The 72,089-nt window shown below is 33.9% G+C and overlaps 4 protein-coding genes across 5 annotated transcripts in view; 1 reads left to right on the top strand and 3 right to left on the bottom strand.

Moving 5' to 3' along the window:
* The window catches only part of LOC143042242 (dynein axonemal assembly factor 6-like), a 17,578-nt gene extending 1,326 nt beyond the window's left edge, over nt 1-16,252 (bottom strand). Inside the window, exons 1-6 of one of the 2 annotated variants that reach the window (XM_076214504.1) lie at nt 16,065-16,252; nt 6,988-7,128; nt 6,564-6,639; nt 3,841-3,940; nt 2,910-3,006; nt 1,765-1,850 (exon numbers count right to left, since the gene is read on the bottom strand). In XM_076214504.1, the coding sequence (XP_076070619.1) occupies nt 1,765-1,850; nt 2,910-3,006; nt 3,841-3,940; nt 6,564-6,639; nt 6,988-7,086 (458 nt within the window). In that variant the 5' untranslated portion in view covers nt 7,087-7,128; nt 16,065-16,252. The remainder of the gene's footprint in view (nt 1-1,764; nt 1,851-2,909; nt 3,007-3,840; nt 3,941-6,563; nt 6,640-6,987; nt 7,129-16,064) is intronic. The other variant, XM_076214503.1, reaches the window with a different exon arrangement.
* Nucleotides 16,253-20,223: 3,971 nt separating this feature from the next.
* Nucleotides 20,224-22,611, bottom strand: LOC143042239 (heat shock protein 70 A1-like). Its single transcript, XM_076214500.1, has one exon. The coding sequence runs from the start codon at nt 22,317-22,319 to the stop codon at nt 20,418-20,420; it is 1,902 nt and encodes a 633-aa protein (XP_076070615.1). The 5' UTR covers nt 22,320-22,611; the 3' UTR covers nt 20,224-20,417.
* A 5,801-nt stretch (nt 22,612-28,412) lies between these two features.
* LOC143042241 (uncharacterized) lies at nt 28,413-49,520 on the top strand. The gene is made up of 11 exons (XM_076214502.1): nt 28,413-28,584; nt 29,242-29,349; nt 31,456-31,546; nt 31,801-31,850; nt 34,158-34,239; nt 37,135-37,220; nt 37,851-38,045; nt 38,858-38,953; nt 44,108-44,377; nt 46,768-46,853; nt 49,299-49,520. Exons 1-11 carry the CDS (start codon nt 28,543-28,545, stop codon nt 49,513-49,515), a joined length of 1,323 nt encoding a protein of 440 aa, XP_076070617.1. The 5' UTR covers nt 28,413-28,542; the 3' UTR covers nt 49,516-49,520.
* Nucleotides 49,521-51,621: 2,101 nt separating this feature from the next.
* On the bottom strand, nt 51,622-61,827 carry LOC143042238 (uncharacterized). Its single transcript, XM_076214498.1, has 3 exons — nt 61,247-61,827; nt 54,458-54,679; nt 51,622-53,458 (listed from the first exon to the last, which is right to left on the bottom strand). Exons 1-3 carry the CDS (start codon nt 61,644-61,646, stop codon nt 52,845-52,847), a joined length of 1,236 nt encoding a protein of 411 aa, XP_076070613.1. The 5' UTR covers nt 61,647-61,827; the 3' UTR covers nt 51,622-52,844.
* Between the last annotated feature and the right edge of the window lie 10,262 nt (nt 61,828-72,089).

Here is a 72,089-nt window from a genome sequence, read left to right as displayed (position 1 = left end):
TTTGCTCTAAATGCTTTAGTTTCAGAGATATATGCCAAAAACTGCATTTTACCCCTATTTTCTATTTTTAGTAATATCGGCCATCTTGGTTAGCAGACAGGGTCATTGGACACATTTTTAAACAAGATACCCTAGTATTGATTGTGGCCAAGTTTGGTTAAATTTGGTCCAGTAGTTTCAGAGAAGAAGATTTTTGTACAAAATTACAAAAAATGATGAAAAGTTGTTAAATATTGACTATAAAAGGCAATAACTTCTTAAGGGAGTTGGCTTCTCAGTTTCAAAGTAATTAACTTTTCAAAACACTAGTTTATTTAGATAGGGGATTAATAAAGGAATCCAAAGAGCAAAAAAAATATACAGGTCGCCGTGCTTGTTTTCAAGATATTAGTCATCGAAATTTTGGTGGGAAAATATTCTCTCTTGACTTTTCATAGCTTCATCATTGACAGGTTGAAGTTCTCAAAAACTGTTAAAAAGTAATTAAAATTTTATAAGACTTATACAGATGGCTTATCGTTATACATGCAAAAGATTAACAAAAAGAAAAATGGGGGTCACCGGGCAAATTTTTTCAAGGCATTCAAATGGATAAAACCAGAGGATTCCGAAAATCGGACAAATAATCCAAAACATGACAAGCCAGCTTCCTTAAGGGGTCAACTGAAAATTTTGGTCATTTGACTTATTTGTAGATCTTACTTTGCTGAACATTATTGCTGTTTACAGTTTATCTCTATTTATAATAGTATTTAAGATAATAACCAAAAACTGCCAAATTTACTTAAAATTAACAATTTTAGGGCAGCAACCCAACAACGGGTTGTTGGATTTGTCTGAAAATTTGTGATCGTATTGATCTTAATCTGATGAACATTTGTAAAGATTTGCCATAAATGCCTTAGTTTCAAAGACATAAGCCAAAAGATACCCCAATTGTTATTGTGGTCAAGTTTGGTTAAATTTGGCCAAGTAGTTTCAGAGAAGATGATTTTTGTACAAGATTATAAAAAATGAAGAAAAGTTGTTAAAAATTGACTATAAAGAGCAATAACTCCTTAATTTTGGTCATGTTGTTTTATTTATAGATCTTACTTTGCTGAACATTATTGCTGTTTTTAGTTTATCTGTATCTATAAAAGTATTCAAGGTAATAACCAAAAACTCCAAAATTTCCTTAAAAATACCAATTATGGGGCAGCAACCCAACAACAGGTTGTTTGAATCCTCTGAAAATTTCAGGGCAGATAGATCTTGACGTGATCAACAAATTAAATTAAACTTGCTCTAAATGCTTTAGTTTCAAAGATATAAGCCAAAATATACATGTTATCCCTATGTTCTATTTTTATCCATGGCGGCCATCTTGGTTGGTAGGCAGGGTCATCAGACACATTTTTTTAAACTAGGTACACCACTGATGATTGTGGCCAAGTTTGGTTTAATTTGGCCCAGTAGATTCAGAGGAGAAGATTTTTGTAAAAGTTATCAAATGCCAGACGCCGACAGACGCCAAATGATGAGAAAAGCTCACTTGACCTGAAAGGTCAAGTGAGCTAAACATGAATCCATAGTAGCCAAACATTTGATTTTGACTATTTAAAAATTTCCACAGTTTAGTGTAGTGACACTGTCAAGATTTTGGTTTAATTCTCAATTTAATACTAGATTGCTGTTTGCTTAAAATCTCATGCTTTTTACTTGATATTGAATCTTTCAAAACAAATTAGGCCCAACAGTGTAAAATAAAATTACAAACTTTACCTTCTGGGTGTTCTACAATCTAAAAATTTAGATTTGACGTCTAATTCTATATCAGAACCTTTGGTGCCTGGTAGTTCTATTTTCACCTGAAAGTAGAAAGGTTTTATTATAACAAGTCATTAAGAACGCTTTTGATTAGAACAATTAACATGATAAAAGTAGACATTAATAGTTATAAATTTTAAAAAGTGACAAGGAAAAAAAGAAGATTTTCTTAGTCTATGGGAGATAACTCAAATACTTTATCTGTGAAGGAATTAATGTATTTTGCTCATTCCTTCCAAACCATCATCTTCAAGCGGCTAATCAAATATGAAGGTATTCTGTTGAGTAGTTTTAGAGAAAAGAGTGATTAAAAATGTATGATCCATTCAACATATTGAAAATTGAAGTTATTATATTGAGATGTTTTAGAGAAAAGTTTGATGAAAAATATATGCTCCATTCAACAATGAAAAATTCAAAGTACCTTCCAACAGAGACTAGATGTCCCACAGATGCAAAACATAATAACTGACCAAGGTTTAGCTGATGAACAAATATGAATATTTTAAGTTTAGTATATACCACAAGAATGTGTGACAAAAAACCTCAAGATCGATCAATCAATTTTTATAGATTATCATTGATCTTCTTAACAAGATTGATTTTCTTGCTTGAGCCGGTACTGCAAAAGTGAGAGAAGGGATCGAGTTGAGATGACCAATGATAATATGTTTAACACTACATTACCTATGACATCAATTTCATGTCAATTTCATAAGCAACGCCACATGCTCCCTTAGTTTTAAGCGATAAATTTTTCATATCACTCGGCTCCACTGAGAAATGAAATTATCAGTCAACAAGACCAAAGGAAAACTTTGTAAATAGCGATTAACTAAAATATTCAAAGAATAAGCAAACAGGAAGAAGATGTCTGACATGTCATACAATAAAACAAAACAATATTTTATTTAATTCTGCCAATTCAGATGGTAGTTTGAGAAAAGTGTCAAGAAATGGTTTGTTTGACAATGGCTGGACAAACTCATAGGTGATTGCAACTTAGCTCTCATTTCTGGAATGTAGGTTAAAGACATGTTTTTTTTTAAATTTATTTCATGAAAATATAAATGTTTTAAGCATTTCTTTTTTACACTTACAACCATATCTTCACAGCTAGCAGTGGCATTGTTTTTATTTCCCATCTGTAGAAACATGTCTTCTGAGGTTATTGCTTGTTTGTAAATAATATCATAACTGTAAAAAAACAAAATTTGATAATGAATTATCTCCCTAGATAAAATTACTTATATTAACAATAATTATCTCCCTTCGTTAAATTACTAATAATAACAATAATTATCTCCCTTGGTTAAATTTCTAATATTTACGAAAAATTTTCTCCCTTGGCTGAATTACTACCATTTACAATAATTATCTCCCTTGGTAAAATTACTTAATATTCACAATAGTTATCTCCCCTTGTTAAATTATTATATTCACAATAATTATCTCCCTGGGTTCAATTACTGATTTTCACAATAGTTATCTCCCTTTGTTAAATTACTTATATAAGTCACACAGTGTGCAATTGTCCTAATATGAGAATTAATATGGTCAATAAAATTCATATTGGGTGAGGTGATTTATTATTGCAATATTGGAACAATAAGTGATTGTTTAGGTTATTCAAATTTCATTTTATTTATCATGTTTATTGTAAAAGTGAAAGTCTCAGCAAATGTTTTAACAGTTAGCTTTCTTATATTTGACTCAAATGTATTGTAGGATTCCAAAAGTTGGTTAAAAGTTACATTAAATAATAACATGATGATGAGATCTATATACTGTGGATTCATTATTATTCCTTGGATACCAATTTTTGTGGGTTTCGTGGGTACAGTTTAACCATGAATTCAAATATTCAACAATGTACAAATTTTCTACATCGAGACAAAACAACGAAATCAAATATCCACGAAACTACAAGTTTTCTTCAAATCGAGAAAATTGATACCCACGAAAATAAATGAATCCACAGTAATGTGTTTTGTGCAAGTTATCTCCAATTGTATATTTCTCATTCCTTACTCTGGTTGAGGTCGTGGGTCATATATTGTGTCATATTCTGATCCCTCCACCACTTCATCATCATCCCAAATATCTTTTGTTTTCTTCTTCTGGGTCTTCTCTGGAATAGAAAATTTACAACAATATAACATCAGCAGTAAACGCCATCTTATTTATTTTGGTTTCAAAAGTAGTTATGTGAAGACAGACTATGAAAGAACAAACTGACTTGAAAATCTTAACTATATATATATATATAAACAATGATAAATGCATGCTACCAATCATAGTTAACTATTCCTAATTATGCTTATCATAATTTTTTAAGACTTATACTCAGTGTTCTCCCCAGGATTTTTGGATAGCGCTGTGGTAAGCGCGTGATTTTCGACAATTCTCAGTAACTTTGTCGCGGCGCGCGGTTGGTTTGTAATTGATTTGTTATGCGTTTTTCTTATATAATGCTATTGATGTTTTCTCTTGTAATGATGTCCTCATCATGCTCATGGAAGTTACCCCTTTGTTTGCTAATGTTATTGTCTGGATATAGACATGATAGAAGAAAAGTCTTTTTGTCTCCATTGTAAATACATATAATCCTCATATCATCTGTCTATAAAACCCAAGGAGAAGTCTTTTCTATGGTGGGTCTATACCAGACTGCCTAGATGTGAAGATTTCTTATAACTAACAGGTGATGTTGCAGAACATGTAGGACCAACAATAAAGTCATTGTCAGCTTCTGTGAGAAAGTTTTCAATGACAAGATTGGTATTTTTTACATTTACTTTTATTAACATTTCTAGCAAAGTACAACTTTTCAATAAAAATGAGTATAGTATTTCAAAGGAAGAAATGAAATTGCCCTTTTAATAATATTTAAATCTTATCAAAGACTTGCTTAAAAAAAAAGGCTAAAATATTCCAATTATGAATATGAAAGAAATCCTTTAAAAATATTTTAAAGAGATTTTTTTATTTCAAAAGTGAATTACCAATCAAATACATAATGTATGCCAATTGAAACAACTACCACCTTTAAAGGTTTTGTTTGATAATTTTATAAACATTTGAATACTTGCCACCAGATAAGTTTGTCTAGATTTGACAATACTTCTTTTAGGTCTTTCCCTCCCAAATTATCTCCCTTACTGGCTGACATAACTTCCTGTTTACACCTGTGTCTTTTTTAGCATTAAATACTATTCCTAATCCAAGCCATCCTCTGTTTACATTAAATTTAAAGCAATATTTAATTAAGATATATTGATGATTGGTTGACAAATATCGATATTTTATATATATTTACACAAAATTTTCGTTTTGTTTTATTCCCTTATCCATTTGAAAAAGAGCCATGTATGGTCAAGTAATCGTAAAATACGGGCTTATAATGAATCCCTTGATAACAGGGATGCTTCTTTCAAGCAATACAGGTTCGACAGTTCGGTTGTAAACGCAAAAAAGGTAATGATATAATCGTAGATGGTTCAAAAAATGGTCGAGACAACGTTGTCAGAGAAGGGGGTAAAACGTCCCTTATATAATTTAGAAATGAACTTTTCAGCACCCGAGACATGTATTATATGTCTCTGTTAGCACTGTCCATTCCTTTCATACGTTTCGGCATCTTTATAAAGCGAAAAAATGTAGCAGTGTTCTGTTAACCTTACGACGTTTACTTGGCTTCACCCAAGCTAGACATCGAGAAAGTGAATTTCTCAAGTCTAGTATCAGCTTGGGGTTTGTTTTTCTAATCATATCCTCTTAATTGTTTTCAAAGGGTAAAATTCATTACTGTAGAATTGCTGATTAAACAGGTATTAGTTCGATTGGGTGATAATTAATACTTCAAAGACTAGCTGAGCTCATTGAAGCCAATTTGATCGTTGTTAAAATCAGTGTTTGTTCAAAGTTCGTTAAACAAGTTTGTGAATGTCGTTGGAAATGCGGTCAATTTATTTCTTCTTATTTCATTCATATATGCCTCTATATATTCATTAAATAGATGTCAATGTTGAAATCTTTGTTTATTTTGATCTCTCAACGACGCCATTTTGTAAAATTTATTAGACTGGTCCCGCGGAGTTACTTTAATACAACAGAAATAATTCTTTCAAAAATCGTTAACCAGTCAATCACGTGATCCGAAAAAAAAAATAAGCGGGAAATTTTAAAAAATACGAAAAAAAATATAGCGACGCGGTTGAACGGGATAGCGACGAGGTCAGTGCAATAGGACAGCGGGAAATTGAAAGAGCGCTGAAAATCGCGGCGCTAAAACGGCCTGGGGAGAACACTGCTTATACTACATGTTATAATTACTATGATGTAGTTTAGTGAAAAGAATTATTATCAATATCTTGTGCTATTTTTTTTAATTTCATATAACCCCTAATTAAATGATAAACCAGCTGCTATTTAAAATTCAAGCTTTTATTTTTTAGGAAGATGCATTGCTTTGTGTCAAACAAACATACTGACCTACATAAAACAAATAATTTAAAGGTGTTGTTTTAAATGCAGTTGTCCATGAGTGAGAAATAATGGGACAAACGGAGAATGAGAGAGAGCAACCCAATGACAAAGTAATAAACCAAATCATATAGAATTAAAATATAGGCAGGGATCCCTACACAATATGCAAAGCTTTAAAATTGCTCTAATTCTTTATAACATTATGAAGAGATCATCATAAGTCTAAATTCAACTTAAAATTAACATTTTTAGTTAATGACTTGTACCTATTCCTTTTGGAGCTGCCTCTTCCTTCTGTGGGCCAAGGTCTCCTGGGCCTAACTTGTTCACTCCACCTATTGGCTTAAAAAAAAGAAATGAAATGTATAATAGGCATTCACTTGGTGATATTGGAAAAAAATTGGTTGAAATTCACTAGAAATTAACATTTAAGTGAGCTAACTCCATATTTAGCAATCGTTCTAACCAAAAGTTATCTACCGTAAAGATTTCTCGAATGACCAGACACCTAGAAACTAAAGACCTGCCACTCATTTAAAACTTAGGATAAAGGTAAATTCAAAATAGAATGGTTAGGTTACAGTGTTTTTTTTATGATTTCAAATTCTTTAAATTGCCATTTTATTACAAAAACTGCCTACTGGCACTTAACCTAGTAAATGTAATTTCAATTTTATTTTCCATTCTTACTGAATCATCAATGTCACTGTCAGAATCATCTCCTTGGTCCGGTGGCACGAACATATCCCGAAGCTGGAACAGAGAATCTCTCGGCATAATACCATCCATTCTGCTGTGTGCTTTATAACTTCAAGTAAAACAGTTATGGTTCTGAAAATAAAAAAAAATGTTTCTGTTTATAGTTATATATTTCAAACAATTTTTTACCATGAATTTACCCTATAAATTCTAATATATATACATCATGTACATTGTAATTCATACAAAAAAACTTTTTTCTCTAAAAAACAGTAATTTTGAAATTGTTTAAAACTTTATACTTCAAGTCTGATTTAAATAAAATGTTTTTTTTAAATGTAAGCATAAATGTTTACGGTTTTTAAACCTAAGGAGGCGGGAATATTTTTATCAATTTTCCTTTTAATATTGAGAAATAACTTTCATTACAAAAGTTAAAAGCAGCATCCTTAAATGGCCTAAATCTTAACTTCATGTTTGACAAATGTATGATGTAGGGATGAAACAAGAATAAATTCTCATCAGGGCAATCAACTCCTTTTTAGCATTTTAGACATTAAATATCTCTTGACATTTAGAAAACAATGCCATCAACATCATGGAATTCGATAATCCTCAACTACATTCAATTATTTCATTAGAATTAATCCTGAACTTCATCATTAAGCTCTAAGGAATTCTTGTTAACCTTGGAATTAATGTTTGTCATTCTATAAATAATGAAATCAATAAATTCCCCAAAAATCTGTTCTAAGTCATCAAAAAATTAAAAACATTTTATAGCAAGATATTTTGTAGAAATGGTAGATAACTTTTGTCAAATCAATAGGAAGTAACATCAAATTTTGGGTAAGTTAACAATGGTTAAATTAATATTTTTTTAGTTCAAAATCCTCATTAAAATTATTTTTTTTGAAATCACTTTTAACATGTACTGAACATGCTGAATCTAATTTAACAAATTAGAGATTTCTACCTTCCGTCAGAGGTAATCATGGTAATACACATAAAATATATAAAAATCAATTGTATTTTCTTTTAAAAGTATTGTACTTACTTTTGTATTGTTAATTTGTAAGATTTTTATTTAATTTTCTACCGTGGTATATATTATAATAATCTCCCCTTAATCTTATTAATCACATATATTTGTTTTTTCTAAAACCCCTTAAATTTCATGGTTTTGGGAGATAAAAACTGGTTGTATTAAATTTTTTTGTGACAGCATGGACTGTGAAAAGAAAAAGGCCAACATGTACATTGTGTACACTGATTTTCAGAAGTTCAGAAGCACAAAATAGGCACTAATGATTTTAGAAACAGAACAAATATACATTTATTATTTATAAACCAGTTGTTGGCATGACACGGGTTATGTTTACTCATATATATATGTTATGATGGTATGATACTAAACCCCTCACGGGGAGGATTGTGCCTGATATTCATATGATGAAGACATAATTTTTCAATCAGTTTAATTGAAGTCCGGAGCTGGCATGTCAGTTAACTGCTAGTAGTCTGATGTTATTTATGTATTATTGTCATTTTGTTTATTTTCTTTGGTTACATCTTCTGACATCAGACTTGGACTACTCTTGAACTGAATTTTAATGTGCGTATTGTTATGCGTTTACTTTTCTGCATTGGCTAGAGGTATAGGGGGAGGGTTGAGATCTCACAAACATGTTTAACCCCACCGCATTTTTGTGCCTGTCCCAAGTCAGGAGCCTCTGGCCTTTGTTAGTCTTGTATTATTTTAACTTTTAGTTTCTTGTGTACAATTTGGAGTTTAGTATGGTGTTCATTTTCACTGAACTAGTATATATTTGTTTAGGGGCCAGCTGAAGGACACCTCCGGGTGCAAGAATTTCTCGTTGCATTGAAGACCTGTTGGTGACCTTCTGCTGTTGTCTGCTCTATGGTCGGGCTGTTGTCTCTTTGGCACATTCCCCATTTCCATTCTCAATTTCATCTTATTCATTATCTTTAAAATTATGATTTTCTATCATGTCTATTTCAATTTCATGAATACAGTTTTTTTTTTATTTTTAATAATGAAACATTATCAAGGATTCAATATTGCACATATTATATGTAAGCTTCAAATTACATTTTGAAAAATACACATTATATGCATATTCATGCTGTAATCTATTAATTTTGTTTCAAATAAAATATGGACTACTTTCTTAATATCTTCTTCTGTCCTGGGCCCTTTTGAGTGTTTATACCTTTAACAATATCATATATAGAGAATAATACATGGCAAAATCCGTATCATATGTCGTATCATCCCGAGACATCAATATCAGCCCAAGGGCCTTTAGGCCCGAGGGATGATATTGGTCGAGGGTGATACGGCATGTGATACGGATTTTGCCATGTATTATACGCTTTATCATATATTTCAACAGAAGAGTATTATATTATATGAACTGTTTTCTGATCCCGATAGATTAGCACTGGGTTACCTTCAGTTCTGCTTTTGTCTTGGTTCAAAGCCTTAAAATAACTGCTTATACAAAGCACCTGGGTTACCTTACCATTTGCCTGCTGCTGTTTTAAAAATATTTTGTTTATTATTGTATTTATTTGAGTGTTTTGTATTTTTTATAGTTGCATTTAGTGTGCCAAAAAATATGCAAACTTGATGTTCGTGACGTCACATACAATATGAAAACTTGACGTTCGTGACGTTACATACCAAACAATGACGTCATTAAAAAAAATGACCTATTTTGAGGAAATTTTTTCTTAAGCAAAAAAAAAAACAAAAAACTTTATGTAAAAAAAAAAAAAAAAAAAAAAAAAAGGTATGCGATACGGGTTTTACCATGCGATACGGGGTATGCGATACGGGTTTAGCTATGCGATACGGGGTATGCGATACAGGGTATGTGATACAGACTGGAAAAACAACCTTTATTAAATATACAAAATAGCTGTATTTTGTACTAAATATATGATAAACATGTATATATCATGTATTCAAAAATGTAAAGATGATCACATTTCATCATTTAAACCTTTTAGTGTTGGTATAGTCCATATTTGATGTTTGTTTATTGCTTTTTATCATATATTTAGTACAAAATACAGCTATTTTGTATATTTAATAAAGGTTGTTTTTCCAGTCTGTATCACATACCCTGTATCGCATACCCCGTATCGCATAGCTAAACCCGTATCGCATACCCCGTATCGCATGGTAAAACCCGTATCGCATACCTTTTTTTTTTTTTTTTTTTTTTTTTTACATAAAGTTTTTTGTTTTTTTTTTTGCTTAAGAAAAAATTTCCTCAAAATAGGTCATTTTTTTTAATGACGTCATTGTTTGGTATGTAACGTCACGAACGTCAAGTTTTCATATTGTATGTGACGTCACGAACATCAAGTTTGCATATTTTTTGGCACACTAAATGCAACTATAAAAAATACAAAACACTCAAATAAATACAATAATAAACAAAATATTTTTAAAACAGCAGCAGGCAAATGGTAAGGTAACCCAGGTGCTTTGTATAAGCAGTTATTTTAAGGCTTTGAACCAAGACAAAAGCAGAACTGAAGGTAACCCAGTGCTAATCTATCGGGATCAGAAAACAGTTCATATAATATAATACTCTTCTGTTGAAATATATGATAAAGCGTATAATACATGGCAAAATCCGTATCACATGCCGTATCACCCTCGACCAATATCATCCCTCGGGCCTAAAGGCCCTTGGGCTGATATTGATGTCTCGGGATGATACGACATATGATACGGATTTTGCCATGTATTATTCTCTATGTATCTATATCACATTAAACTTAAGGGGGTAGACCTTGGTTCAGGGAGATAACTCTTTAAATCAGTTAAGCGTTCGTAAAAGTCAAGTTCATCAATGTATTTTAAGCATTTACCTGAAACAGATTGAAAATAATCTATGTAACCTCATGAACCTAGAAGCTTAGAATATATTTTTGAAAATGGTTGATACAAATGTACTGATGATTTTAAGAGTTATTTCCCTTAACCTAGGTCTACCTCCTTAAGCATTGTTTTACATTGGTCGTACTCATGTTAATAGGTTATGCAGAGTAACAACAGTAAGACAAATTGAAAGGGTCAAACTGTAACCTTAAGTTACGTACATTATCAATGACAATAGGTCTTGGATAGAGAGTTGTATTATAACACATTTACTACACATCTGTCCATTTGGTCATGTTGGTTGCTGTCTAGTTGAAGTATATTTAAGGAATGACTGTAATATTTTTTCTGTCTATGAAGAAATAACATAAAAAAATTTAAAACTGAATAACGTGCGTAGCAGGTTATTTTTAACAGTGTGCACCACATTTATTAAGTTATTTCGAATAGACAGAAAAAATATTACAGTCATTTCTTATAATTTAATTCTAAATTTAATTTTTAACCGTAGAAAACCATGAAAAAACGTTGATGACGTCACGGTCACATGACTAAATTATGTCTATGGGCTGATAACAAAATAACGTCAGCCAATCAGAGGATGTGTTACATCCAAAATTAAATTATTCATTATTCAACAGAAATAACAAACCATGTTGTATTTTTTTCTATAATTATTTAATAATAAGAAAGTAAAAAAGAAGACTTTTTTTGGAGCCCTTGCTGTTTTGTACTAATTAAATTTACAATTTTGTAAATTAAGGAAACCTTCATTGTAGCATGTTCTTGATGATAGTAGACTTTATTATTTACAGAATTTTACTGATAAAATTTCAGCTTCCTGAAATTATTTTTGTTTATCAGTTTGTTATTTATATGATTTTTTTCTTTCGTTAAAATCCTATTATTGGGATTTTAAACTTTATTAGCACCATGTATGGTTATTTGGTCTAAAACAGATCATATCATTACCCAACAACATACAAGTGAACAAAAGCTGATTAGACTGTAATACAGGAACCCTGATTCTGAAAAAGAATGCCTATCTAAATTGAATACCATTTCAGGGGTGGATCCAGCCATTTTAAAAAGAGGGGTTCCCAACCCAGGACAAAAGGGGGGGGGAGTTCCAACTATATGTCCCCATTCAAATGCATTGATCGTCCAAAAAAAAGGGGGGTTCCAACTCCTGGAACACTCCCCCTGGATCCTCCACTGCGTTTGAAATTAACGTTTTCACTATTTGGAAATATGTCCTGCTTGAACTATTAATGTCATATGATCTGGGAGCAGTATACATTATATCTAACAGAAACAGTATATACATGTATCTAACAGGAAATGAATCTGATAGCTGGTTTTTCAGTGCAACATGTGCAAGATTGATAAAATCTCGGACTCCCCGAGACTTTGCAAGATTTATGGATTTTGGTAGTGACTTTGACTGAAACAATCAGAACTGCTCAATAAAATAACCACATCAACTTTAATCATAAATAAATTCAAGTTTTATCATACAGTAGATACATTTTGTCATATAAAATGACCAAAATAAGGTTGATTTATTTGATGTGAAGTGTTATATAGTGGGTCTCATTGGGGTCTAAGTGTGACGCGGGTTTGCCGATTTTTTGTAAGCGTGATACACGAAAGTCAAATTATTGTGTCGTGAAAACGGGAAATGAGGTGTAGCGGGACCTGGAAAAGACGAAACAAATTAAAATTGCTTACGTACATTGTGTAGGCGGGATACGGGAATCTGACAAAACAGTAAGCGGGATCTGGGATTGGAACCCCGCAATGAGACCCCCTATATAATGGGAATCATTGTGGCAATCTCCCCCATTTTTATGCAGTTAAGCTGCATTATGCGAGCACCCTAGATTTGTGTTCTATCCAATAAATGCTGAAATACTTGCCATTGTTATTATCTAGCTCGCTACTATGTTATATGTAACTAATTGAACACTTTTTTAATACTTTTTATTCTGGATTACAAAAAATATGACCAGAAAAACCTTAAATGATCGTCGATTTATCCAAAAGTTTTGAAGTTACACATAGGAAGTAGTGCTTATTAAGAATCCTTGTGTAGTTCATTATGACTTGTGCTTTTAGCTAAGATGTCAATGAACAATTGTATGAAATATTTAATCGCCGAAAATCTCTTAAGACAAGTAGTTTAGATTTCCCAAATGGCAAAAGTCGTAGGGATATTGTTTGTCATCAATACGTAGTACAACTACGTCAGTAGTCTATTATATAATAAGTTCAACTCTTCATGATGTTGGCGGCAATTTCAAATTAGAAAAAGAAATTTTCGTAGCTTTTCAATTTGGAGGCAGGTGTGCAAATTAGCGGCGGTCCGAGGTCCGCGACCTTCCACTTTTGCAAGCGGAATTTCGACTAGGATAGTTGGCTTCTAGCTACGCCTGACGTAGTCACCTTCCACTTGAAAGAAAATAAGAAATTACTTTGCAAACCTTTTCACCATGTTCACCAAAGTCTCCAATTAAACGAGCTAAAACTTATTTTTATCATTATTATTTATGACAGCGATGTTCATTTTGTTCAACCGCTAGCTTTATACATAAAATCGCCGACAAATATTGTATAAATTCGAGTAAAATCGTATCTGATTGACAAAAACAACATTGTAAACACATAACAATGGCGGCCGTGAAGACAAAATTTTACAATATCGGATCCGATTCCGGAAGCGGATAAAAATAATTCCGGGTTTGGCGATTAATTACTAAATAAATCAAAGCAGGTCAGGTGAAAAAATAAATCTATGCTTGGTAAATGAATATAAACACTAGAATTGTAAAGCAGAAAAATATTTTATACAAAAACTCAAAATTACTTTTTGACAAATTTTAATTTAAAAATGGGTCACCCCACCCTTCCTGTTTTAGAATTCAAAAATGGTCCAGATCCCCACCCCTAAACCATACATATTCATGTATGGGACAATGTAACAAATCAGATTAAATATAGGGGGAGTCCCTTGGGTCATCCCACCCCCTCCTGTTTGAGAATTTAAAACCCGTTGAGATCGCCACCCCTTAACCATATATTCATGTACGGGACAATATAACAATTCAAATGAAAGATAGAGGGAGTCCCTGAGGTCACTGTACACCCTCCTGTTTGAGAACTTGGAAATGGTCAAGATCCTTACCCCTAAACCATATATACTCATGTATGGGACAATATAACAAATCAAATCAAATATACATGATATAGGGGAAGTCTCTGTGGTCACCCCAACCCTTACGGTTGAGATCCCCACACCAAAACAATATATATTCATGTATGGGCCAAATTATAACTAATTAAATGAAATATAGGTGGAGTCCCTGGGGTCACTCTACCCCTCCTGTTTGAGAACTTGGAAACCAATGAGATCCCCACCCCTAAACCATATATATTCATGTATAGGACAAATAAAATGAAATGTAGGGGAAGTCCCTAGGGTCACCCTACCCCCAGTAGCGGATCCAGAAATTTTCATAAGTGGGGGCCCGCTGACTGACCTAAGAGGGGGGCCGCTCCAGTCACGCTTCAGTGATTCCCTACATAAGAAACCAATTTTTTCCCCAAAAAGGGGGGTTCGGGCCCCCTGCCCCCCTAAATCCTCTACCTACCCCTATCTGTTTGAGAACTTGAAAACCGTTGAGATCCCCACCCCTAAATTATATATATTCATATGTATGGGACAAAATAACAAATTATTTACATTTACTATGGGCAGGTCAGTCAGACCTCACCTTTGATCCCTGTTGTAGTGAACATTTGTCTGATTCCTGTCTCATAACTTTTGTACTATAGAAAACAAACTCAGTTTTCTTTCCAGGGAAACCAGTCCATTCATACAATTACATGTTCATACTAAGTTAACTTGAACTTCTAGCAGTCAAATAAAACCAAGGTTAACTACCAAGTAGAACAACTGCAATCATTGGGAACTTGTACCAGTGCAGACTTACCATAAAAAATATACATTTATATATGCATTGCTTTTGAAACCTTGATAACATATAAATTATTTGCCTTAATAAATAAATCATTAGATAAAGATGAATGTACTATATATGAATGTTTAATGTTGAGGCAACATTGCCACAGTTTTCATAATTACGGTTGCCTTGGTTTTTGGTTAACTGCCTTCAACGCTTACAGCGCTTTGATTGCTTATTTCCCTGTTTGCATTGTGCATCGGGTTACACTAATGACTGGACCGAATGACAGGACCGAATGACAGGACCAAATGAAAAATGCTAATTACTTTTTTATTTCTCAAAGGATTGATCTCAAATTTGAAATATAATAAGATTTCATCATTTGTGATGAAATGAATGCAATTTCAACAAATTTGAAGTGACAGAAAACAAGTTTGATACACTGGCATCACAATATTACTAGTTTGGATGACATTTTATTGATATTATCAGAAATTATTAGTATACATTTTTACATTGTATGAGCAAGTTCGTATTTTATAACACATGTCCGTTTCTGCATATGTTCTGTATCATATCTTTATTAACTATGACCCGACGATAAAATCAACTACAATTAGGTAGTGTCAAGTCCCGACAATATATATGTTCCTAATGTCATACATTGTCATACAACAAGTTTCCAGGGAAACCAGTCCATTCATACAATTACATGTTCATACTAAGTTAACTTGAACTTCTAGCAGTCAAATAAAACCAAGGTTAACTACCAAGTAGAACAACTGCAATCATTGGGAACTTGTACCAGTGCATGTTACTTCTTCTTCCATTGTCTATATACTGTCCACATTCAACTTTCTGAATATACTGGCAAATTACAACAATCACTTCTCCATTGTAATGATTGTGGCGTCAGATATTTTAATTTATGATGTCTAAATTTTTCTGGAACCTTTGTGATGTCCAGTGATGGCAGACAAATAGTGATAAATCGGATAAGGCGTATAATATGAGGACAAAAAAAGGGGGGGGGTGATAAAAATGAATATATATTTATGGTGGCCTGGTACATAGAAAAAAGGGAAAATTAATATTTTGTATTTTACAACCGTCTGGTACAAAAACGGGCCCACACAAACTCGTGAAAAATTATGTGGAAAAGTCTAGATCGATTAATTTTTTACCATTTTAGTACAAGTAGTTTTTATCGATTATACCTCATATCATTCACCAATTTTTGGAAAGTACTTACCAAATTGTATTCACTATGTTCAACTAGCCTTAAAGCGTTGATCTCCACCTATTGCATTAGATAGCAACCAAATAAATTTTTAACAGGTTTTCGCATGCCGAGTTTGTTTACTTCCGGTGTATTTTTGGAGTTATGTCCCCTCGTCAATCTTGAAAACTATTTTGAAAAACTTTTAAAACAGAAACTTCAAACACAAGGCTTGCATATTGATAAATACAAAACTATTTCGTCAGAAAAGAAAAAAAAACCTGCACCCCACAATAATGTGTGTCTTTTCAATAGGGAGCTAATCTTTTATTTTTGTTGGGGTTGGACAGGAACATATATTAACTTTAGATATACTGTTCCTAGGATGGGGTTAGGATGATAACTTACTCCCCCCCCCCCCTAAATTAATATTGTCCTGAATTTTATTTCAATTGTGATCTTTCTCCTGCCTTTTTATTTTCACTCAATTCGGTCCTGCCCTTTTTTATTTAGTTTATCCTGACTTTTTTTTACCTAAATTGTCAATCTGCCTTTTTTTTGTCAAAGCCGTCGTCTCAACTTGCCATGCAGTCATTTTCTGTTTTCGCTTCCTTGCCTTACACATGCATATCCCTAAAACTAACCCTGTAATTTAAGAAACTCTATGCGTGCATTTATCATTGCGATTTTTGCAAGCCCGGTACTTGTACTTACGATACTGATACATGTACATATATAACGAATTCAGAATGCGAGTCCTTATCATTGCGATACTCACGGCCTTAAGTACTACGTGTTGCTACATATTCATGCATATACGTATACATACTCAACTGCATATCAGTATATAATAACAAACCTAGTAGCAAATAACCAATTAAAATTCAGAATGGAAATGGGGAATGTGCCAAAGAGACAACAACCCGACCATAGAGCAGACAACAGCAGAAGGTCACCAACAGGTCTTCAATGCAACGAGAAATTCTCGCACCCGGAGGCGTCCTTCAGCTGGCCCCTAAACAAATATATACTGGTTCAGTGATAATGAACACCATACTAAACTCCAAATTGTACACAAGAAACTAAAAGTTGAAATAATAAAAGACTAACAAAGGCCAGAGGCTCCTGACTTGGGACAGGCGCAAAAATGCGGCGGGGTTAAACATGTTTGTGAGATCTTGAACCCTCCCCCTATACCTCTAGCCAATGCAGAAAAGTAAACGCATAACAATACGCACATTAAAATTCAGTTCAAGAGAAGTCCGAGTCTGATGTCAGAAGATGTAACCTAAGAAAATGAACAAAATGACAATAATACATAAATAACATCAGACTACTAGCAGTCAACTGACATGCCAGCTCCGGACTTCAATTATACTGATTGAAAAATTATGTCTTCATCATATGAATATCAGGCACAATCCTCCCCGTGAGGGGTTTAGTATCATACAATTATAACATATATGAGAAGAACATAACCAGTGTCATGCCAACAACTGGTTTATTAATAAAAAATGTGTTTAGTTCCGATGCAAAGACCCTATAAGTGAATCAATATTAACGCCAAAATATGCAATCTTTAATGACCTGACAACAGTATCGTAACTATATCCCTTCTTAATAAGTCTATTCAAATTAACATACACAACCATTTATTTGTTCTATAACTACCATTAAACAGGTGTTAAAACATCGTGGAATATCTTGTATCTAAATATCACACTATATCAATGCAATTACATTTAATCAAATAAGTTTCAACTTACATGTATATTATTTGGTTGATTAATCAAACGATTGATTCATTTATAGATACTTATCGTACTTTATTTGACCTTTTTAACTTATTTGATTCGAGTGTCACTGATGAGTTTTTTTTTATAGACAAAACGCGCATAGATATGATGCCTAAACAATTTCAATCTTGGTATCTATATGGTTAATGTATTGTCATTGTTTCTTTGTCATTTTTAAGTGCAGAGTTGGTCGTGGATAACCTATTGATCTGTCCGTTAATTTTATATACAGAAAAGAGGGACAAAAGATACCATAGGGGCGACATCCAAGCGCATAGAACAATTTCCTGTTTTTTTTCGCCAGGAAAGGGGAAGGGGTAAATGTTCGATTCTTGTGTGGTTAAGTAAAATTGAGATGGAAATGGGGAATGTGTCAAAGAGACAATCACCAAACCTAAAATTAGAAAACAGCCGAAATCCACCCATGTGTCCAACACAACGAATATTTCGCACTCGGAGAAGTGCGTCAGCTGGACCCTTAACAAAATGTGAACTAGTTCAGTGATAACTTGACGTCATTCTAAACTCCGGAATATATAAACTAAAATAAACAAAAATAAACAAGACTTTTAGTGTATATAGTTTAGCCAAAACCTCCATGGACGAAAATATTATATTCAATCCCACATGATGCAGGAAGCTAAAATGGAAAATGTTTTCGCTCAAAATAAATAAATTGACTTAAATTAACAGTTGGAAATGGTGATCCTAACTTTCAAGTGCAACCACAAGTGTTCATCTATGATCAGACAATGAGTTTTAAATGACATTTTTCATCGCAGCGTAATATGCAATTATATTTATCATCAACAGGCTAATTACAATCCTCCTCCGCAGTAACACGTTTTGGAGTTATGCCTAAATGTATACTACAAATAATTACAACTTAGAGATGCTATTCACTACAATGGAATGCAATCGAAAGTATTTACCTCTCACGAAAATGTACTTCTCGCCAAAAAATAAACTAATAAATATTAGTTGCTGACAACTTTAATTGTATATGCATGATTTTTGAAATGTTTGAAAAGCGTAATATCGTGTTTAAGATTACACTTTGTTTAAATGTCCAGCAGCAACTATTACATCGATACTTAGTATGGAAACATGGCAATGAAATTTGAATGCAGGAAAAAAGGGGAATCTATTTTTACGGTGATGTACCTTTATCCAGGAAAATTTAACATTTATGTCTGGACCTTCCTTTACCGATTTGCATCCTTGGTCTATAGGAATAGCTTGCCTTTATTCAAAGGAACACTCAGACGAACAATTTTGGATTGCTTTAATTTAACCGTTTAAAAAATCCCATAAATACATGCATATGACCACTCTAGTAAGTTACTAACCAACCCGAACTTTTGAAATTGAGATACATTTGTACTTATCTTATCTTAAATTTTATTTATGAATGGTCACTGAAATTAGAAAGTTGTCCCATTTTTTCGAATAATTTCAAATGCAATTCACCATTCTTCGCTGTTTGAATTCACTACGAGAACAATTTCCTAAACATAACGAAGAGTTTAAATTTATTCCATATTCTACTGTTTATAATTGAATAATTTCCACTTTTCATCAGTGGAATTCGCTGTGCATAAAATTGAGAATTGAAATAGGGAATGTGTCAAAGAGACAAAAACCCGCCCAAAGAGCAGAAAACAACCCAAGGCAGCCAATGGTTCTTTAACACAGCGAGTAAAACCAATACCCGGACGTCGGCTTCAGCCGGCCCCTAAACAGGAATATGTACCATTTCAGTAAAAATGGACGTCACACAAACTTGAACATACATGTATAAGGAGCTAAAATTAAAAATACAAATGTAGTAAGATCCGATTAACAAAATCCAGAGACTCCTGACTTGGGACAAGCGCAAAAATGTACAGACTGCATGTGTATACATGTATATAGTGTATATACGTATATGAGTAGACTCCAGCTTTCGGCACCTTTCGATAAAGGTCATGTAGTGCACGTGAGTCTAGTGACCCATGTTTGGGCTCTGATGAATAGTTTTCTCATAAGCAATCATACTACATCTTCTTGTTCTATATAATAAGCTAAGAATAAAACCCGTACATCACATGTATGCATCTTCAAAATATTTCATAAAGAGTATATATGGTCGGAGTTCTTATTTGTTTTTTTGTTTGTTTCATTTTGTATTTGTCTATTTTTTCCCTCCCTCCATCCAACCTTTTATTTTACAGTTCCTTTACTGGCAGCGAATCTGTATCCATTGTAAATTCACGCATCTAGAAACATGGAGCACTAAACAATTATCATTCATGGACGATAGTAAATCAGTTCAATGACAAAGTTAAATTAAAATAAAATAAACATTTATTTTGAAACATGAAGCGATATATTATATATACAATGAATATTTGCCAAGCGTCAAATAGCAAAAAAAAAAAAAAAAACAACAAAAAAAAACTGATCATTTAACACTTACGCATAATATGATAAAAATACATAAATATTAAAAATAAAACATGTCATATTTCATGGTCAATTCATTAATCTACTTCCTCAACTGTTGGTCCCTGTGTTGAGCCTCCGTGTGATTCGCCTCCGGATTTGGCACCGCCTCCATGTAGTTTTGTCATTACAGGCGAAGCTACCTGTTGTAAATCTTTCATGTGATAGTCGTACTCATCTTTCTCGGCTAACGTATTTGCTTCTAGCCATTTCAGTGTTTCTTCACATTTTTTCAACACTTTGTCTTTTTCATCCTGTGACAGCTTGTCGCCAGCGTCATTTATCGCCATCCGAACAGTAAAAGCATAATTCTCAAGCTGATTTTTCGAAGTTACCCTTTCTCGCTGTTTATCATCTTCATCTTTGTATTTCTCTGCTTCGTTAACCATTCGGTCTATCTCGGCTTTGCTCAATCGTCCTTTATCGTTTGTAATTGTAATTTTATTCGATTTACCCGTGCTTTTATCCTCGGCATGTACGTTTAAGATTCCGTTAGCGTCAATATCAAATGTCACCTCAATTTGCGGAACACCACGCGGTGCGGGGGGTATACCATTTAAATCAAAATTTCCTAATAGATTATTGTCTTTGGTCATAGCTCTCTCACCTTCATATACCTGTATATGAACACCAGGTTGGTTGTCTGCATAAGTTGTAAATGTTTTTGCCATTTTGCAAGGTATCCTGCTGTTCCTTTCGATCAGATTTGTCATAACGCCACCTGCTGTTTCAATTCCTAAAGATAACGGCGCAACGTCAACTAAGAGTACATCTTTGATTGCTTCGCTGGTGTCGCCTGTTAAAACGGCGGCTTGTATCGCAGCGCCATAGGCGACAGCTTCATCGGGATTGATTGATTTATTTAGCTCTCTTCCTGCCATGAATTCTTGTAATAGTTTTTGAATTTTTGGAATTCTAGTAGATCCACCGACGAGGACAACGTCATGGATTTTAGATTTATCAAGTTTTGCATCTCGAAGTGCACGTTCGACCGGTTCAAGTGTCCCTCTAAATAGATCTGCATTGAGCTCTTCGAATCTAGCACGCGAGATTTTAGTATAATAATCAACACCGTCAAATAGTGAATCTATTTCTATACTTGCCTCGGCACTGCTGGACAAAGTTCGCTTCGCCCTTTCGCATGCCGTTCTCAGTCTCCTTACAGCTCTGTTATTGCCGCTCATATCCTTGTGATGCTTTCGTTTGAATTCCTGCATGAAAAAATCCACCATTCTAATATCAAAATCCTCTCCACCAAGATGAGTATCTCCCGCTGTGGACCTCACCTCGAACATCGATCCTTCGTCGATCGTAAGAATCGATACATCGAATGTACCGCCTCCAAGATCGTAAATTAAAACATTCTTTTCACCTTTCAAGTTTTTATCAAGACCATAAGCCAGAGCCGCGGCGGTAGGCTCGTTGATAATCCTTAAAACATTTAATCCAGCGATTGATCCGGAATCTTTTGTTGCTTGCCTTTGAGAATCGTTGAAATATGCTGGAACCGTTACGACGACATCTTTTATTTTCTTTCCAAGATATGCGCTTGCAGTTTCCGCCATTTTTGTTAGTACCATTGAACTAATTTCTTCGGCACTGAATTTTTTTGTTTCTCCTTTAAATTCCACTTGAATCATTGGTTTATTATTGACGTTTACTACTTTAAAAGACCAATGTTTCATATCGTTCTGCACCGAAATGTCATCAAATTTTCGACCGATCAGACGTTTTGCGTCAAATACCGAGTTGGTGGGATTCATCGCAACTTGGCTTTTAGCTGCATCCCCAATCAAACGTTCAGTGTCCGTAAACGCCACGTAACTCGGCGTTGTTCTGTTCCCTTGGTCATTGGCTATAATTTCAACCTTCCCGTTCTGGAAAGCTCCAACACAAGAATAAGTTGTTCCAAGATCGATTCCAACCGCTTTTGCAGTCATTTTTAAATTAATCTATCAGAATTAGCCAAAAAATTTGAAGAAGAATATATACACAAATAAAGTTGTTAGTCCTTAACTAAAACAAATTAGTCTCTTTCGGTTTCTTTACTTCTTAGTCACAGAAACGTCTTACTATATCCGAACTCGAAACACGGAAGTTCTATACGAACTCAGAGACAAATAAAATAATATAAAGTCAGCTATTTTCTTGCCAAAATACAAACAATATTAGACGTGAAATAAGTGCAGCTTCACACAGGTTGATATATGTAGTATATTTACGCCTCGCGAAAATGACTAAGTTAATAAATATTCATTTGATGTTTTTTCTATAGATACTTCTGGATTTTACCTGTATGTGTTTATATATACAAAATATATAATCATGCATATACACGTCTAGAAATTTCTAATTATTGCTATCTGTTGTCAATAATTTGTGAAACGCAATTATGATATGAAGGCCAATAAATGTTTGTATCTATTTTTGATAATTTTATTACATGTTAAGGATGTTTTTGTAAATCTCTAGAACGCTCGATTGATAGTTATATACGATGTTTAAGATCTATATCAAGATCTTTATTTTACATGGTCGAATAAAATTACAGAATTTAACTTCTTTATTAGTCTATATAACGGATTCATTTACACATGTTACACAAACGTTTATATATAATCATTTTATATTTGTATTTCTAATTTGAAAACCGGTTTGATCGACTTTGATATTTAAACATGCATTTATTAAATTATGTTTTATATTTTCGGTGAAATCATCATGAATGCACACTTGACTGATAGTGTTTGTGTTTTACGCTAATTGCAGCTATATCTTTGTTGTATCTTGCATCCGTAGTTTAAAATATATATACTATATAATATATATATATATATATGACCCTTTATATTTTATACTAAGGGCGGAAATCGTGTTTAATAGATTTTAAACTGTTTGTCGTGACAAAAGTTACGTCCCTTTATATACAGTAGACATCAGACCACAAGTTCTTTGATGGCGCAAAGAACTTGTGGTCTGATGCCTACTGTAGCCAATATATCAATATTGTCACGATATATACTGTAGATTTTTTTTTTAATATAAAGGGACGTAACTTTTGTCACGACAAACAGTTTAAAATTTATTAAACACGATTTCCGCCCTTAGTATAAAATATAAAGTGTCATATTTTTAAACTAAGGGCGGTAATCGTGTTTAATAAATTTAAAATTATAATTACTATTGACTATACAAGCAGCATTTAGACTATATATATATATCTCATGAACAGTGCTTATTTGTACTGATTGATTGACTACTGTTTGCTTTTACGTCCAGTTGCATATACTTCATGCATATTCAAGACACGAACAGTAAAATTGCAAATCACAGCAAAGCAAAAATTCATCGACATATGGGTCATTTTCAAAAAATGTCGAATTTTGAAATTGAAAAATTTATTAAAAGTTACTTATTCAAACAACCCTCTACATAAGCAAATCAAAACAAACAGTACTTTAAGAACAAAATATTAAAAGATGCAATCTTAATGATGTCATACAAGAATATCTTGAAACATTTTTTGATCGGTGGTACAATATTTTGTCTACCTGTTACCATTTTCAAAAGAAATTTTGGGTTATTAAGAAAAGGTTTAGATAAAATGTTAAGCTTGTTTTACGTTACCAATTAGATGGTTTTCAAGAGAATAAACTTCTATATATATCCATTCTGTAAAATAATAGATTATTTGCCAATTTTCTAGGTTGTACTGAAAAATGGCTCTAAAAATTGGTTTTCAAAGGTTGTAAAAATTACCACCAGTAATGCAAGTCTAAGATACAATTTATATTGTTCGGCCTTTTTTCACCCTTTCAAATAAACCCAACATCAAGTAAATCCCTTTTAAGTTAATTTACTTTTCTCTTAATTTCATTGGTAACAGGAACGTACGTTTCTGATATATCACTATATAAAAGTCTATCCTGTTACCATTTTGTCTATCCTGTTACCGATATTAGTATTGCACCAGCAAATGCTTAATTGGGAAGATTAAGACGTTATAACCTTAAGATGAGTTCAAACAATGAAATATTTCATTCGTTTTCCGCATACATGTTAAGATAAAAAAATTAACGACGTTTTTGTCTATAATTGTCTATCCTGTTACTGTAACCATAGCAACCATAGTAACAGGATAGACATAACAGGAGAGACAAATTTCTTCGTTTTTGATTGCTGTTGTGAAATAACTACTCCCTTTGGTGAAGTGATTATGGTTTTCTATTGTGAATTTGGTTTCCAACACGTTATTGCACTTTTAACAACCATTCTGTTAGTGTAATTAATCAAAATGGTTGGTAACAGCATAGACATGAAAAAAAGTACGCTCTATTTTTTTCACTAAATGTCTTGAAATTTCTTTTCTCTACACTGTCGTTCAAGAAACGAGGCGTTTTAAATGTAAAGATTACTTTGCATTTTTGAAATCAACACTGACTGATTCAATATTCTATAAAGGGAGAATAATTTAACGACTGATTTAAGTAGCGGTAACAGGATAGACATGAACCTCCTGTACGCTGATTGAATTTAGTTTGTAGATAATCTGTTACATACAATGATAAAGAAGCTACGATTTTTCGTTAGAATTATAATTAACGTTCTTAGAAAGTCCCTTTTGCAGATATCAAGGCGATCAGAAAATTGGAAAAAAATCGTTTGAAATGTGTTTTTCTGACAATGTACGCACACAAATACCCCCAAAATCGGCCTTAAATGCAGTTTAATCTTATCAAAATAGATGTAAGGTGTGGTTATTATTAATGTTCTGAATCACAAATCCGACAAGCTTTCATTTAAACCATTACAACTGAAATTTCCATTAGAAATAAAAATTTTAGCATGGGTGTACTGAAAATTCGACATTTTTTGAAAATGACCCATATATAAATACCAATTGAACGAATGGAGTACTACTAGTATTCGCAGTTGACATGTTGTAGGTAATGTACATCAAATCGTCACATGCTTAATGAGCCAGTAATCCGTCTTCATAAGAAAAATCCACAAAACTACACACAATATTAAAAAAAATATATATACTAGTGATTGATTTATGGTCATTACCACGTTATGGTTAGGGTAAGGATTATGACACAATTTCTTAACATGTAATATGTGGTCATAGTACATTGACCTATAATGGTTTACTTTTATAAATTGTTTTTTGGATGGAGGGTTGTATCATTGGCACTCACACCACATCTTCCTATACTATATACACAAAAAAAAAACTAAAGATATATACATATGAGTTTATGAGTGAATTTTGGGGTGAAATGACTATGTTAGCCGACATTTTCTAAATAATACAGATATAAATGTATCCCTCTCAGAAATATTTAACCCCGCAACATCATTTGTGTGTCTGTCATGTGTGAGATTTTCATTATTCAGTAGAATAAGACAAAATTAGCAGAATGCACTATCAATAACGGATTACTGACTGAAAGAATTTATACGTGTACTTAGACAAAAAATACATGTAGCATCGATTTCAATTATAAGTAACTATAAGTAAATAATGTACGAGTGCCAACACATTCCAGAGATTTTATAGACTAATTCATCCTGTCATGTGCAAATTACTTGCATGCATGCACTTCATCATTAAAATAATTGTTTTTTTGTCTGACATCAAGTTAATTTCTTTGGATTCCTATGTAGGATTTAAACAGTCCCCCACCCCTTACAATTGACCCAAATGGAAATATAGTACCGGAATGACATTTTTGAATGGTACTTCACGTTTGGAGGTAGCAATTGTTTATTCTTAGGTTAAGTTTTAGGTATTTGTCAGCTAGTTATATTCTTTATATTGCTATTTTTGGTGTTAATCTTAACGGTTCGATACACACGACGACTTCCAACATCATGTTTGGAGCGTAGCCTGGTATCCCGGCCCGATATCTAGCTGCGCGTCGTAAGGCTGACAAGATTAGCCAGGACCCCAGGCTAGTTTGGAGCGTAAATGGCGAATGGATCTCACATCATAACATTAGCATTAATCCCGCTAACGTTTTAAATCTCGTCACATTCTCTATGTATGTGCCTATCCCAAGTCAGGAGCCTATAATACAGTGGTTGTCGTTTGTCTTTATATTACATAATTGTTTTTCATTCATTTTATATATAAATTAGGCCGTTAGTTTTCTCGTTTTAATTGTTTTACTTTGTCATTTCCGGGTCTTTTATAGCTGACTAATGCGGTATGGGCTTTGGTCATTGTTGAAGGCCGTATGGTGACCTTTAGTTGTTAATTTCTATGTCATTCTGGTTTCTTGTGGAAAGTTTTCTCATTGGCAATCATACCGCATCTTCTTTTTTTTTTATATAATGTCTTTAATACATGAATTAAGGAACAAAATATACGAAGGAGTTTGAAATGACGTTACCGCAAAACGAAAGTTGCAATTCACCATACATGTTAAAATACACAAAATAGCGATTACATGAAAAGATCAGTTAAAGTGAGTAAGTAATAACAGAAAAACAATAAAAAATGTAACAATGTTACAACTACATTTACGGTGCGTATTGCAATGTGTTTCTTTATTCTTCATTGGCTAGAGGTATAGGGGGAGGATTGAGATCTCACAAAACATGTTCAACCCGCCGCATTTTGCGCCTGTTACAAGTCATGAGCCTTTGGCCTTTGTTAGTCTTGTATGTTTTTTTAAATTTTAGTTCATTTATATGTTTTGGAGTTTTATAGTGTGATGTCCATTTTTACTGAACTAGTACACAATTTTGTTTAGGGGCCAGCTGAGGACTACTTCCTGGTACGGGATTTTCTCGCTGCATTAAAGACCCATTGGTGTCCTTCAGCTGATGTCTACTATTTGTCGGGTTGTTGTCTCTTTGACATATTCTCCATTTCCATTCTCAATTTTACATGCACTTTGTATTTGTTTTGCGGTAATCATTATTCTATTTCACAGATTAATGAATGATCGAACGAAACGACACATATCTGTTTTCAAGAAGTGCCCCAGCAAAGTCTACTTGAGAAGTGATACGGTTTTCTTGAAACATTTTAGAGAAAAACAAAAGTCAAGGCAACACGAATTAACAGAAGGTATGGTTTATTTAATTGTTTACCCGTGAAGAGCACATGAAAGACCGCCGGGGGATTCTTGGTGCTCATCCCTTAATTTTGTACTGTTATTTTTTTTCATCGTTTTTGTTAATTGTCAAGGCATTGTCAGTTTGTTTCCGACATATGGGTTTGGATATTCTTTTGGTATCGTTTGCCCCTCTTACGAAAAATCAGCAGGCTTTTAAACTTAACTTAAAATGAAAGATCCCATGGTCATTCATATATATGACTCATATATGTAGATTATGGTTTCATTTATTAAAAAGTCAATAACACTGCTGAAAGTGTACTCCCTATACATGTAAGTGTAAAGACAACAACAACTCAATATTTGTTATTTTTATAGTAAAGTTTGAATAATTTTGTTCTTTTTCGATTTTTTTGGCCAGTTTGTTTTGTCTTGTTTAAATAAAATCAAGTGCCCTTAGGGACGACATCAAAAGATCAATGTTAGATAAAAAAAACTTAATTCAAATAGTTTGGGAGTGGGGGTTGAACTGCTGCAAGATTTTGTTATCCGACATTGATTTTTACATATATTTATATGGGACAATCAATTGTTTTCCAAATTAAGTTAAGAGGGGGGTAGGGGGAGGGGAGGGGTCAGTGAAAAAACTATGTGAATTAAGTTTTTTTTATCCTTCATTGAACTTTTGATGTCGTCCCTTATGCATAGCGTTACATGTATTCATCAAAAGAAGGATAAAAAAAAGATACTGCATCATTCCTTACATATACAAAATTCAACGCATTACATAACTTTTGGCTGTTTTAGATAAAGACGGAAAAAGAAATACATGTGTGAATCGGTATTGACCATAACTGTCCAGATGCATTATTGGCGCGAAACCGGAATCTTCGCGCTTCGATACAACTATACTGTGTATACGTTGATAATACAACTCTGTGTGTCATTTATTTCAGAACAAAGAAAAGTATTAGAAAAGAAGAAACATATTATCAGAAAAACTGCTTTTCTTCAACGAAATCTTAAACAGAAATCTCTCGTACCGTTGCGTTGTTTGTTTTCACAGATTGGAAATGACAAGTTTGAGTTGCACATGCTACCAGATTATGTTGAAAGCGTCTTGGCAATACTCAAGGTGATGACAGGAATTTCTTGTTTTAGTAAAGTTTTTTTTTGTTATAAAATTTGATGATCAAATATTAGTTGTAGCAAAGAAATTTTGAACAAATTAAATATATACCAAGGTCGACTTTATCTGTAGGCGGGGTTCCCTGCCACAAAAATCCAAAGAATAGGCTGAAGTAATAGAAGAGAAATGGAGAAGGATTAAGCCAACACCATTTCAACGATATTTTCCCCATTGAATCATTACGAGGCAAACAAGTATCATAGAATTGCTGGGTCCTTAGCGGTCCAAGACCCCCTGTATATTTTACACATTCATACCAACGCAAAATATAAGATATGCATCTTTATATATACAAAAACGGGAATACTATTTAAATAGTGCTTGTAGACTTGTTCGTTGTTTATTTGATTTAAATATTTTAAGACAACTTGCAGGTTCAATTTATTAGCAATTACTGTCACGAGTAACTGAAGAAAAAAGGGGGAAAAAAATGCGTGACAGCAATTTTACATGTAACCTGAAGGAAAACAGTATTTATCCGAAAACTACTTAGATAATTTTATTATTCAATACATGTATTTAGATCTTCTGTGTACTTATTTCATATATATGAATATGTATATCAAATTTTCCTCATATAATGGTTGATTGCTTGTTATTCAGGATGACCAATACGTACAGCAGCTTGATTTGTCAAATACCAAGATTGATCAAACAGGAAGTCGTCTGCTGTCAGAGTTACTTACCACAAACAAGAATATAACAACCTTGGTAAGAATATAATAGGTGTGAAGTAAAAACAGGGGCGAAAGGTACTAGACGGACATCCTAACTCATAAATCAAAAATAAACTGACAACATCATGGATAAAAAAAACCCAGACAAACAATGGTACAGAAAACACAACATAAAGAAATAAATACTAAGCAACACGAACCCCGACACAAACTGGGGGTTATACATGAGTCAAATATAAAAAAGAAGATGTGGTATTATTGCCAATGAGACAACTATCCACAAAAGACCAAAATGACACAGACATTAACAACTATAGGTCACCGTACGGCCTTCAACAATGAGCAAAGCCCATACCGCATAGTCAGTTATAAAAGGCCCCGATAAGACAATGTAAAACAATTCAAACGAGAAAACTAACGGCCTTATTTATATAAAAAAAGAACGAAAAACAAATATGTAACACATAAACAAACGACAACCACCAAAGTATGATAAAACTGTTAAGTTGCCGATCACGCGATGGTATAATAAAAACTGTTAAGCGATCGCCGATGGTGTGATCCCAACAGTAGTAATTCGTTCCTAATATAACTACTTTATATTTTTTACATTTAAAAGAATCCTTTTAATCAAACAGTTTTGCCAACATTACTACTCGCGTCTTGTTTGAAGCATGATTACTCGTTCCATTTGTTTTTCTGAAATGAAATTCTCAAGGTTATGCGATCTGTACTTTTCTCGAAGCTGCCATATTAACTTTACCTTGAAATACAGGAATCGATATCAAAGTCTTTTTATGTCACTTTTTTTAGAATAAAGAGTTGATGGCAATTTTCTGATGTTTTCTGTCATTTTTTTCTCCCATTTTATTAAAGCTTCTTTGATTTTAAAAGCAGTAATAACATACACGTTTATTTGGTGAAATTTTACACACTGTGTTTGATGACCATTATAATATGCGTCTTTTGGTTATTTGTGCCGCTTGGTTACTGTTTTTTTTTTGTGTCTTTTTACTGTGTTGGTCTTTGTATTATGTATCCGGGTTTTGTTTTCTGTAATTAGTTAATACTTCAGTTTTATCATGTATATCTTTTATATTCATTTGATAAAATTTACTGTTTGCAATAGCATATATTGTTCTAAATAATAAGGATGTTCTTGTCCCAAGCAGAAAACCCTAGCCGTATTTGGCACAACCTTTTTCAACTTTTGATCCTCAGTGCTGTACAACTTTGTACTTTTTTTGACTTTCGAACTTTTATATCTGGGCGTCACAGGTAAGTCTTGTGTGGACGAGGCGCGTTTTTGGCGTATTGAATTTTAAACCTGATGCATTTTGTTATCTACTATTCATGTGTTTCTTTGTCTAATACGTTCTTCTATTTATTTGTATTGTAGTCCCGTAATATTATGTTGTCATTGTAATGTTATATTTAACATTGCCATTAAAGTGCGAGGTTTGGCATGCTACAAAACCAGGTTCAACCCACCATTTGTTTCTTTAAAAATGTTCTGTACCAAGTCAGGAAAATGGCCATTGTTATAGCATAGTTCGTTTCTGTGTGTGTAACATTTTAACGTTGTGTTTCCGTTGTGTCGTTTGTTTTCTCTTATATTTGAGTGTGAATTCACATTACTATAAGACGTGTCACGGTACTTTTCTATCCAAAATTCATGTATTTGGTTTTGATGCTATATTTGTTATTCTCATCGGATTTTGTCTAATACTTATTCCGTTTCTGTGTGTGTTACATTTTAATGTTGTGTCGTTGTTCTCCTCTTATATTTAATGCGTTTCCCTCGGTTTTGATTTGTTACCCCGATTTTGTTTTTTGTCCATAGATTTACGAGTTTTGAACAGCAGTATACTACTGTTGCCTATATTCATGACGTTTTCTCCACTTCGCCATTTAATTGGACGGCGAAACATTTAATGTCATTACAAAATTAATTAATGAAATTTGTTTATAGCTTTGTTGGGTTTCATCAATTTTCGAATTCTATTCTTTCCTTAAATTCTTTCCTTAAACACAGTTGGTGATGGAAGTGTTTAACAAACTTGCCTGGCCTTACTACCCTCGCACGGTCGGTAAAGAAACCTCAGTTTGTGTAATTATTATAATTATTTATCCTCAATAGGTCCTCAACAAGTCCGGTATGTGTGGAAAACGATTGAAAATTTTAGTTAGGAATGGGCAGTTTGAACAGTTGGAAACTGTTGTACTATCAGGTGTGTGTCCTTATTTAAATGAGAACAGGTGTTTATAATAAGATTTTAAAAGAAAAAAAAAACAACATCTTCTTACTTGAGTTACATCCTTTGTCAAAGACTGGGATCTTTTAATACAAGTTTGTTTAAATCATCTAAATTCTTTTTAAATAAACCAATAATGAAATGAATCCATGCTAAGAAGGATGAAAAAAACAGAAACAAGCAAAATATCTCAGTAAATCTGTACCTTAAACTTTGTGTTATTTTCCTAGGAAACAACATTGGAGAACATGACTGCGATACAGTAGCTGTAATGCTCAGGGTAAGGCTTATGTGTTAGAACTACAATTTTTAAATGTAGACATAGAACTACATACATGTAGTTATATTTGTTTTCTGGTTTTCATCGGTTAAAAATCAAGACATTAAAATTGAGAATGGAAATGGGGAATGAGTCAAAGAAACAACAACCAGACCATAGAACAAACAACAGAAGAAGGTCACCAATAGGTCTTCAATGTAGCGAGAAATTCCCGCACCCGTAGGCTTCCTTCAGCTGGCCTCTAAACAAATATATATATACTAGTTCAGTGATAATAAACGCCCAGTACTAAACTCAAAATTATACACAAGAAAATAAAATAAAAAAATACAAGACCAACAAAGGCTAGAGGCTCCTGATGTGGGACAGGCGCAAAATGCGGCGGGGTTAAACATGTTTATGAGATCTCAACCCTCCCCTATACATCTAGCCAATGTAGAAAAGTAAACGCATAACAATACGCACATTAAAACTCAGTTCAGAAGAAGTCCGAGTCTGATGTCAAAAGATGTAACAAAAGAAAATAAACAAAATGACAATAATACATAAATAACAACAGACTACTAGCTGTAAATTGACATGCCAGCTCTAGACTTCAATTAAACTGATTAAAAGATATGAATAACAGGTACAGTCCCTACCGTTAGGGGTTTAGTATCATACCATCATAACATATATTAGAAGAACATAGCCCGTGTCATGCCAACAACTGGTTTTTAAATAAATGTGTTTAGTTCCGATGAAAAGACCCTGTTAGTGAATCAATATTTAAGCCGAAATATGCAATCTTTAATGACCTGACAACAGTATAGTAAGTTAATCCCTTCTTAATAAGTCTATTTAAAGGTTTTATTAGCTTTTGAGGTGAATACTAACATTTTTGTGCTTTATAAAGAATATTTCCATGAAAGATTGGATGTGAAATACCTGAACGTTGAGCATATTTACGAAAGATGTTTTCTCTCTCGTTAAAATCTAAAACGTTGTTACATACACGAGCGAATCGTTGGCTGTTTCATATCATTTTCTACTGCTATCAAATTTTCGAAATCATTTTATACGAAGAGATTTATCTCCTTTATGCGTAGCATATTCTATTTACGGGTTTGCTCTTCTTTTGACAAAGCCTTTTTGATTTTATCAGCATTTAAACATTTGTATTAGGTTATGGATTTGATTGAATAACCTTTCATGATATTGATGTGTTTTTGTGTGTTTTTGTGTGTTTTTTTGTTTCCAATGGTGGCAATTTATTTTTGTCGAGCCTGCAACTTTTGTTGCAGAAAGCTCGACATAGGGATAGTGATCCGGCGGCGGCGGCGGCGGCGGCGTTAGCTCACTTCTTAAAAGCTTTATATTTTAGAAGGTGGAAGACCTGGATGCTTCATACTTTGTATATAGATGCTTCATGTTACGAAGTTTCCGTCAGTCACATGTCCAATGTCCTTGACCTCATTTTCATTGTTCAGTGACCACTTGAAAAAAAAGTTCAAATTTTTTGTAATGTTGAATTCTCTCTTATTATAAGTAATATGATAACTATATTTGATATATGCGTACCTTGCAAGGTCTTCATGTCTGTCAGACAGTTTTCACTTGACCTCGACCTCATTCCATGGATCAGTGAACAAGGTTAAGTTTGGTGGCCAAGTCCATATCTCAGATACTAATAGCAATAGGGCTAGTATATTCGGTGTATGGAAGGACTGTAAGGTGTACATGTCCAACTGGCAGGTGTCATCTGACCTTGACCTCATTTTCATGGTTCAGTAGTTATAGTTAAATTTTTGTGTTTTGGTCTGTTTTTCTCATACTATATGCAATAGGTCTACTATATTTGTTGTATGGAATGATTGTAAGGTGTACATGTCTATCGGGCAGATGTCATGTGACCTTGACCTCATTTTCATGGTTCAGTGGTCAAAGTTAAGTTTTTGAGTTTTGATCTTTTTATCTAATACTATATGCCATAGGTCAACTATATTTGGTGTATGGAAATATTTTATGATCTTTATGTCAGTCGCGCAGGTTTTATTTGACCGTGACCTCATTTTCACGGTTCATTGCACAGTGTTAAGTTTTTGTGTTTTGGTCTAATTTTCTTAAACTATAAGTAATGGGTCAACTATATATGGCATGATTATTCTGACCTTGACCTCATTTTCAATGTTCATTGGTCTTTGTTTAGTTATCTTGGTTAATGTTAAGTTTATGTGATAGTTGTATACTTAGGACTATCAACATAATATCAATGATTAGTATAGAAGGCGAGACATTTCAGCGTGTGCACTCTTGTCTATTCATTAGAAGTCAAAGAATTTGAAACGTTTCTCACTCAGGGCAAATAATCTTGAAGAAAATGGATGCCGTGAATTGGAGGTAGAACTAGGTAAGTTTGAAAACAAAAATGCTGATTCGCTCATATTCGTTGGATACCAATTTTCGTGCATTTCGTGGGTAATGGGGAACCACGAATTTAAACGATCAACGAATTACAAATTTTCTAAAGGAATGTATGCCGATTTTGACAAAACTACGAAATTAAATATACACGAAAATGCAAGATTTCCTTGAACCACGAAAATTGGTGCGCACGAAAATACATGAATCCACAGTAGACATAAACATGACGCATTTATTCTTATATTTTCTTATTTACTATAGATAGATATAGGAATGATGTGGTATGAGTGCCTATGAGACAACTCTCCATCCAAATAACAATTTAAAAAAGTAAACCGTTATAGGTCAATGTACGGCCTTCAGCACGGAGCCTTGGCTCACACCGAACAACAAGCTATAAAGGGGCCCCAAAATTACTAGTGTAAAACCATTCAAACGGGAAAACCAACGGTCTAATCTATATAAAATAAAAAAAACGAGAAACGAGAAACACGTATAAATTACATAAACAAACGACAACTACTGTACATCAGATTCCTGACTTAGGACAGGTGCAAACATTTGCAGCGGGATTAAACGTTTTAATGGATCCAAACCTTCTCCCTTTTTCTGAAACAATAGCATAACATCACAACATAGAAAAACACACGATAAAATATACTCATTTCTTTTAATGTTATGTAGAGAGTTTTTAGATTCATAATTATAAAATATGTAAAAGCAACATCATATATGTTGTGCACAGTCGCGATCACCGGTAAATTTGTTTATTCGCCAGTACGACCGTCATATTTATGAGGGGGGCAAGGGGTTTAACTGTTATGCTGTTATGGGGCAATTTAATTCTTTGTTATCTGTTATTTTGAAAATATATTTGCTGTTAGCTGTTATTGTCTTATTCTTTGTTAGCTGTTATTGGGCTTTTAGTTTTTTTGTTATCTGTTATTGTGATAATGTATTTGCTGTTAACTGTTATTGAAAATTGGAATGTTAGCATTTGTTTTGACAGTCAATATTCGGTATAAATTGAAGAACTTTGGCCATTTGGGTCTACCACTACTAATATGTTTGTCCCGTATTCAGAGAAGGATGCCATTAACATATACCCATCACAGAAGTGAGGTCCAGGACAATTCAAGTATATCTTATGATTATCCTTTGTAATAAATTCCATTTTTTTTTTATGAATGTGTATTTAGAATTATCTTAATTTTTTGTATGAGAATAATGTTCCTTGTTTTCCGTACGAACATATTAAATTAAAACAATTCTTAATATGACAAAAAGGAAAACATATGGCCAGGAATATCTGACAAGGATCTCAATTAAGGACTAGGTCCTAACAACCACTTAACCTTTTATATAATATGGTACATAGACTCGGCTCTGTAATTCTTTTCAAAGCAGAACCAAATGCATTGTACAATGAAAGTTCCAACCATGTTCTTGGGTCCGAAGCTGCACATAACTCATTACAAACAAAGATTTATTTCGTTTCAAGCCATTGTTTCCCTACTAAACTATGTATTCTACTTACTAGTACACTTGGTACAATCAAAAACCTCAGCTGATAAAAAAATGTTCAAATAAGGCCTTTGAAAATAGTGGAATAAATTGCTTTTAGAGTGTCAAAATTCGTTCAAAGTACTTGATAAATTGCATGCTTATAATTGGTGCTTTTGATTTTTCTACCCTATATACCACTTTGCCTCATAGTTTTATTAAGAAAAATTCACACACCTCATTAAATGGTCATTTAGAAAAAGTCAGAATATTCAAACTCTTTTAGGTCACTTTTTTGATTAGCAACAAAGGGAGCTTCAGTCAATATATATATATATAAACAATACACCGACGTTTCATGAGAACTGCTGAAAACATTTTTGTGTTAATGTCTAAAAACTGGAAAATCACACCTTTTTAATTAATAAAACCCGTTAACTCGGAAACGTAAAATCTAAAATTTATAAAAATTGAAAGTTACCTCATGTTAATAGATATAAACAATTGACCAAAATTCCTTGCTTTGTGAAAGCATTTTTGAGATATTATCAGAAAACTGAGGAAAAAAAACACCAATTTTATTGAAAACTTTAAAAAATCTAAAATTTATAAAAAAAAAAAAAAAAGGGAGCTCACGTCAATAGATATAAACAATTCCTCAAAGTTTAATGCAAATGGTTAAAGAGTTTTTGAGTTAATGTCCGACATGTTGACAACAGACGGACAACAGTATACCATAATACGTTCCGTAAACGAGCGTATACAAAATATTATAATATATTGAGTAGTAATTTAAACACATTCTAGATACATAAATTAATACTAAAAACATAGTCATAAAAAATGGAATGCATTACAAAGGATTATATCGTAATAATAAATACTGATTTGTCAAAGACCGAATTATTTTAATATTTCATTTACTGTTATCTGTTTTTGTCCATTTTAATTCCTTGTTATCTGTTATGAGCCAAATCAATTTGCTGTTTTGCTGTTATTGGGACCCCCCTTGCCCCCCCCATTTATTAAAAGATGTTTTTTTTCACATTTAGAATAAAGTTGATTATGAAACCACTGACAGAAATTTTTTGATAAGTGGGACGTAAAATTATTATTAAACAACATACTGTCCAGTAGCCACATATAGCCTAGGCTAGCTTACTAATAGTATGACACAACGTGTAGTGTTGAATAAACCGTCTTAGTACAAACTATTAGTCTCTAACTCAAACAGAAGATATTTCTTAACCCTTGTCCCAAAAGTTTACTGAATGTTATTAATACATGTTAATTGGGGAAGTTAATAATCAAAATTTACGTATAGAGGTTAGTGGTGAATCCATGAAATAATTATTCAATCATTATAGATATTTTCTAGGCCAACACGAACATTTGCAGGAGCTTGATATGAGTTGGAACCACATTAGAAGACACGGAGCGATTAATATATCTAGAGCAATCAATGTAAATATTTTTTCCAGTAAGGTTATAAGGTCTTTGATAATATAACTGGGTGTTGAAGGTAACTTTAATACAGGATTTGTAAAATTAAGAGGTGGTATGATTGCCAATAACTTATATTAAGACAATTCTCCTTCAAAGATCAAATGACACAAAATTTAGCAAGTATATGTCACAATATTGCTTTCAACAATGAGCCAACTCTATGCATACTGTTTTAGCTAGCTACAAAAGGCAACGAAATGATAATTGTAAAACAATTTCAATGAAACAACTAACGGCATGAATGTTGTACAAAATACTGAAACTGCGAAAAACAAAATTATATGATTTACAACAACAATAGACAACCACTGAATTACAGGCTCCTGACATCGACAACATTTACACAATGTAGCTGGGTTAAATATATATGTTTGCAAGTCTTAACCTTCCCCTCACCTGCGACAGTGGTGCAGCAGCACAAGATAAGACGAAAATTTGTTTTCAAAAGAAAAAAAAATATATAAAAACAATGTTTTGTTTTTCTCTTAATTTTTTTGTGTACTGTTCTTTAACGTAAAAATAGAAAAAATGTGACAAGCAAATTGTAGAAACGTGGTATTTCATGTATGCCACACTATTTTTTTTTAGAGTAATACCTCACTGACAGTTTTAAATGTTTCTTGGAATGGTTTTGCCTTTGAAGGATGTTCTGCACTGTCGGAGGCTTTAGAGAATAATAAAAATCTAACAGAACTTGATTTAAGTTGGAATAGAGTTCACCCGCCTGCATTGCTGGAGTTAATGAAGGGACTATGTAGGAATGCAACGCTTCAAAAGCTCAATGTATGTCAGAGCTATGACAGGGAGAAGATATAAAGGGGTTAATAACAATACGAAAAATTAAATGACTGAAACAAAAACGACGAACAAACAACACTTCATAAACCATTATACAGAACACTTAGATTTACAGAAAATACAATACTTTACTCATGATTTAGTTTATCTTGAAACTCTACAATATAAAGGTTTTACTACAAGTATCACATAAACTAAACATTATTAATGATCCATTGAAATGAAGTAACGGTCGCACGAACTAGACCATACAGACCTGTACAACTCACAATCAATTCATAACCATATAGTACACAAGAAACCGTTACGGATCAAACTATAAAATTGTAACGTTTGCCAATAAACAATTAAAATGAGGTCAAGGTCATAAAATGAATCCTGCAAAACAGACATGTACACCTTGTAATTATTCCATACACCAAATTCAATATATATATAATTGATCCATATCTTTATATTATCTGAAAAAATGACAAAACCATGAAAACTTAACATTGAACAATGAACCATCGAAATTAGGACAAGTTCGTATTAAACCTGTCAGATATACATGTACACCTTACAACTTTCCATGCACAAAGTATTGTCCAGGGACCATATTACTTATAGCATTTGAGAAAAAGATCAATCCACAAACACTAAATATTGACAAATGAACCATGAAAATAAGGTCAAACAAATTTAGTGGCGCTATATTGCTTATAGCATCTGAGAAAAAAGTAACTTGCATGAATAATCTCAAAATTACTCTTAACAAAATGCCTAAAATCGTAATGTTGTTCAAATATCTTTTGTAGTTGAGTCACAATCCGATTACGCCACCATTCACATCTATTTTCATTCAAGCTTTATTTGATACTAACTTTACTGGATTAACAGAAATAATAATGGAGGTACAGTAGATAATCTTTGTTTTTGTATTACGCATGCGTTCATTAGGGATTTTAATTTTAGCAATTGAAATCAATATTAATCAATTATTAAAGAATCTCGTAGAATGAATGAACTATGACAAACTTGCAGAAAATTGGTACCGTTAATGTTATGTCACTCAGTCTTGTAAAGACAATTAGTTGCGAGTATGAGATACCGAAAACATTTGACACATAGAAACCAGACATATGTGTCCAGACCCAAATCATCACGAGCCTAGCAAAGATTTAACAATATCAAAGATCTGATACAGCATAACAAGTTCTCTAATTTATAAACCAAAACAGATGGACAAAGAATAACAAGTGATGAGGTTCCTGACTTGGAACAGACACATGGACATGAAACAAGGTTTATGTTTACATTTTTCTAAAATCAACTACCCCACTCTGAGCAAACGATACACAGATGTACAGTCGAACCTAGTATTTCATAAAGGTCACCTCTATTAAGTGTAAACCTGTCCTGTCAGGTCTAACTCTTATTTAATTGTCCTGCTGTAGAAGTAATTATATGCATTTATAGAACCTAAATACAGAGTTGACATTTTTATAAGGTCATTTATTCGGAGCCGGCTACAGTAGTACGGCGGCTTTGTGAAAAATTGTGCACATCCTGCTACAAGCATGAAATTTGGCATAGATCTTCCTCAACTATTTCTGCTTTATTTCAGATAGGGAGGCATTTGAAAAAATGTCTCACTTCCGGTAAAATCCAAAATGGCGGACATCATACTTAAATTAGCCCAATATAAAAGGCTAGTATGCCATAAGGTGTTATTAACATGCTACTATCATAATATTTGGTACAAACCTTTGTTATGTACTACTTTTTGATATATGATATAGATTAGATGTCTTCATAAACCCGACTTCCGGTAAAATCCAGCATGGTGGACATTGTATTAAAATAAGCTTATACTTAGGGAGGGTAATTGAAATGTGTTTTTAAGTATTGCTACTATCATTATATTGTGCAGGAACCTATCTTTGGTGCTTCACATGGATACAATGTATAAGACATATGTCTTTAAAACCCTAACTTCCGATGATATCCAATATGGCGGACATAGAAATATTGACAATTTTTCATTTTAATATTCAACTTTTTTTAGAGTGTAAATAAAAAGTTTTTTTAAGCTGGTCATTTAACTTTTGGCATTAAGTCATCCTCAAAACCACTAATTATATTGAGCTTTATATGTTTAAATACAAAGTAAACACTTCCGGTAAAAAAAAATCCAATATGGCGTAACTTACAAAGATGAGTCCTCAATCCATATCTTCGATGTAGAGTTTTGGATAGATTGATTAAAACAAAATAAAATCACTAAGGTTCTTAAACATCTTTAGAATGACTTATTTATGGCCACAAATACATGTTTATGATCGGAATTTACAAAGATCGTGGTATTGTTTGTTACATCTGTAATGTACAAGCTCCTGATAAGATGACCTCACAAAGAGTTGTCCAAAAGGGTTCCCATGGATCATATTTTTCCCTTCGCCATTCATAAGCGATGGACCAGTTAGCTTGTTACTCATTCGCACCCGCCATGGTATATTGCACGTTTACTTGCTGAAAAAGACTAGACCGAGTCGTGGTAATAGCCTCAATAAGTATTTCCTCTTTCAAAAACACATTTTTCTTGATTCGTTAACCCCATCTGATAAGTTTGTTCAATCTAACAACAAAACATATCGTTCTATCAATGACATTGTCAAATCCATATCTGGTGATGTTGGCTGATCAATCATCATTCTAAATGTCCATCCATGTCACCTACGCAGTTCCTTTTCCAGCAAACGTGTAATCTCTGAATGCCTAGTGTATTTGAAAGGTCATGGATAGATATTATATCTGAAGCTTTTCCCACTTCCAAATGCAAGGTAATGTTTGTCTGCCCCTATGTCACTGAAAAGCGCAACAGCAATGACAGCAACATCAGTATCGACTGTTTGAGTCATGGCGCAGTTAAGTCTGTGTTTCACTGCATCAGACACATGCATCTTGATTCACGTGAACATGATGCTAAGCTTGAAACATCATCATGTGATGGATAACACAGAACATCCTGAGCAATTGTTGCTTCAACTACCTTTTCCTTAACATCTATTGAGCAAGCTGTTGCGAATGAAAACTTAAAAGTTCTTTGTTATTGTCGTCATCTTGCTTTGACTCTGGATTCGTCTGTGTATTCCCTTTCCCTTAAATGGAGCTCTTGCTTCTTATAACAAATGCTCAGGATATTCTATCTTATGTACCTCGAGATGTATTTCAAGTTTATCACCATGCTCACATTAAGAGGCTGACAATAGAATCATGGTGCATCTGTCTGATGCAATGAAACACGAAATTGCACGAGTCATGATTCGAATAGTCGTTACTGATGATGTTGTCATTACAGTTTCGCTATTCCGTGACAGGGGTACACGAACTATTGATTGTGTTTGGGAGGGCAAAAAGCTTTGGATAAATATATATTAATGACCTTTCAAATGCACCTGGCAATGAGTGATTACACACACGTATTGTGGTCCACGTCTTTACCAGTTGTGATATGATTCTCTGATTGCTTGAAAAGAAAAAAAAACCGACGGCGTGAGAGACATTGATGGTATTTGAAGATGTAACTTTAACATAAGGAATGCTGATCGATCAGTCTAAATCACAGAGGTTTATTTGTAAGATCACACAAACTTATCAGATGGGGTTAACATGGTTAACGAATCAAGAAAATAACTATTTGCGCAAAAGGGAAAACTAATTGAGGGTATTCCCTCAACTTGGTTTAGTTTTTTCCAGCATGTAAAACGTGCAATATACTAAGGCAGGTGTTTAGGGGGACGAGCTTGGAATTGGCTTATATGCTACCCAGTTCAGGCGCTAATGGATGACGAAGGGATAAACAGGATAACTTTTAAGTAACTCTTTCTAAAGCCTAAACATTTTGTCAGAAGCTTGTATATTGTGGATGTACTGGGGAATGCGGTTCAATGTAATAAAATGCTACATTCTAAGCATCAGAAACAAAAGCCATAAAATCTACAGTTTATATACAACAAGTCAAGCATAACCCGTACCTATGCTTACAAAATTCGGAATACCTCAAATGGACCACCCAAATATTAAACGTGACAAAGAAAACAAATTCAACATTAGGCTTTCAAAGAAGAAACTTGAAATACTGCCCACAAGATTGCAAAAAACAGCTTAAATCTCGCTCGTTGATCAACGATGGAATATGGCGCCATAGTGTAGGATCCCTACACGGTAACAAAAATAAATAAACCAGAAAGGATACAACGTCAAGCGGCAAGATTTATCACAATAGATTACAAGTCAAGAGACGACGGGTGTGTCTTTAATATGCTCGCCCAACTGGAACTTCATGACCTCCAGACAATTGCAAGACGAACAAGCTAGAAGTTGATATTTATGTGCAAAGTGGTTTAGGGCTGATTCCCGCTATTGAACCAGACGAATTTCTCAAAAAAGCAAAGAGAAACATAACTGCCAAGGAGTTCAAAGACTACCACGCAGCAAATATTGTGGAAAAGCAAGTAAAGAATCACTCTAAGTGTTTTGACATTCCACTACGCAAAACACCACAATACTCAAACTCATTCTTTGGAAAGACAGTGATTTCGTCGAATCAGCTAGACAACACTGTAGTGCGACCATCAAGCATAGAGAGCGTCAAATATGCTCTTACGCCTCGTCAATAAGTCGGCGGCGCTCGGTTACATTAAAGCCAGAATTGGTATCGACAACGTATTCATATAGATACAGATACAGAGGATGTCGCGGTCGTTGTTTATGTGGACAATCGGGTCTCTCTTGCACTGCTTTGTTTGCATGTGGTGGTGACTGTGAATGAACATGATTTTTTAGCCAAATAGTAGTAATTTGAAAAATGTATTAGTACATTTTTACTTCAGTAATTTTATTTTGTTTGAAACAGTCTATCTAAAACTCTAAACCTAAGATATGGATTGAGGACTCATTTTTGAAATTTACACCATATTGTTTGTTTTTTTTTTACCGGAAGTGTGATTTAGAAATTTACAACAGAATAAAATTAGTGGTTTTGAGGATAACTAGAAGCCAATAATTTAATGACAAGCAAAAAAAAAAAAAAAAAAAAAAATTTCTTTATATTTTGAAAAAAGTTGAATATTAAAATAGAAAATTGATATTTCTATGTCCGCTATTTGGATATAACCGGAAGTAAGGTTTTTAAAGAGATATGTCTTATACATTGTATGCATGAGAAGCACAAAAAAAAGGTTCCTGCACAATTTAATGATAGTAGCAATACATTAAAACACATTTCAATTACCCTCTCTAAAAATAAGCTTATTCTAGTGCTATATCCGCCATGTTGGATTTTACCGGAAGTAGGGTTTTTGAAGACATCTTATCTATATCTCATATCAAAAAGTAGTAAATATCAAAGTTGGTACCAAATATTATGTTAGTAGCATGATAATAACACCTTTTCACATACTAGCCTTCGATATAGGGCTGATTTAAGTATGATGTCCGCCATTTTGGATTTTACCGGAAGTGAGACATTTTTTTCAAATGCCTCCCTATCTGAAATAAAGCAGTAACAGTTGACGAAGGTCTATGCCAAATTTCATGCTTGTAGCAGGATGTGCACAATTCGTCTGAAATATGCTTGAATCCGCCGGACTACAGCCTACTTATCGGTGGGAACGATTTTTTCACTGTTAATTGGAGATCGATGGGTCATCCTGTGTTGTAATTTTTGCTTGCTGGATTGGTTGTTGTCTCTTTGACACATTCCCCATTTCCATTTATTTTCCTACATGTACCTCAGTATTGATACGGCTTTTGACAAATATTTGTTACCTCATCAAGTTCATCTTGATGTTCATCTTCTTTATAGATAGGTTTGACAGACTTCAGTATAGAAAAGATCAAAACGAATCAACGCAGAAAACGAACCTATCATTTTTATTGAAATACAATTGAAACAATTGAAAAGATAGCTTGCATTCCCACAAAAAAAAACTTTTTAAAAAATATTTTTTCAAACTTTCTATGTTCCTCGGTTTCTAAAACTAACAAATTTATATTTTATGTAGAAAATAGTTGTTGACCACGATTTTCCAGAAATATTGCAAAAGATACAAGAACATCAAGAACTTAGAGTTATATTTGAGAAAGCCTTGCCTCTACGTGTAAGACCCGATAAACTCCGAATGGAGGTACAAGGACCAGCAGTGTTCAACATGGATCCTTTGAAACTATTGTATTTGCTGAAGGAAAAGAACCGAGCTCAAGATTTTTTTAATAAAATAAACAAAGACAATAATGATGTATTGACCATTGACGAAATACAGACACTTTTTACAGTGAGTTTGAATATAACCATTTACTTCTTAATACCTATATATATTAAAATAAGGAGATGTTGCATGAGCGCCAATGAATCAACTGCCATCCATGTCACAATGTATAAAAAGCTAACAATTGTAGGTCAAAGTACGGTCTTCTACACGAAGTTTGGCTCACATCAAACAAGCAGCTATATAAGGCCAATGTATGACTAGCGAAAAAACAATAATATTCAAACAGTGAAACCAACGGTGTAATATAAATAAAAAACGAGAAACACTGTTGAACCACACCAACAAATGACAGCCACTGCATATTAGGCTCCTGGCTAAGAACAGGTGCAAAAAAAATGCAGAGGGTTTGAACAAGTAAGATGGCACCAAACCTGGTGGGACAGTGGTGCAACAGCAAAAAACAAGATCCCTCTATACAAAACACTGAACGAAAAAATAAGATAAAGTGTAACAAACGACAACAATTGTTTATAATGTATTTTTTATATGTTAAACGGTGCATAACATTTTAGTCCCGAGGGCTGGGCGATGTTTCGTGTCTCTAATAATTTATATAGTATACTGGTTTATGCAAAATAATAATAATAACTAAGGTATATATACTAGCTCACAGCAATATTTATAATATGTTCATATAAAATGAATATAAGGTGGGTTTTTATTAATTTGTGTTATATTTACATGTACCTGTAGTGTACCAAAAAACTGAGAACCCCCTTATCCATAAAGAAACATAATTTGGATGTCCCCCGAGTTGCACATGTTCTATCTATTCAAGGTACAATGGTAATTACTAAAAAGAGCAACTTTTTATTATAAATATCTAAGATAAATGAAGGCTTCAGAGAAAATGCAATATTATTTCTGTTATTAATATTTCCAAGGCGCAAAAAACTCTGTAAAATATTTTATCAACACTTCTTTTCAAGTGTCAAATACATTGCTGATAAAAACCCATCATATAACTAAAGTTTCATCAATTTCTGACAATAATTGTACATATGAGAACGCTGAAAAAAAGGCAATTTCCTTAAAATCAATATTCCAAAGGGTCATTACTCTTAATATAGTGATTGGCACTGATTTTTAAACTCGCCAAATGCATTGATGATATAAACCTATAATATAAATTTCATAAAAATCTAGCAAGAATTATACTCATAAGAGTACTAAAATGCTACTTTCCATGTATTCAATGTTTCCAAGAGACATAACTCTTTCAAAAATAATTGATCAGTACTGATTTTAGAACTCGTCAAAAACTATGCTGATAATATATACCTATGATATAAGTTTCATAAAAATCTGAAAAGAATTAGTTAGAGAGCGCTAACAAGGCAATTTTCCATATTATTAAGGAGCAATACTCTTTTAAAAATAAACGATCGGCACTGATTTTCGAACTTGTCAAAGACATCGCTGATAGCAATAATGGTATAAGTTTCATAAAAATCTGTCAAGATGTGTACACATGAGAGCGTTAACAAGGCCGGGCGTACGGACGAACAGACGGACGGACAGACGCCACGTGTGTCTATATGTCCCCGCAACGCATTGTATAGGGACAATCAATATACAGCAAATCTAAACATTAACGGGGCCAGGAACATCCTTTGTTTTTCCAATATTCCAAAAGTACAATTGAAATTTAAGGAAGGAACTAAGTTCACGTATTCTTGTCTTTCATTTTGCTAATGGGCTTAGTCTATGTGCCTTTTGGTGTTTCTTTTAAAACTTGTTTGTTGCTCTCTTTCATTTTTGCTTTGTCTATATACCTTTTTAAGTTTCTTCGTTACAAATGTGGCGTGGCTCTGTACTTATACATCCCGTCATTGTGTTATTGTACTATTGTAAATTTGTGTATTCTTGTCTTTAATTTTTACTAATATTCTTGGTCTGTATGCCGTTTTGTGCTTCTTTAAAATTGTTACATGTGTGTATGTTTTTTTAGTGATTAGGATGATAGCACAATGTTGACAGCTGTAATTTTGATATTTTAAGTCTGTTTGTTTTGTTCACGCATCGTTGTCTATATAATGGAATTTGATGCGACTGTCATACAAGCGAGAGGTTTAGCAAGCTATAAAATCAGGTTCAATCCACCATTTTCTACATAAGAAAATGCGTGTACAAAGTCAGGAATATGACAGTTGTTGTTGATGTGTTTGAGCTTTTGATATTGCCGTTTGATTAGGGTCTTTTCAGTTTTGCCTTCATCAGAGTTCAGTATTTTTTGTAATTTTACTTTCCACTTCCTAAATTATCACCTGGTATAAAGTATTCTTCAATGCAATGAACACATCATGTGTGCATATAAAAAATAATCAATCCATCCGCGCTGTATACTTGTGAGATGCAGTCCAGTATACTAAAGCAGATTGTATATATTACAGGATATGGGCGTATCTGTGACTAGAAGTGTAGTCGAGAAAATAATGGACTTCATGGATACTGATAACAGCGGTGCCATTGATTTAGGGTAAAATACATAATGGCATGCTTACGGCAAAGCTAAAGATAGACCTATCAGTTAATTCGAAATTGTTTATAACAAATATTTTTAAATAACAGAGTTGAAGCTATACAAACCTGCCCTGGGATCCTATAGCTCATTGCTCGACTAACGCGAAGAGATTGAAGGTCAGGATGCCAGGCTATAGCTGTGATAAATGATATGTAAACGAAATACAACTTTAAAAATCAATTTTCTTTTTAGTGAATCATAGCTTAAATTTTGTTTGAGATCGGTTTTGCAAGTCTAATGATCATATTAAATTTGATTATATAATATCTTTGCAACATCTTTTATTTTAAATTTAACATAAAAAGATGAGTACCAATACAGTTTGAGCATGTTGAGGTAAAACCCTGCGATTACCACCCCCTCAAAATTTAAAGGGTCATGATTTTCGTAAATATGTATAAGAGACTTTACTTAATATTATTGTTTTAAAATGCATAGGTTAATTTTCGATTTTAAGTATAAAAATATGAAGACGTAGTATGATTCATGACACAAATCTACGAGAGACCAAAATGACACAGAAATTAACAACTATAGGCAAATGATAGTACAGAAGACACAACATAGAAAACTAAAGACTAAGCAACATGAACACCACCAAAAACTGGGAGTGATCTGAGGTGCTCCGGAAGGGTAAGCAGATACTGCTCCACATGTGGCACCCGTCGTGTTGCTTACGTTACTACAAATCCGGTCAGTAGTCTAATAGGGTAGGTCACATTCGTGAAAAGGGAAGGGACTAGCTTAAGTTAGGATCGATTTTTATTTTATGGGCATTTAAAAAGTTAGAATGTGAATATATATGTTCAAACTCTTTTAGGTCATTTTTTAGTAGCAATAAACAAAAAAACTATGTCAATTGGACATGCTTTGATACTATATCTGCTCTTGAATTTTTACTAGATAACATTTTTGTTCGCTTTGGAGATTCCGTATATCGTCAGGTTATCGGAATTACAATGGGGACTAACTGTGCACCACTTATTGCGGACCTGTGTTTGTATTGCTATGAGTTACAATTTATGACAAAAATCAGCAAAGACCCATCGAAACAACATCTGATACACAAATTTAATAAAATTTTTAGATATTTAAATGATATTTTAGCTCTCAATAATGACGACTTCAGTATGTATACTAAAGAAATTTATCCTGTTGAACTTACTTTAAATAAAGCTAATACTAACAATGACCACTGCCCTTTCCTCGATCTTGATATGTATATATCATTAACGGAAAGCTTAATACTAAAATTTATGATTTCTCATTTCCTATCGTGAATTATCCATTTTTAGATGGTGACGTTCCCTTATCACCATCTTACGGAGTTTATATATCTCAACTTGTACGATTCGCTCGTGTATGTAACAATGTTTTAGATTTTAACGAGAGAAATTTATGTATTACTGAAAAATTATTACACCAGGGTTTTCGATATCACAAACTAGTCAAAACATTTACTAAATTTTATCATCGGTATAAGGACACCATTCGTAAATATAGCTCAACATGCAGACTTCTTATACGTTCAGGTATTTCACATCCAATATTTTATGGAAATATTCTTTATAAAGCACAAAAATGTCAGTATTCACCTCAGAAGCTAACAAAACCTTTAAATAGACTTATTAAGAAGGGATATAGTTACGATACTGTTGTCAGATCATTAAAGATTGCATATTTTGGCGTTAATATTGATTCACTTATAGGGTCTTTGCATCGGAACTAAACACATTTATTCTTAATAAACCAGTTGTTGGCATGACACGGGTTGTTCTTTTCATATATGTTATGATGGTATGATACTAAACCCCTCACGGGGAGGATTGTGCCTGATATTCATATGATGAAGACATAATTTTTCAATCAGTTTAATTGAGGTCCGGAGCTGGCATGTCAGTTAACTGCTAGTAGTCTGATGTTATTTATGTATTATTGTCATTTTGTTTATTTTCTTTGGTTACATCTTCTGACATCGGACTTCTCTTGAACTGAATTTTAATGTGCGTATTGTTATGCGTGTACTTTTCTGCATTGGCTACAGGTATAGGGGGAGGGTTGAGATCTCACAAATATGTTTAATCCCGCCGCATTTTTGCGCCTGTCCCAAGTCAGGAGCCTCTGGCCTTTGTTAGTCGTGTATCATTTTAACTTTTAGTTTCTTGTGTACAATTTGGAGTTTAGTATGGTGTTCATTATCACTGAACCAGTATATATTTGTTTAGGGGCCAGCTGAAGGACGTCTCCGGGTGCGAGAATTTCTCGTTGCATTGAAGACCTGTTGGTGACCTTCTGCTGTTGTCTGCTCTATGGTCGGGTTGTTGTCTCTTTGGCACATTCCCCATTTCAATTCTCAATTTTATATTTGTAAAACATCAGACTCATTTGTACTTATTTCAGAGAATTTTTGGAAGGAGACAGAAGAATAAGAAAAATGTCCCGAGATTTTGCTCGTTCTTCTCGCCAACAGATTAAACAGGAATACAACAAATACTCAAGGTCATTTACTAGAGCACACATCGATCCTATGACATTTCAGTTGAAGATACAAGAACCAAAACAACTACTTCCGCCAATTCAGTCAAGAGAGCCATCCATTTCTCCAGTAATGCGCTAAGATGCTGCTTGCATCAAACCAATCATCAAGTATCTCAGTCTCATATACAAAATAATACAGCTACCAATGCAGCATAACTAGGATACAGACGAAACTTGTATAGGATGTTGAAAATTAAATCATGGATGACAGAAGACCTTTGTGTTTAGAAAGGATGACTTAACATTTTTTTCTGTCATAGTCACGCTTTATTACAAAGAAAGGGGGAAAATGAACTGTTTTTTTCTATATTCTTTATGCAGTCTAACTCTACTTTTTTTTAAAATATTACCTCATTACATTCTGTAATCAAATGAATTTTTGGGATAAATATATAATCAGGGGCTACCTTTACCTATATTTGCATGCTTACATTTACGTTATTTGGCCACTGGTTGGCTGATTATAGTTTTTACAATGTATAAAATTATCTGTTAAAGATGTGCAATAACAGGAACAAAAATTTCATCCAAGGGAAATAACTCCTATTAAGACTCAAATAACAATGTTCTCAGTTTGGTTTATTTGTAGATCTATAAATAAACTAAGCTTAATACTATTGCTATTTACAACTGTTAAATAACCACTGTCTATCTGTTACTTTTATGCAAAATAAACTGTTGAAACAGATGCCATAATGTCTCCCTTGTCCACTTAAAATTCAGAAAAAAAACAATCTAAGATAGATAGTATCATTGCTTATTAAGTCAGTCGCTGGACCATTGTTCTGAAGGCAGGACCTAGAAATGTACTGAAAGTAATGCAACATCATACAACATAATCTATCACAAGTAGATCCTATCAAACTAACTTAAGCAGAAAATTAAACATTGAAAACTGTGTATAAATTAAGTCCTTACACAATGTCCTAGCAGTGATCAACTAAGTAGTCCTTCAAGATGCCTTTGTGAAACGTGTAAACTGATCGTAAATTGAAAAGATGATGGTAAGTAAAGAAGCCTTTGTGAAAGGTAGCCAGCATTTTTTACAGTAAGCATGATGTAAAAAAGTGTGGAACACTGATTATTTAAGTGAATTTTTTAAGTCCAAGGACCAAAACTCTGTGAAAAAGCATCAGACCAGAACAAAATTCGAACTTAATCTGTAACTTAGTTTTCTCGTTTGAATTGTTTTACATTGTCTTATCGGGGCCTTTTATAGCTGACTATGCAGTATAGGCTTTGCTCATTGTTGAAGGCCGTACAGTGACCTATAGTTGTTAATGTCTGTGTCATTTTGGTCTTTTGTGGATAGTTGTCTCATTGGCAATCATACCACATCTTCTTTTTTATATTACCATGAAAAAACTATATAGCAATTATCAAGTCGACATTTTCAAGCATGCCAGAAAAAAGTGTGGAAAACTGATGGTTTTATTTAATTTTCTAAGTCTAAGGACTTTAACTCTGCACAAAATCATCAGACCAGAACAAACATTGAATTTTATCTGTAAATTGTCATGATAATACAATACACCAAATATATCAAATCAATATCTTCAAGCACAAAGAAACAAAGTGTGTAAAACTGATTTGCTGGACTGAGGGATTGACAGACTGAGTGCAAACGTAAAGTCCCCACATGTATAATCTTACAAATACCACATACAAATCTTTTACCGATCAGTATTGGATCATTGCGACTTTTGCTCGACTAATATCCAATCATTTCCCAATCAATGCCAACCTGTTTGCTCTGTGGTGACATGTATGAGGGAGCAATTGATGATTTCCAACTTGATGACTTTTCTGTAAATCTTATAAATAGTGCTGAACATATTTACTGTTTACAATTTGTTTTATTTGCCATAGTTTCTGGAAAAAGCGAAATAAAATGTCTTTCAACAACTCATATAAGGGATCCACTGACTATCAAGCCGATAGGGTTGCCTATAATTGCTTACATCAACTTCATTTTGAACTTTGGAGGATAATTGTCTCATTGGCAAAATGTAACACAAAATCCTTATTTTCATTGGTAATGGGTTGACTGAAAACATCTGAACATAATTAAGTTGAACAGTTGATAATCCTCCCTTGCATCCCTGTCAGGTTTAAAATTTGCTCTAATTGGTTTAGTTTTTGAGATATAAAACAACAGGAATGTGTCCATAGTACATGGATGCGCCACTCAAACTTTTATTTTCTATGTTCATTGGACCTTGAAAATGTTTTCTATGTTCATTAGACCTTGAAATTGGGGCAAACACTTTATCATGGCATTAGAATTAGAAAGATCATATCATAGGGAACATGCTTACTAATTAGGTTCAATTTGATTAGACTTCATCAACCTTAAAAAGAAGCCCAGTAATGATATATTCTAAACAAATTCAATGTTAATCAATTTATTTTGATTCTACTGGCATAACACTGGCATAACATTGTAATGCATGTACAATAAACTTATAAAATTGAGATATGTACCTCCATAAATAAAACATTTAATAAATCTAGTAGTACCATACCTTTTGTATTATATTGTTTTGTCAAAAATAAATTTCAAGTGTAAATAACAATCAATTTTGTCTAGGTAATTTTCATTTTAAAACTGATGCTTTCTAAACCTGTTTAAGGTGGTACCTAACACTACAGGGAGATAACTCTGTAAAATCATCTAAACGTTTTAATTAAGTTGTGTTGTTAAGGGAATATTAAGCTTTTCAATGATCAAAATAAGTGTTTGTCAAACTGCTATATAACCAGTGTAATTTTTCTGATAAAACGGTTGGTTAACATTTTTTGAAATTTTTATATTTTTGTAAAAGGGTCAAAGTAAATACTTTGTCAAAATTTTAAGAAAATTAATGAGCCAAATTAATTTTAGTTAAAGTGTTGGGTACCACCTTAAAAAAAATTGTCATATAAAAATTGAAAATGGGAGACAACTCTAATCTTTTCAGAAAATAACTAATTCAAATCTCTGATCATACTGATCAAGATTTTTTTTTAGATTTAGCAAGGGAAATTACTAGACATGCTAGATAGCATTGTGGAAAAAGTAACTGAAAACAATTTTGTTTATAATCAACTGAAGATATTGTACAACAATTTTTCCTGACTTTTTCTGTGTTTCATTTACCTATAAAAAAATTCACAGAGGGCTGTTCCTGAATGGAAAGCAAATATGGAGTGAGACAATTAATTTTTAAACCTTACCTCCTAAAATATCAAAAAATTAGTACCTCCCCTTTAATCCCTTGAACTTCCAACAAAAAATAACAGTACCATTCTAGCCTAGGTTACTAAAAATTAAATCCAGCCTTCCAAGTTTTCCTTTGTTGGAGCAGCTTAGTATCATGTTCAAACTGAAAATATACATATATATAAACATGATAAATCTGAATCTATTTATAAACTTTTCATTCTGATTCCAAAGTCTTCATTATCTGCATTGATAGGAATTTTCTCTTCAACAGCGCCACTTTTAGTCCATCCAGTTTCATCCTGATATAAATTTTCTCCTTTTGGCAAATTTCTAGTGACATCATTTCGGTAATTTTCTAGAAAACTACCAACTCTGGTAAAAAATTCTGCTTTACAATTTTTCATTGAATTTGTGATTCCCGTACAAAAGATATCATAATTCAAGGTCAGCCACAAAATTACTATAGTATCATAACATATCGTTGACTTATATCCAAACAAATCTAATTCAGTTGTTCCAAGGAGCACATCCTCTTCGCTATCATAAAAATAAATGACGATCTTCTTCTTTGAGATCCCAATAGTAGGAACCAAATGTTTGAGATTATTTCTATTTTCCTTGCGTTGGAGAAATGAGAAAACAATTGATTGAGCTAAAACCTGTTCCTGATGATTAGATGTCTTTGTTTCTGGAGAGGACTCTGATGAGGATACAGCCGAAGAACCAACTTTAAAACTATCATCTTCGACATTAGCCAAATGCACGGAAACATTGTTTATCAATATATCAGATTTTCCATGCCAACCATCAATCCAACCTTAAAAATAAAAAAAATAAAATTCAAATCAGTAGACCACTTTTAAGGTATATATATGCTTCACCAGAAAAGTTCATAAATAATGCACCCTTTAAGACATCATTTATCAGAATTATAGACTAATAGGGGATCACCTTGTATCTCTGCACTTTTAAAATTCATCAATTGTCTTCGTGATCAATATTATGCAGAATCAGATAAACTAGAAATAATGTTGATCCCTTAGATACTTAATAACAATTCCCAGTGAATTACTATAGTGCAGACTATCAATTATGAGAATTTAATTTACCTTATTCGTGCAATGAAGCATCATATTTTTTTCAACCACTCAGTCAACATAAAGTACAAAAATGTACAATGAAGTAAGTGATGATCCCCTAAACGCCAAAATAATTTTCACTATTTAAGCCAAAGTTTTTGTCGGAAATGCAACGAATTCTAAAATTGCTATTGTCATGATTGTGAGTACTGAAGAGTTAAGATTGCTTTAATTTCATTTTTCAGTGGAAATAAAAAAATTAAATTTGCATAATGCATAAAGTAAGCATTTGACATGTTTGAAGGCAATATATATACTATACATTTATTTCATGTGTCTGAGGGAGTTGTGAAGATTTGAAGATTAAAATTTGACTTTTTAGGGGTTGAAAAAATCTTCATATTACTTTCCAAAGGCAAAAGGAAATGTTAGAATGCAAATTTTATTAGATTTGGGCCAGAAGTGACCCAGTAGTATCAGACGAGAAGATTTTTGTATAAGTTAAGATGACATGGTACGCACAGAAATGAGAAAGCTCAAAAGGGAAGGTACTGGTATATTTTTTGCTGTGTGCAAATTTGGAGACATGTTTTATAAAGATTTACTGTCAAAAGAGCAACAAAACTTAAGGAAGGCTTTTCAAGGCATTAAAGATGCGACAGGTACATGCAGGACACAAAAATCCATAGATTAATACACAAGTTTTGTTGTTGTTGACCTGTTATAATAAATCTTACCAAACGATGTATCATCAAAATCTCCATCTTCACTGTCACCATGTTCACCAGTTTTGCATGGACAACATAATGAATTTGGTTGGAATCTTAGATTATCATATGAATCATCAATTTTGTAACTTCCATCTACAGTCAGAGGTGATAACAAATGCAGTGCTACAATAACTGCCCACTCTGCGTCATCACAAGTTCCACTTTCCTCCTCTAATGCAATATCATGATCTGCAAAAGAATTACACACAAATGTAAGAATATATAATATATATATATACATTTGTACCCCATATTATCATGATCATCATTTTAATCAATATAACATGTATGTCAAAGTGTGGTTCAATCATATTTATTTATAATAGATTGGGAAACAAGTTATTGCAACTTATATAATAGTCCCTTTCCACTTTTGTGCGAGTGGTTGGGATCCCGCTAACATGTTTAACCCCGCCACATTATTTATGTATGTGCCTGTCCCAAGTCAGGAGCCTGTATATTCAGTGGTTGTCGTTTGTTTATGTGTTACATATTTGTTTTTCGTTCATTTTTTTACATAAATAAGGCCGTTAGATTTCTCGTTTGAAATGTTTTACATTGTCTTATCGGGGCCTATTATAGCTGACTATGCGGTATGGGCTTTGCTCATTGTTGAAGGCTGTATGGTGACCTATAGTTGTTAATGTCTGTGTCATTTTGGTCTTTTGTGGTTAGTTGTCTCATTGGCAATCATACCACATCTACTTTTATATTTGTAGCAGCATTAGCCTTCTCTTTTTCGAAATAAACAAGGGTGTCTTTTACATTTTTTGTAAGTGCAAGAGATGTGGCTCTCTCTTAGCATGGGTCAGCCATTTAGAGTCCCCTTCTGACAGACTATCATCCTCTCTCAACATGCGCAAGACCATACATGTACTTGTAAAAGGTGTGAATGTACATGTACACTGTATATATTCATATAATTTTTTAAATTGATTTTTTTCTACTAGTACTACAATGTATTATTTCAAACATTGCAATGAGATTCATTGAAAATACATACATTTGTAGGTGTCAGAAATATAAAAACTTGTATTGCATGTGCAGCAATGTCCCAGGTTTAAGGGGAAAGTTTGGAACAAATCCAGGCCCATTAACCCTGATTTGCATTTGCCCTAGTACAAATGTACCTGTTCGGCCATATACATGTTATACCTGTTCTTCATGGATCTATTCGCTCAGAGTTTTAGTTTATTTTTAATGATTTCTATTTAAATAGAGTATAACATGTATAAGTTTGTTTGATAAATTTAAACAATAGAAAAACAATCATCACAAAGACAAGAAACAATTAGATTTTCGCATCACAAACCAATCATGCCAGTTATGTCCAAAAGTTTTTAAACTTTTAATTTAAACAGCACATGTACATGTACACATACACATACATGTACATCTATATATACAATGTATAGATGTTTAAAAAATGACCTTGAAATCAAAGAAGATTTGATTAAGCTGCGTGTGAAGAAAAAAATCCTTTTTATATGTCTTACAGTTTGTACATTGTAATCAGTCTTCACGCTGAGTGGCAGCCCAGGCTAGTAAAATTGCTCCTGGGCCTGTAAAAATCATATCTACCGGCCAACAGAATCTTACTAAAAAATTTCTAAAATTGAGCTCCGGGCCTGTGGATTTAAAAGTTTGTTGTGAAGACTGTGTAATGACATGAATGATAATGATGATCGTTGTGTTTATGAACTATACATGCTATACTCATTCCAAGCTCACTTACTACATATATGGACCATAATTTGCTATTGGGCTCGTTTCCTATAACGATAGAAAAGTGATAAAAATGTGTATTACTGTAAGTAAAGTTGTAACTACATCTAAAGATGCCTTTATTTTTATCAACATACAAGTGTATGCTACTCTTCCCTAGAAAAAAAATTGAAATTAACAAATTTCAAAGATTATACGACCGTATTTTTGTGTCGTTTCTCGCGTTACTTTTCGCTTCCAAAGTGCATAACGCTGACTGATTTATAGATAATCGTCACCGGCAAATTCGTAACTTTTGCTTTCAAATAATAAAGAACATCCACCAATAAGAATAGTCAGAAGAAAATGCTGAGAACTATAAGTATTTCTGTAGCAGGTGTATGAACACTAGCGTTACTTCGGTTTCCGATTTCGTAACACAAATTTTAGATGATGTAATATGCTTTGTTGTAATAGAATTCTTTATAACAATATGCAAATATGAACTCTCACGAGATGTTCAAACAGGTAAATCAGAGATGATTTACATTCTAGTTTTGTTCTCCGTAATAATTAAGTTAGAAAATGACGTTATCGTTATGCGTTACATTTCAAACGAAACAGAAGTTCAGTTATTTTCTTTTTTTTTTTATTAAAATTGTTTTTGTCGTTAAGTTTTAATCATTTCCGGTCATACGTGAAACATGTGACTAACATGTGATCACGCCCTTACGGCCGGATATATGAAATACTAGGTCTAAACATTGTTTTTGTTTCCAACGGGATGTTAGCAAACATAATCTGTAGACTTGTTTCGTCTTGTTTAAAAAAGGAAAATACAATTTTCAAAGAGATTGCGCCGGGGGTCTATTATTTTTCCTATGTGCATAATGTTACATACGATCTTGTGTGAAAATAAATGCCCAATGACTTGACAAAATCGATTTCAGATTTGACAGACATTATACATTTGTAACACACTTCGTTTCCCGATAACGATGTAAAGGGTCCTTGGAAAATTCAATCGACATTACGTCTCTTATCATTGTGCCGATGCTCGTTAGATTGATTTTGCTTCAGCAGTAAATATTACTGGATATTTTAGGTGAATAAAGATAATTTAATAAAAAATACATGTTAATATACCGTTACACTTGGAATGTACAAAAGTGGTATCTTTGTCACAATTTTTAATTATTTTTTTTTATTCATGTTCTGCAAACACTTTTCAGAAATGCAATAAACTTGTCAAAGGAGAAGTAAACTTTTACCATGCATGACTTGAAAGGAAGTACTTTATTGATTTTAGCCCACTAAAGTAGGTTAAAATGTGGAAACCATGTAGATGGTGTACAGGTCACAAATATCACATGGTGCCTATTTTAAAGGTTTTAATTTCAAGTTAAAAGTTTTTTTCTTTACTGGATTTAAAGAATTTTACATTGCCAATGATTTGGAATAAATTGTATATACATGTAACTGGAATTTCAAAACCAAATATAAATACATTTTTTTGGCTAAAACATCACGATTCAACGATTATGGTATCCTGTATCAATGAAGAAAATATGGAAATTTCTGAATACATATTGTACTAATTGTTTTCAAAACAAGCACATATTTAGGAGTTTTATAATACTGTTACATTTAAAATGGATTTTAAGAAAAAGAATACTGTTCAGATTATTTTAAGCAGATTTTGCAATAAAATAAAACTAAAAAACTGCTTTCGGTTTCTTATGGTTTCCTGTTGCGTTTAAAAAAACCTTTAATTCAACATTGAAAATAGATTTTAAATATTAACATGAAGCAAGTAACACTAGTAATTGTGTTCATTTATGTCTTTTGACATATATTGTGCAAAATAAAGAAAATAAAGATTGGTTTCCTGTTTGGTTTCCTGTCACGTATACGGTGAATCAAAATGTAATATTTTTTTCTTAAAAAACTCAATTGTTCCATTAATACTATTCTAACCCCAACACAACCCACAGAATAAAAGTTAAAGTTTTAGAACTTATAAAAAAGGATACAAAAAGAAACCAAAGGCTGAATACCAAATTATGGTCCATATGTACTTAAAACGAGTCATAAACTTTTTAATATAACACATGCATGACATGTACCATGTTTTCTTCATGAATTTTGCAAATATATGTTTTCTTTAATCAGTCAGGGGACTTACTGAAATAAGTGAATTTTAAATCACTTATTTGAGTAGCAAATTCGAGGTTTTGTCACAAATTGGAATTTTGTAGTTTTTTTCAAAATTTTAAACACATACATGTAGGTTTAAATAACATCTTTTAATTAGTAAAATTAAAAAATATGAACTTTTTGCTTCTTTTAAGTAGCAAGGTTTATGCCTTTGATGCTATCATTTACCTGAAAATTCTATTTTAGTTGAAAAAATGCTATAATAATGGCTTTACATAATGAACTGAATTTCTTAAAAGATTTTTTCACAGCAGTGGGAGTATTTTTCCTGTGAAGTTCAAGGTTTCATCTTTCAGATTATGTAATAAAATTCTACTGTTAGATAAAAATCTCACTGTTCGGGGGTGTTAAAATTAGTGGGGGTTATTAAAAGAATGATACTTAAAGAAGTGATTTTTGGGAAGGAAATTGAGATCTGATACTTAAACAAGTGATTTTTATGTCATTATCCTAGATTCAGTACACGGTCATCACCTGAAATGACCTGGTCATCCTAGACAACACAGATGTTGGTTCTGATAAGTTTAGAAACTTAATTAGTCCCTGGATCATTAGTATTCTATATTTAAAGCTACAGTAATATTAAATCACTTCTTCTAGTGATTAATTTGTACTACTTAAATAGGTGATTATTAAAGAAAGACAACTCTAACTTCCAACCTTTATGGAAATAATGTTACTTGAATCAGTGATTTAGAAAATCACTTGTTTAAGTAAGGCAGTGTCTGCGCGTACCCGCATGCGGGTACGAATAGCAAAATTGCCGTTCGTAGGCTACGCGTACCCACATCCGGTTTTATAATAAATTGCCATCGGATCGGAAATTAAACGTAAAATATATACAGAAATTATCGCAATTAGTGAATAAAATTGATCAACTACTTAGAATTTTTGTTAACATTTATATAGGTAAGTGAACAGTTTTTCTCGGTTAATAAATAATCTTAAAATGGGAAAAGAGGGATTTACATGTGGGGCAGACATTTCAAAGTTATCATGCTCGAATCGGAACAATTTGTTCAAAAGTATCAGTCGATTAATTTTATACAATTGTATATAAAAACAAACTCCGAGTCAATTGCAGCTGCAGAGAAAAGAAGAACTGGAAACACAAAAAATAAGAGGAAATCAAGTTTTACAGAATAATTTTTTCCTGTATTCACGGAGGCAATATAACATTATTTCTGAAAAAAACAAAGGCCGATGCCAATAATCTTCTATGAATGCTTCGTTAATAAATAACAAAATGTTTGACGAAAATGTAAACCTTCAGCGCATCAAAAAATATTTTGCCTCTGAGGCGTGGAAGCAACTTAAAATTCGGATATTATATATTAATTATAGGACTATAGTTTACTGGGACTGTATATTTCATTTTCAATCAGTGTGCATTTAATTTGCAAGGTTTATTATATATTATTAACTTATAAATACAATTAGAAAACAAGGTTGGCAAAAAAGTGGTCAATACTAGTATTGACCATGCCAGTGGTAAATACCGGTAAATACCGGGAAATACTGGGAAATACCGGCAAATACTGGTCGATTGAATTTTTAGTGGTCATTACTATAAAAACCACATATTTAATGCTTTTATTTCTAATTCTATTGTAAATTCAAACAGGGATGTACATTGATTAATGTGTACATAATATTATAGTAAAAGATAAAAACTTTTTGTCCCTTCTTCAAATTTCCATTTCCAGCATGAAGAAGGTTTTTATCTCACAGTTAAATAGACAGGAAATAATTTATTGTTTAAGGAGGGAGTCTCCATATATCAATTTTATTACTTTCAACCCTACTTTTATTGGTGGCTGTTGTTTTAGTAATTAAATTTTCACACCTAGCAATGCCAGGTGATAGGTAAAAAGATCCATGTAACTTCATTTACCTGTAGTTTTAATTACCTGTAAAATCATACATTCTGAATAAAAATATATATAAATTTTAAAATGTTGAAATAAAATGTAAATTTGTATATATATATATATATATCTTAAGTGTGCAATATCATAATTCATAACTAAATTTTAAATCAGTAAGAATAAGTGTTATAAATGAAAAAAACATATCCAATTCATTAATTTTATAAGCTGACACATGCATAAAGATTAAAGTTTAAGTGTATTTGACTTTTTATCAAGTTTTTACTTCAATTGATAGTAGAAACAACCATGAAAATTTAAATTGACCAGTATTTGCCAGTATTGACCACTTGGGGAGTATTGTCCGGGGCGGTAAATACCGGTAAATACCACTGGTAAATACCTGGGGTGGTATTTACCGCCCAACCTTGTTAGAAAATATTATTTGTCATACCCTTCACTCGTTCTACTCGAAATTTAATCCCCATATTATCGATAATTTCTGTATATATTTCACGTTTAATTCCCGATTTGATTGCATTTTTTATAAAACCGGATGTGGGTACGTGTAGCCTACGAATGTCAATTTGACTATTCGTACCCACATGCGGGTACGCGCAGACACTGCCTTTAAGTAACTCCCCTGACTGTTAATGGCATGCCTTCTTTAATATTGATCAATTTACATGTAATCTGACATGATAATCATGATAATATGTGAATAAGTTTATTATACAATGATTTATCATTTCTTTTAAAAGTAGTGCATGTAGGGAGAACCAACTCTTTCAATTACAAATGTACGACAACCCTCTTACATCATTTGTACATCATCTGATCATTGTACTAGTCCAAATAATTATGACTCTTTGAAAGGCTATATATATTTTTTCAAGAAAGGTGTCAAAGCAAAATTTTAATATAGCCTTACAAGATGTACTAATCATTGACATTGTACATGCCTTACCCTTGAGAAGATAATTCAGCAATTTTTTTAAAGCTTCCATTTGTTTCTCATCTTCTGGGACCTGTGGGTGTGGATCAAGGAACTTCTTCAAAATGAAAATTCCATTTTGAAAAATTGACCCAGCTGCATAAATGCGGGCGAGAGGTTTTTCGTCTGTCCTATATTTTTCAAACATTTGCACCTCACAAGATGCACGGGAGAATTCCTCACTGAGAAGGGCATTTGTCTGCAGTATTTCTAATGTTCGAAATACCATATCTGACGATCCACGACACAACGATATGTATGCCTCTTCCAATAAATCTTTTTCAATTTCCTTTTTTAAAAAATCTTTAAAGAATGACCCATAGTCGTATGTCTTTTGTCGTTTTGCACTCGTGTGCGCTCCTTCTGCCGACATTTTAGAATATTTGAGCGAACTTTCACAAAAAGTATTCAGCTAAACTGCTAAATAAGTAACTGCTTTAAATAAACTTGAACATGTTGAAGTTGAGGGATCACTAAAATAATTCTCTTCAGCCAGTCATACCAGTTTCAGGCTCTGATTTTTGGCAGGGGAATGTAAGTCAGGGGGAGGGAAATCAATGATGTCTGGTTACACGATACATCAAGGTTAGCTCTACGTAGCACTAGCCTAGGGTAGTATGAATATTCATGAGTTTTATAAAGCAACGCGAGATACGAGATCACGTCATTGGCGCGATAATATTATCTGAGAGAACTATCAGCGGTAAACAAAACAAAAAAATGTTAAAAAGCTCCCAAGATGACGGGCTGATATCACTGGAACAGAGGCGATATGAAAATTAGATAATAAGTTCTTTGAATACTGAATTAGCTTTAGATATTATACAGAGACGGCATATATTATAGGCATTCAAAAGACGATTTAAAAAAGGGGGGAGTTTCACACAACGAAATCTGGCTATGCATTCGAGGGCTACTCTTTTTGTTAATATGAAAATATACAGAAGAGCTATATTAAACCAGCGACAGTAACTATGCGGAAAAGGGCCCCGGGGGGGGGGGGGGGGGGAGGGGCGGCTGCTCCAGTCCTGGTCAATCTTTCACATCCATTTGAAAAAACTAAACCTTAGCCTAACTCAGTAACTGATTAGACCAATAAATATGATGTCTAGAAAGGTCTAGAAAGGTTTTTTTGTCATAATTATCCAGACTACTACTACTTTTGATCTCACCATAAACATATGGCCAATTTGGCAAAGGGGATGGGGGCTAGGACGCTTGTTTCATCTTGTGCACAGTTACATGCTAAAAAAATAATATACAGACATCTGGCTGGTGTAAACCAGACAGTCTGACACCCCATTCATATACATTTATTGTACATTTATTTTTGTATGTAAGAATCTATATGTATGTTTAGCTGCCTACTTAAATTCTTTTATTGTTCTGATGTGTTTTTATTTCTTTTAATCTGAAATACAAAAAGAGTGAAAAACCTCTGACACTTGTGAAGACAGGAAGTATCGCTATTAATAATTTAAATATACTTATATACATATCTTAAAAGGAAAATTTACAAATGATATATTTTGTTCAAAGTAAGCTTTTTGTTTAGTTTTAAGTAAAAACTAGGAGTAAAGGAATTCTGATCATGACAATTTAAAAAAAAATCAATCTAAATGTCAAATATATAGTGTTGTCAAATCGTACACTTTTGAGTAACCGGTTACTCGAACAATCGTTCGACCGATTAACCGGTTAACCGGTAGTTTGAATTGGTGCTTGAAAGCCCTTATCAATAGTACCCTACACATAGATAAAAGATGTGGTATGAGTGACAATTTGAAAACCTTTCATCCAAGTCATAAATTTACGCTGTTAGAATTGAAGTTAGTCCTTTGGCATTTTAAGGCTTGTCTGTGTGGGTTCCTGGCGAAGTTTGACTTTTAATAATCAACTACACCGTATCAACAATAGCGTGTGTACCAGCTTCAGATTGAAAAATTAAAAAAAAACTTCTTGATCTCGTAGAATTGAATATGTCTGAAACTGATTATTCTTTCCTTTTCACTTGTTGTTACCCAGAATGATGTGGAGTGTTTCAATTTGAATGATTAATTATAAAAAAAGAAGATGTGGTATGATTGCCAATGAGACAATTCTCCACAAGAAATCAAAATGACACAGAAATTAACAACTATTATAGGTCACTGTACGGCCTGTTTCTTTACTTTGTTTGCATGTTACTCGTACTACCACGTATACATTGTGTACATTCACATTGATTTTCATTTTACAATTTTTGAGTTAGCATTTCGTTTTTAAGTAAGACTAAACCCTTCACGACGGAGTTTGCACATTTAGATGTAGGTTTACACAATATTAGATCAGAAACGAAATAATGAAGTAAGTCATAAAATTTAATCGCATAACTGATTTAGAGTTACTGTTAAAAAAACATGTAAACTAATTATGTGTCTTTAAGATCATGCCCCGAGCTGAGATACAAGTTCTAATTAATTTTATGTTATTAGGATTAACAATAGCAATCATTTTACTGGACAATTGATTGTCAAATTAATTACCACGATGACAATATTTAAATAAAACCTAACTATTTAATGATTTCAATACAAATTTATATCAAATCTATCAAAATTGAAAAAAGTCCGGTTAACCGGTTAGCGTTTTTGGTATTCGGTATTCGGTCGTTCGAACGGTTAACCGGTTAACCGGTTAACCGTTGACAACACTACAAATATATTAATGTCACTAGTCAACTTAACCATGTTAATACAAAAAGGTAAAGTGCAAGGAGTACATGCATGTATTTATTTTTCTGCATTTTTTTTTTCAGCAACTGCTGTACCTTTCCAGTTACTTATTATGTGTTGTGTATTTATTTACAATGGACTATAACACTTTTGAGTGACTGGACAGGTTGATTATATTCATCTATAGAAAAGGAAACTGGAGAGACTGGTAATAGTTTAAGACAGCTGCAATTGAAGGTACACAAATTCAGGTGGTCATATAAGCCTTAAAAGTCATATTAATAGCCCAGTCTAGGGGTCATCAGACATCAGTTATATCAAAAGCCTAGGGTAGTGTTCAATTATAAGGAATCACCAGTAATCAAAATAGATAATGGTCTAGGGTAGTCAATTATCTGAAATGATTAGTTAACAAGGCCATGTCACTAGCGTAGGGTAGTGCCAATTATTCAGGAATCACTAGTTACAAAGTCATATCACTAGCCTAGGGTAACAGTCAATTATCAGGAATCACCAGTAAACAGTCATGTCACTAGCCTAGGGAAGTGGTCAATTATAAGGAATCACCAGTGAACAAAGCCATGTCACTAGCCTAGGGTAGTGCCCAATTATCTTGAATGATCAGTTAACAAAGTCCTGTCTCTAGCCTAGGGTAGTGGTCAATTATCTGGAGTGATCAGTAAAAAAAACATGTCACTAGCCTAGGGAAGTAGTCAATTATCTGGAGAGATCAGTTAACAAAATCATGTCACTAGCCTAGGGTAGTGGTCAATTATCTGGAGAGATCAGTTAACAAAATCATATCACTAGCCTAGGGTAGTGGTCAATTATCTGGAGTGATCAGTTAACAAAATCATATCACTAGCCTAGGGAAGTTGTCAATTATCTGGAGTGATCAGTTTACAGTCATTTCACTAGCCTATATAAGTGGTCAATTATCAGGAATCACCAGTTAACAAAGCCATGTCACTAGCCTAGGGTAGTGGTCAATTATCTGGAATGACCAGTTAACAAAGCCATGTCACTAGCCTAGGGAAGTGGTCAATTATCAGGAATCACTAGTTAACAAAACCATGTCACAAGCCTAGGGTAGTGCCCAATTATCAGGGATCACCAGTTAACAAAGCCATGTCACTAGCCTAGGGTAGTGGTCAATTATCTGGAATGACCAGTTAACAAAGCCATGTCACTAGCCTAGGGAAGTGGTCAATTATCAGGAATCAACAATTAACAAAACCATGTCACTAGCCTGGGGTAGTGCCCAATTATCAGGGATCATCAGTTACAAAGCCATGTCACTAGCCTAGGGTAGTGGTCAATTATCTGGAATGACCAGTTAACAAAGCCATGTCACTAGCCTAGGGAAGTGGTCAATTATCAAGAATCACCAATTAACAAAGTCATGTCACTAGCCTAGGGTAGTGGTCAATTATCAGGAATCACCGATTAACAAAGTCATGTCACTAGCCTAGGGTAGTGCCAAATTATCAGGAATCACCAGTTAACTAAACCATGTCACTAGCCTAGGGTAGTTCCCGATTATCAGGGATTATCAGTTACAAAGCCATGTCACTAGCCTAGGGTAGTGGTCAATTATCTGGAATGACCAGTTAACAAAGCCATGTCACTAGCCTAGGTAAGTGGTCAATTATCAGGAATCACCAATTAAAAAAGTTATGTCACTAGCCTAGGGTAGTGGTCAATTATCAGGAATCACCAATTAACAAAGCCATGTCACTAGCCTAGGGTAGTGGTCAATTATCTGGAATGACCAGTTAACAAAGCCATGTCACTAGCCTAGGGAAGTGGTCAATTATCTGGAATGACCAGTTAACAAAGCCATGTCACTAGCCTAGGGAAGTGGTCAATTATCAGGAATCAACAATTAACAAAACCATGTCACTAGCCTGGGGTAGTGCCCAATTATCAGGGATCATCAGTTACAAAGCCATGTCACTAGCCTAGGGTAGTGGTCAATTATCTGGAATGACCAGTTAACAAAGCCATGTCACTAGCCTAGGGAAGTGGTCAATTATCAAGAATCACCAATTAACAAAGTCATGTCACTAGCCTAGGGTAGTGGTCAATTATCAGGAATCACCAATTAACAAAGTCATGTCCCTAGCCTAGGGTAGTGCCAAATTATCAGGAATCACCAGTTAACTAAACCATGTCACTAGCCTAGGGTAGTTCTCGATTATCAGGGATTATCAGTTACAAAGCCATGTCACTAGCCTAGGGTAGTGGTCAATTATCTGGAATGACCAGTTAACAAAGCCATGTCACTAGCCTAGGTAAGTGGTCAATTATCAGGAATCACCAATTAAAAAAGTTATGTCACTAGCCTAGGGTAGTGGTCAATTATCAGGAATCACCAATTAACAAAGCCATGTCACTAGCCTAAGGTAGTGGTCAATTATCTGGAATCAGCAGTTAACAAAGTCATATCACTAGCCTAGGGTAGTGTTCAATTATCTGAAATGATTAGTTAACAAAGTCATAGCACTAGCCTAGGGTAATGGTCAATTATCAGGAATTACCAGTGAACACAGCCATGTCACTAGCCTAGGGTAGTGGTCAATTATGTGTCATGTCACTATACTATGGTAGTTGCCAGTTGTGTGTCATATCACGAGACTATGAAGTTGCCACTTATGTGTCATATCACTAGACTATGGTAGTTGTCAGTTATGTGTCATATCACTAGACTATGGTAGTTGTCAGTTATGTGTCATATCACTAGACTATGGTAGTTGTCAGTTATGTGTCATATCACTAGACTGGTAATTGTCAGTTATGTGTCATATCACTAGACTATGGTAGTTGTCAGTTATGTGTCATATCACAAGACTGGTAATTGTCAGTTATGTGTCATATCACTAGACTATGGTAGTTGTCAGTTATGTGTCATATCACTAGACTATGGTAGTTGTCATTGATGTCTCCTATCACTAACAAGGGTAGTTTTCAGTAATGTGTCATATTACTAGCCCATGAAAGTTGTCAGTTATGTTTCATATCACTTTCCCAGAGTCATTTTACACTTACTTACGGGAGTTACCATTAATGTGTCATACCACAAGTCTAGGGTAGTTGTCAGTAACGAGTCATATCATTAGCATACAGTAGTTGTCAGTAACATGTTATATAACTAGTTTTAGGTAGTTGTCAGTTATGTGTCACTAGCCTAGAATTGTTCATAATTTATCACTACGGGTGTTGTCAGTAATGTGCCATTCATAAGCCTAGGCTGTCAGTAACATATCATATGCCTATAGGTGTTGTCAATAATATATCACTAACCTAAGGGTATTGTCAGTATGCGTGGCTAGCCTAGGGTTGTTAATGATGTATCACTATGGTGTTGTCACTGGCCTAGGCATGTTGTCAGTTATGTGTCATTAGCAAAGTGGTGTTTTCAGTTATGTGTCACCAGCCTAGAGATGTTGTCATTGATTTGTCACCAACCTAGGGGTGTTGTCAGTAATGTGTTACCAGCCTAGAGATGTTGTCATTAATGTATCACCAGCCTAGGGGTGTTGTCAGTAATGTGTCACTAGCCTAGTGGAGTTTTTACTAATGTGTTACAGCCTAGGGTATTGTAAGTTATGTGTCACCAGCCTAGGGGTGTTGTCAGTAATGTGGCACTTGCCTAGGAATGTTTTCAGTGATGTGTCACTAGCCTAGGGTATTGTCAGTTATGTGTCACCAGCCTAGGGGTGTTGTCAGTAATGTGTTACTAGCCTAAAGTTGTTGTCATTAAAGTGCCGTCAGCCTAGGGGTGTTGTCATTAATTTGGCACTAGTCTAGGAATGTTGTCAGTGATGTGTCACTAGCCTAGGGTATTGTCAGTTATGTGTCACCAGCTTAGGGGGTTGTCAGTAATGTGTTACCAGCCTAGGGGTGTTGTCAGTAATGTTTCACTAGCCTAGTGGTGTTTTCACTAATCTGTTACCAGCCTAGAGTATTGTCATTAATGTGGCACTAGCCTAGGAATGCTGTCAGTGATCATAGGCGGATTTAGGGGGCCTAGGGGGCCCGGCCCCCCCCTTTTTGGGAAAAAAATTTGGTTGCTTATATAGGGAATCATTGAAGCGTGACTGAAGTGAGCCCCCTCTTAGATCAGTCAATGGGCCCCCACTTATGAAAAATTCTGGATCCGCCACTGGTGATGTGGCACTAGCCTAGGGTATTGTCAGTAATGTGTTACCAGCCTAGAGATGTTGTCATTAATGTGCCACCAGCCTAGGGGTGTTGTCAGTAATGTGGCACTAGCCTAGGAATGTTGTCAGTGATGTGTCACTAACCTAGGGTATTGTCAGTTATGTGTCACAAGCTTAGGGACGTTGTCACTAATGCGTCACTAGCCTAGTGGTGTTGTCACTAATGTGTCACCAGCCTAGAGTTGTTGTCATTGATGTGTCAACCGCCTAGGGATGTTGTCAGTAATGTGTTACCAGCCTAGAGATGTTGTCATTAATGTGTCACCAGCCTAGTGGTGTTGTCAGTAATGTGTCACTAGCTTAGTGGTGTTGTCAGTAATGTGTCACTAGCCTAGTGGTTTTGTCACTAATGTGCCACCAGCCTAGATATATTGTCATTGATGTGTCGCCAGCCTAGGGGTATTGTCAGTAATGTGGCACTAGCCTAGGAATGTTGTCAGTGATGTGTCACTAACCTAGGGTATTGTCAGTTATGTGTCACAAGCTTAGGGAAGTTGTCACTACTGCGTCACTAGCCTAGTGGTGTTGTCACTAATGTGTCACCAGCCTAGAGTTGTTGTCATTGATGTGTCAACAGCCTAGGGATGTTGTCAGTAATGTGTTACCAGCCTAGAGATGTTGTCATTAATGTGTCACCAGCCTAGTGGTGTTGTCAGTAATGTGTCACTAGTCTAGTGGTGTTGTCACTAATGTCCCACCAGCCTAGAGATGTTATCATTGATGTGTCGCCAGCCTAAGGGTGTTGTCAGTAATGTGGCACTAGCCTAGGAATGTTGTCAGTGATGTGTCACTAGCCTAGGGTATTGTCAATTATGTTTCACTAGCCTAGGGATGTTGTCACTAATGTGTCACCAGCTTAGGGGGTGTTGTCAGTAATGTGTCACTAGACGAGGGATGTTTTCACTCATGCACCAGCCTAGGGTTGTTGTCAGTAATGTGTCACTAGCCTAGTGGTATTGTAACTAATGTGGCACTAGCCGAGGAATGTATTCATGTGTTTTATGAAGCAACGTGGGATACGAGATCACGTCATTGGCGCGATTATCTCACAGAACTTGCAAATAGCGGAAAACAAAATATCAGAAGTTCTTATACCCAAGATGTAGGACAATCACATATATCATTGGAACAGAGACAATACTTTGAATACTGAATATAACTGACAACTACCATAGTCTAGTGATATGACACATAAGTGGCAACTTCCATAGTCCCGTGATATGACACATAACTGGCAACTACCATAGTATGGTGACATGACACATAATTGACCACTACCCTAGGCTAGTGACATGGCTTGGTTCACTGGCCATTCCTGATAACTGGGCACTACCCTAGGCTAGTGATATGACTTTGTTAACTGGTGATTCCTGATAATTGGGCACTACTCTAGGCTAGTGACATGACTTTGTTAACTGGTGGTCCCTGATAATTGGGCACTACCCTAGGCTAGTGACATGGTTTTGTTAACTGGTGATTCCTGATAATTGACCACTTCCCAAGGCTAGTGATATGACTTTGTTAACTGGTGATTCCTGATAATTGACCACTACCTTTGGCTAGTGACATGGTTTTGTTAACTGGTGATTCCTGATAATTTGGAACTACCCTAGGCTAGTGACATGACTTTGTTAATTGGTGATTCCTGATAATTGACCTCTACCCTAGGCTAGTGATATGACTTTGTTAATTGTTGATTCCTGATAATTGACCGCTACCCTAGGCTAGTGATATGACTTTGTTAATTGGTGATTCCTGATAATATTAGGCACTACCCTAGGCTGGTGACATGACTTTGTTAGTTGGTGATTCATGATAATTGACCACTTCCCTAAGCTAGTGACATGGCTTTGTTAACTAATCATTCCAGATAATTGACCACTACCCAAGGCTAGTGACATGGCTTTGTAACTCATGATCCCTGATAATTGGGCACAACCCTAGGCTAGTGACATGGTTTTGTTAACTGGTGATTCCTGATAATTTGGCACTACCCTAGGCTAGTGACATGACTTTGTTAACTGGTCATTCCAGATAATTGACCACTACCCTAAGCTAGTAACATGGCTTTGTTAACTGGTTATCCCTGATAATTGGACACTACCCTAGGCTAGTGACATGGTATTGTTAACTGGTGATTCCTGATAAATGACCACTACCCTAGGCTAGTGATATGACTTTGTTAACTGGTGATTCCTGATTATTGACCACTACCCTAAGCTAGTGACATGGTTTTGTTAACTGGTGAATCCTGATTATTGGGAACTACCCTAGGCTAGTGACATTACTTTGTTAATTGGTGATTCCTGATAATTGACCTCTACCCTAGGCTAGTGATATGACTTTGTTAACTGGTCATTCCAGATAATTGACCACCACCCTAAGCTAGTATCATGGCTTTGTTAACTGGTGATTCCTGATAATTGACCACTACCCTAAGCTAGTGACATGGTTTTGTTAACTGGTGATTCCTGATTATTGGGAACTACCCTAGGCTAGTGACATGACTTTGTTAATTGGTGATTCCTGATAATTGACCTCTACCCTAGGCTAGTGATATGACTTTGTTAACTGGTCATTCCAGATAATTGACCACTACCTTAAGCTAGTGACATGGCTTTGTTAACTGGTGATCCCTGATAATTGGGCACTAGTAGCCACTACCCTAGGCTAGTGACATGGTTTTGTTAACTGGTGATTCCTGATAATTGGGAACTACCCTAGGCTAGTGACATGATTTGTCAATTGGGGATTACTGATAATTGGGCACTACCCTAGGCTAGTGATATGACTTTGTCAATTGGTGATTCCTGATAATTGACCTCTACCCTAGGCTAGTCAGTAGTGATATGACTTTGTTAATTGGTGATTCCTGATAATTGACCGCTACCTTAGTCTAGTGATATGACTTTGTTAATTGGTGATTCCTGATAATTAACCACTACCCTAGGCTAGCGACATGGCTTTGTTAACTGGTCATTCCAGATAATTGACCATTACCTTAAGCTAGTGACATGGCTTTGTTAACTGGTGATCCCTGATAATTGGGCACTACCCTAGGCTAGTGACATGGTTTTGTTAACTGGTGATTCCTGATAATTGACCACTTCCCTAGGCTAGTGATATGACTTTGTTAACTGGTGATTCCTGATAATTGACCACTACCTTTGGCTAGTGACATGACTTTGTTCACTGGTAATTCCAGATAATTGACCACTACCATAGGCCCATTGGTATATTGATAATAGCCTTAGTCTAGTGACATGGCTTTGTTCATTGGTGATTCCTGATAATTGACCACTACCCTAAGCTAGTGACTGTGATATGACTTTGTTAACTGGTGATTCCTGATAATTGACCACTACCCTAGGCTAGTTACATGGCTTTGTTAACTGGTGATTCCTGTTAATTTTGACCACTTCTATAGGCTAGTGACATGACTGTAAACTGATCACTCCAGATAATTGACAACTTCCCTAGGCTAGTGATATGATTTTGTTAACTGATGATCACTCCAGATAATTGACCACTTTCCTAGGCTAGTGACATGACTGTTTACTGGTGATTCCTGATAATTGACCACTACCCTAGACTAGTGACATGGCTTTGTTTACTGGTGATTCCTGATAATTGACCGCTACCCATGGCTAGTGATATGACTATGTACATTTTGTAACTAGTGATTCCTGAATAATGGGCACTACCCTATGCTAGTGACATGGCCTTTTTAACTAATCGTTTCAGATAATTGACTACCCTAGACCATTATTTATTTTTATAACTGGTGATTCCTTATAATTGACCACTACCCTAGGCTTTTGATATAACTGATGTCTGATGACCCCTAGACTGGGCTATTAATATGACTTTTAAGGCTTA

Source organism: Mytilus galloprovincialis, chromosome 8 (genome assembly GCF_965363235.1).
Source record: "Mytilus galloprovincialis chromosome 8, xbMytGall1.hap1.1, whole genome shotgun sequence".
In the NCBI taxonomy this organism is placed as follows: domain Eukaryota; kingdom Metazoa; phylum Mollusca; class Bivalvia; order Mytilida; family Mytilidae; genus Mytilus; species Mytilus galloprovincialis.
This window is presented reverse-complemented; position numbering and strand designations above follow the sequence as displayed.

Coding starts and splice junctions, on each gene's coding strand:
- LOC143042238 (XM_076214498.1), bottom strand. CDS start 61,646: ATGTCGGCAGAAGGAGCGCACACGAGTGCAAAACGACAAAAGACATAC. Junction 54,680..61,246: donor GCTGAATTATCTTCTCAAGG/GTAAGGCATGTA, acceptor ATTCTTTTGCAG/ATCATGATATTGCATTAGAG. Junction 53,459..54,457: donor TTTTGATGATACATCGTTTG/GTAAGATTTATT, acceptor TTTATTTTTAAG/GTTGGATTGATGGTTGGCAT.
- LOC143042241 (XM_076214502.1), top strand. CDS start 28,543: ATGCTACCAGATTATGTTGAAAGCGTCTTGGCAATACTCAAG. Junction 29,350..31,455: donor ACAAGAATATAACAACCTTG/GTAAGAATATAA, acceptor TATCCTCAATAG/GTCCTCAACAAGTCCGGTAT. Junction 34,240..37,134: donor TGAATTGGAGGTAGAACTAG/GTAAGTTTGAAA, acceptor GATATTTTCTAG/GCCAACACGAACATTTGCAG.
- LOC143042239 (XM_076214500.1), bottom strand. CDS start 22,319: ATGACTGCAAAAGCGGTTGGAATCGATCTTGGAACAACTTATTCTTGT.